Source organism: Trifolium pratense, linkage group LG4 (genome assembly GCF_020283565.1).
Source record: "Trifolium pratense cultivar HEN17-A07 linkage group LG4, ARS_RC_1.1, whole genome shotgun sequence".
Classification (NCBI taxonomy): Eukaryota; Viridiplantae; Streptophyta; class Magnoliopsida; order Fabales; family Fabaceae; genus Trifolium; species Trifolium pratense.
This window is the reverse complement of record NC_060062.1, coordinates 33,709,260-33,773,463: the sequence shown is the minus strand read 5'-3', so window position 1 is coordinate 33,773,463 and position 64,204 is coordinate 33,709,260. Positions and strand designations below refer to the sequence as shown.

The window sequence follows — 64,204 nt, the reverse complement described above, 5'->3', positions numbered from 1 at the left end:
GAATGTGACCAGGTACAATGCCCCCACTAGAACCCCCACTAGAGCCCCCACTATTTCTCAATTTTAAAGAGAAATTCATTTTCATAGATATCATCTTTTGATTCTATGACCATTTTAGCATTTAGGCAACAACCTATAAGCTTTGATGTTAATTGTGTATCAACAAATACACATTCATAGGCTCTACGAGTGAGTTAAACTCTCTTGGAGTTGAGAATTTGAACCTACGTCAAATTACTCCAAGTTCAAAAAATAAGACAAGTTAAATTGTCTTTTCTACAAAATTTCACAAGTGAATTTTGTTCTTGCACTTAGGCACTCTATTTAGCACAAAACAATCAGTTAATTGAATTCCCCCACTAATGAGATGTAATGCCGAAATTAAACATGACTGTAACAACTAGCTCGGTAAAAGGTTCTTTATTTTTATTTTATTTTTCTTTACCGTTCATCTCAAAAGAGTAAGTTGTAGTTGTTTCATGTATAATTTCATTCTCATTAAAAAATGTGGGAATCATATTTTGTGCCTTAACAAAATGAAGTTACTTGACTTTTTATTGAACTAATTTTCAATTTCAATTCCAAAGAATTGAACATGTCAAGAACATCATTTATCACTTTTATTTTCCATAAGATTTATGAAAAATAATCTCAACATTCATCAACAAAAGTGATGAGTATCTTTTTCTGTTTCTAGTGTTGTTGTTCGAGACAACAAGCACTTCGTTATTTTTCTGATCTTGCTTTACAACTTTTTCTTTCAAAAGAAGACAAGTTATCAGACTTTCAAGTGCATCTTCTTTAGACTTTTTATCATTTTTAAACTTGTTCAATTGTTTCAAATACAATTGAAATATAATCCTTCAACACGTTAGCAACTCTTTTATTGTTTTAAAAATATGATTTATTTTGTTGCTAATGTTTGAAGTGATTCCCTTTAAACCAAAATGGTTTGCCATAGTCAGCGACATAATAATATGAACCAGTAATTTCTTCGGTAGTCATGGCAGAAAGAAACGTCTTAAAATTGTTGTATTCGGGATTTAAAAACAGTTAAAAATAATTTTTACAGCCACCGAAAAGATTACTGGGTTGAGTCGCGGACTAGGTCGCTCTCTTTAAGACGTTTCGTGGCACTGCCCAAAATTGTGCAAGCAGACTATCAACCACATCGTCCCCAGGATAAAACAGCCCAGTTACAACTGTATACCGATATGCTACTGCACGGTAGAAATCGGTCAAAGAATACACCTTCTTGAATGGTACTACAATACCACTCGAATTGATGCTACAACATCAATCTATGATTCATCGGTGATTCAGTGGTACTACAATACCACTCAAATTGATGCTACAACATCAATCTATGAATCAACGGTACTACGATACCACATGTGGTACTACAATACCACATGTATTGATGATACTACAATATCTATCAATATAATGACACTGAGGTCATTCCAATATGGTACTAAGACCATTCTCAAATCAAAGGGATAATGGTAATAAAACCATTCTTTATTTGAAGGAACTAGTGATATTTTGATCACTCTCAAACCAATTAACACTAATAATAATAATAATATTAGTATCACGTATAATACATAGAATAAACAATGTTTTTCTATAAATAATTAGGAAACATGATGCAAATTTTTCTAATTTTGCATAATCAAATAAAGAAAAATAAAGAAACACATGTCTAATTCTTTATTTCAATAATTACATAAAAATCAGGTTTAATCCCAAGAAGAAAATAATTTACATTCGGTGATGCAACAACATTGTACCGAACCAAATATATATATCCACATAAAAAGTTATACTAACAATTTGACATATAGTTAAACAAGCTATATGTGTTGAAATGCTACTCATAGATCAATATATATGTATTAATCAACACACCCTAACATATATAGAAAAAAAGTCTACTAAATTGTCTTAGCAAGAGTAAACGAATTTATCAGTTTAGCTAAAACAACAAAGTAACCAAGTTGAAGCAATGAAAATAATTAAGGAGCAACATACCAGAGGAAAATCAAAAGCATAAAGGTTGTCCGCTGGTTTTTTTGTTGTTGTTAGCAAAGCAATTGAACAAATAGATTAAATTATCTATGTGTATAATTGGCAGGCACCAATGGAGCATACCTAGGTGCATAGTATAGTGCAATTTCCATTCTTGTGCTCTTTTGTTAAGATGAAAATATGGCCTCATTTTTCTGTCGATGCAAGCTCCTTTTTATTTTTATTATCACACTCATAAGGAGCATGATTTTTAATAGTGTAGCAATCAATAAGAGTTATTCTCCTATAAATTTAACGGTTACAAATTGATGGAAAATAAATCATAATAAACTTAATTTATTTATTTATTTTCTCAAAATACACACTAGTATGCTACAACACACTAGTATGTTTAAGTACCCGATATGGGACTCAATTTTATTTTCAATTCACACACCAATGTGAACTTTGTTCCAACAGAAAATAGCACTCTAGACCATTATAATGTCTTAAAATACTCATTAGCATTTCTATTTTATTATTAGTAAGGTTTAAGGTTGAGAATCAACATGTTGAGACCTGATCGTGCTGACCAGGAGAGAGCGACTGCGCTGGCGTTGATGATGGCAAAGCCCTTGTTGAAGCGGAGGGGGGTTGTGTACCTGCAGGCACTCCGACGCTCAAGTCAGTTTAGAGTGTAGAGTGAAGGTTTTCTTAGCTAGAATATGCGTACCTTGTGAATGAAGTGGAGTCACATATATATAGCTCCCAGCGCAGGACCAAGGCCCTTGATGGCATTAATGGCCATCAAGTGGCTGCCAGAAAACGGCTTGGAAGCCTTGATGTGCAGTAAATGCCCATCATTCCGGTTTACGGCCGTTACGATACGTGAGAGTATCAGACCGTTGGAGAGTCGAGCAAGGCTCGCGGGCTCTTCATGGTAAGCTAGCTCGAGATGTTATTGTTCGACATCCTTCTCTGCTCGAGCATCTGTGCTCGGCCCAGAACAAGACCTATTAAGCGTGAGTAAAAAGTTTCACACTAGATGGAATAGTTGAGATTAAGCAACATATAAATGTGAGGATCCATAAACGCAATGTCTTAAGGTTTTGAGCGAAAAGTGTGATGTCAAAGTCACTTGTATGATTGCTTAATGCCAAATGTGCCGATCCAATCCAGTGAAATTTCTCCATCACGGCCCAACATTGGTATTAGAGTCCGATTAAGGAACAATAAGTGAGTGTTGATGGATCGCGAACATGAAGAGACTCACACTTGAGTAACTTATGATGATGAAAAATGGGGTTCGCAGGGAAATGGATGTGTTGGATGAGGGCGTGCATTTTTAACAGTTCAATGTCGGTTTTGGTAAATGGCAGACCGACGGAGGATTTTAATGTGGGAAAAGGATTACGACAAGGGGATCCGCTGTCTCCTTTTTTGATTCTGATTGCGACTGAAGGCTTATCGGGAATGGTTAATAAAGCGGTAGATATTGGAAAGTTTGCTGGTTTCAAAGTGGACAATTCAATTCGTTTTCAGATTTTACAATTTGCAGATGACATTGTTTTATTGGGAAGAAGCTTCATGGGATAAAGTTAGGAATATCAAAACTATATATCTTGAGAGGCTTTGAGTTAGTATCGGGCTTGAAGATCAATTTTATTAAAAGCAAGATGTACGGTATTAACGTGGATGACAACTTTATCGCTGCGGTTGCAAGCTTCCTATCTTGTAGTTTTGATTCCATTCCTTTCAAATTTTTGGGTATTCCGGTAGGTGCAAACCCGAGGAGACAAGAATCTTGGCAACCGATTGTAGAGTCAATGACAAAGAGACTATCTAGCTGGAGTGGTCGTAATCTCTCGATTGGAGGTAGAGTCACTTTAATTAACTCTGTGTTATCGAGCCTTCCGTTATATTTTTTCCCTTTTTATAAGGCTCCTCGTTGTATTATTAATAAATTGGTGAGGATCCAAAGGAACTTTCTTTGGGGGGAGGCTTGGAAGATAAAAAACTTTGTTGGATTAAGTGGGAACAAGTACGTTTACCTAAGGACAAGGGTGACTTAGGTGTTAAAGATTTGGAGTTGTTAAACACGACATTGTTGTGTAAATGAAAATGGCGATGCTTAAATGAGAATGATGCTTTCTGGTATGATCTGCTTTGTTACAGGTATGGGCCGCTGTCCTCTAAATTTCTAAGTTGGGAAGCGGTAGCAACCAACACTAAGGACTCGCTGTGGTGGAGAGACGTGGTGGGAGTCGGTGGGAAGGATGGTGATTGTTGGTTTCCTTTAAATCTTAGTAGCATATTGGGTAATGGTGACTCTATATGCTTTTGGAAAGAGAAATGGTTTGGTGCTGCTCCTTTAAGGGATTTATTTCCTCACTTATATGATAAGGATCTTCATAAAGACTGCATGGTTTCAGACTTAATTCATGCCGGCACTTCAGTGTTGCATTGGAACTCAGACTGGGTAGACACTTTATCGCAAGAGGAAGCTGCTGAGATGGCTGATTTGGAGCAGCTCTTGACTGGTTTGGATCGGCACGTGGATAGGGAAGATAGATGACGTTGGGCGTTGAATGATTCAGGCCTTTTTAGTGTCAAATCTGTCTATATTTTTTGCAACCGTGGTTGGATTCACTTAGTTTAGAATCAGATTTACTTCATGCTTTGCACAAATTGTGGAAGAATGGTGTTCCATCAAAAGTGGGAGTCTTTGGTTGGCGTTTGCTTCTTGAGAGGATCCCTACTCGCGCCGCTTTAGCATCTAAAGGTATTTTATCCAATCCTCATGATTTACCTTGTGTTTTCTGTTTTCAAGATGTGAAAGATTGCAACCATGTACTCCCTCCGTCCCATTTTATAAGACCTTGTTTGACTAAATGCACTATTCATATGTCTTGTTTTGACCGTATTTTTCTAACAGTATATAAATGTAAATATTATCATATAAGATCTTGTTTGATTTATTTCGATGAGTATTTTTAAAATATCAAATTTCTATAATTTTTACTAATAAAGAATTAAGGATATTCGTAATCGAAATTATGTATTGACATACGTGTAGTGGTCAAAAAGTCTTATATTTTGGGACGGAGGGAGTATTTTTTAGTTGTTATAAAATCTAAGAAGTTTGGAAGCATGTTTTTTTGTGGCTGGGCTTTGATTACAGCCACCGGGAAGGGGGTTGGAAACATTTTCTGAGTTTTGGATCTTTAGTCAAAGTGAAGAAGGGGATGAAAGTTAGACATTTGATTTGGTTGACCACTACTTGGTGTATATAGCGCAAGAGGAATATCTTGTTTAGAGGAGAGATGGCGGACTACTCGACATTGGTTGATTCCATTAAATTCATTTCATTTTAGTGGTAGAGCAGGTCGCAAGGCGGATCATATGTTTTATAATTGGTGTATTAATCGCCTTTATTGTCTTCAAAGTATATGAGGGTTTGTAAGGTTTTGAAGATTGGATGATCAAGTCTTTGTTGTGCATGATGTGCTTGGGTCTGTGTATCACTTTGTTAGAGTTGTGTGCAGGTACTATTTTATTGCTCTAGTGGGATTGTCATCGTGTACTTGCTTTGGCTTGGAGGATGATGTTTTCACTTGGTTGATTTGGTACTGGTGGCATGAAGTTAATTTGGGTGCATTTGATTGTTAGCAGGTTATAGCACTGTCAAAATAGTGTTTTTTTTATTTTTTATTTTTTTTTTATTATTTTTTTATTTTTTATATTTTAGTTGTAATCATGTAGCTTGTTTGCACTGTTTGTTTTTGTCCGATTTTCGAGCACATGATTTGTCGGAACTCTGCAACCCTTCATAGAAGGTGGGTAGTTTCTCTTGCTATGATGCTGGGTTCGGACCTCTCATTTTGTATATGGGTTAAAGTATCCCTTGTACTCTTTTTAATAATATTATTTTGCTTATAAAAAAAAAGGCACACTTGAGTAACTTGTTTTATTAAATTTTCTACCTCTACATTAGAGGTTAGTTTTTATATGAGAAATGGATTAATAACATTTAAATAAACTATTAAATGAAAAGAAAATTACATTGCTTTTCTGTTATAAATTATAATGTATATTTTGATGAAATAAAAATTACATGTCAAGTAACAATTCATTTAGACAAATTATATCATCAACCAAGTTGTCATATTAACTATCACTTCACCTATCAATTACCGTATCAATAAAATTCCGCGTGAAAATGTTCGAATTAGTCATCTTGAAAATTATAAAACTAAAACCATGGATATAATAATTTATTATAATTTGACCAAATCATTTTAATATAATTGCTACTTTTATAATTTCAAAATCATAAACAAGAGCTCTACTCAGTGAACAAGCTTAAATTATTAATCGTAGTAAGCTCACATATTTATCGTGAAGGTAACTTTCATGCAAATAAAATAGTTAATTATGGTCATTCGTTAACGAATACTTTCTGGTGGGACTCTTTGCCTAATCTTATTAGAGATGAATTTCTTTGCGATAAACTCAGGCTTTCTTGTTATCGTTTAGCTTAGTTTATCATATTATTAGGCTTCTTTCTTGTTTTGGGGGTAAGGCTCAGGGCCGGTCCCGAGTATTTGGAGGTCCTGTTTGAAAATTTAAAATAGATCTTTAATAAAAATATAATTTTTTTTAAAGTCATTCTCTATTTAAATTGTAAATAATATAAAAAATAGTCATCATAGTAAATAACATCTAAAAGCGACATATTTTAATCAATGACATTAAAATACATCTTCAATCTAATATCATTATCAACTTTACATTTTCTTGGGGAAAAAAAACTTTCCTGTAATGTTGCTTCTTTTTTTACAATCAACCGCAAGTTATTTATAAAATTAAGAGTGTATTTATTAAATATTTTAATTTTTGAGTTATAAAATATTTTTAGTAGTAACAAAGTCATTAATTTTTTTTTACATATATAAATTTTTTAATAGACCGATATAAACAATTAGACACCCTAAATGTTTGAGGCCCTGTGCGGTGGCTCACTTTGCACACCCACAGGGCCGGCCCTGGGCTTAGTCCCCCTCATGTACATATATATTTTTTCCTTCTGTTTCTAATATATTATTATGAGTTAGGTGTGACAATATAGTTCGATGTCTACTCGCTCTCGAATGTATAGATATTCTTAATTTATAAAAAATAATAATTTTAATTAGATTTTATTTATTTTTCAACGAACTCTGAGACCGAATAATAATTAAAAAGAAAAAGAAAAATATTAGAAACAGGTGCCACCGTTTGTATTTGACTGGGCAAGTACTTAGAAGAAATAGCCCTAATTTTCATTTTCCATTTTCCTCTTACATAATCCGCCACCTTCTTCTCTCTTTCATTCTCTCTCATTTTATTTATTTTATTTTCACTTTCCCCCCTCATCTTTCTCTTTTTACCCTTTTACCACCACCGTCTTCAAAAAGACAAAAACAAAACTTGCTTCGTTTCCCTTTCATCTTTTTCGCATTTCCCATTCACGCGCCACCACTTTCCACCTTCACCGAACCCTCTCTCTTTTCGTAATATTTTTTTTTCTTCCTTTTTTACCCCGGGCTCCGATTCCGGGGTGTGGTCCCCATTAAACCATTTTTCTCCTTTGCTGATACGCGTCGTTATCATCATGGGCGATCTTCATCTAAACGGTGTCGTTTTCGGGGAGGATCGCCCTTACTCCTCCTCACCGCCTTCGCCGCCGCTTCCTGTATTGAATCCTGATCCGTCGGTTGTTATGGAGGAGGCTTGGTCGGCGGCTGAGGAAACTACCGCCGAGATTCTCCGCCGGATTCAACCTACTCTCGCCGCCGATAGAAGGAGGAGAGAGGTTGTTGATTATGTTCAGAGACTGATTCGTTTTGGTGCTCGTTGCGAGGTGATTTTGCTCATTCTTCGATTTTTAGGTTAATTCCTTTGGTTTCTGTTTTTTTTTTTGTTGTTGCTGCTTTGTTTGATATTTTTGAATTGATTTTATATGATTAAGCTTTTCGATGATGCTAGCTCTTTTTTTTTTGTGTTGTAAATTTGGTGATGGTTGATTGATTATGAAGATTTTGGTATGAATTTGGAGTTGCGTGTGTTGTTGTGATAGTGTTTTATTACGTTTTTTAGTGATCAACTTCGTCATTCGGAATGTATGTGTTGCGTGTTGTTTCTATGGTTTGCTTTTGAGCTTGAAGAATAATAATGTCTTATAGCTCGATAATGAAGATTAAGTCAGCTGAATATGCGAAAAAGTAGGGTATTGTTGGTCACGTGATTTGTATGGCTGAGGAAATCACCGCTGAACTGTTGGAGATATGGTGAATTTGAATGAATAATTGATTCGATGAGGGAATCTTGTTTTCGGAATCTGTCTAGGGTTGACGTAGTATAATCCTAAACCTTCACTCAAACAATTGAGTATATTAAACTTATTAGATTATTAGTATATGTAAGAGTTGTGAGGTGTGAAACATAATTCGCTTTTAAACTGTTTGTGGTACTTTTGCAAACCAATTCCTGTTAATTCTCCATGTAATGTTTAGAAGAGATGAACTGGTGGTGAAGATGGAAGCCAGGTAGAGATGTTGATCATGATTTTATTTTGGTTGGAATTAGATATGTGAACATGAATGTTGGATGGGCAGACGATAGGAGCCTGATGAAATGAATGGAGAAAGCTAGATTTTGAAGCCGAGAGTTTTTCATAGTTGGGAAGGTAACGAAAGATGAAGTATTTCTCTTTAAGTGGGAGAGAGGAAGAAGTGATCAAAGGGTGTTATTATAGTGTTAACCCCTTGTGTAAAACGACAAAATTTCAAAAGCCGTTGCCAAATGTTTGGAGCAAGCTTGAATGGAGAAAGCGGTGATTAAAGGGTTGCTCTATTAGTGTTGTTAATTCCCTGTGGAGAAAGCTTGAGTTTGAAGTGAGAGTCTTTGAGAATTTGGAAGGTAACAGAAGATGAAGTGTTCCCTCTTTACATGGGAGCGAGAAAGCAGTGATTAAAGGTTTCTCTGTTAGTTTTAAGTTTTAACCCCTTGTGGAAAACGAAAAAAATGGCAAAAGCCGTTGCCAAATGCTTTGTGAAAGAAATATTATCTCTAGACAAGTCTTTTTGTTTAGGTAAATTAAAGTGGAATTTGATTGAATTAAATGCAAAGTTTTTTCCATTACCTTTCCATGTTTTTTTTTTTTTTTTTTTTTTTTTGTTTCACATTATATTATGAAAAGATTAAACTGATGTCCAATCACTTCATTTTTATTCATGATATTTTATATTTCACAATATGTAGTTTAATAGTTTTTTGTCAGATACTATTTTAAGTATCCGTGCCACAAACTGAAAAATATTGTGAACTTGGTAACCATGATTGTGAATAATGGTCCACTCTTTTTTTGTTAGAAGCCTCCCTTGTTTTCCAGGGTTGGTGAGATGTCAATCATTTTATCAGCTTGTACTTATATTAATTGGTCTTTAAATATTTTCTTGTGAAATCAATAATCAATGAAATGTTCGACAAATTAGGTTGGGTATTATTGAGATCCCACATCAACTCAATATATGACCCAAATAGTCCTTATAATGCTTGAGCTACCCTTGACTCTTTGTCGCAACTTTTGGGGTTGAGTTTAGATTTAAGTTTAAATTCTAAGAAGGTATCAAAGCCTATTATAGATTTGTTACTGGGCCACCTGTATCTGCCATGTTTTAGATGTTTCATTCGGTGTTTAACTTGGGACAGACGTATTTGTCGACGCCGTAGATGCTTATTCGTATGTACGGGGGAGTGTGTTGAGATCACACATTGACTAGAGATATTATTTTGCATTAAATTTCCGCATGTGGTCTGGACATACTACATTGACAACTTTCTTGTTTGTGAAATAAATCCAGTATCCTTTATTTTATGCACTGCTTTTCTACCCCCAACATCCTTTGTTTGAGGAATCACACATACTTCCGTGAGTGGACCTTATACAAATCCCCCTTGAAAGTGACAGAAAAGGAAGCAAGTGGAATTTTGCAAACAAGGTTATCTGTGTATTCTGTTGTAATGTCATGTTTCCCCTCTAAGGTAATCAGGTTTGTTGATAGCTTCCTTAATGATCCTAATGCTCTTTAAGGTTACAGCATGAAGAGCTGTAATTGTGGGCTATATCAGGACTTTTAGGTTCATTGTCTCTCACAAACTAATTTAGGAATCAGAGACAACTTGAAAAAGCATCACTGAGAGCCACTGTTTGTTTACTTGTCTGTGCTCCTTTTTATTTTATGAATTGTTTTGATCCATAAAATAAGATTGATCTTTGGAAGTTATTTTTATTGAAAATATTTGTTTCAGAAAGTTATATTATAGCAATTGACTTTGATTCTGAAAATTATTTTAGTTGTTCACAAAATAAAGTTCATTCAAAATTGGATGAATTTGAGTAGATTTGATTTGATCTGAGTTTTGTTGTTCAGAATTTTCTACCCCCATGAGCATCGTATTATTTAGCTAGATAGATGGCTGAGGTTTTTGGGTTATTTTATAGTTATCAATAAATTGCTAAAAGCATGCCTCACACGACATTGGCATGCACTTCACCAAAGGGAATCATCATAGTCTTTAATAAGTACCGAATTGCTGACCCTAGTGCCTTGTGGTGTCTGCCTTTGAGTACTCTGGCTTTTCTGTTGTGGGTTGTGGTTTCTTGTTTCTATATTAATCCTTTTGAATTAAATGTCTATATTTGGCCATATAAATTGAGGTAGACTGTTTATGCCACAAAAACAATCCGTTGTGTCTTTATTTCTTCTAAAGTGCTTATTCAATTTAGTGCTGCTGATTGATATTTAAATTTGATGAATAAATTTTCATGACTGTAGGTAGGTACTGATGTTAGGATTGTTTCTAAGGTGATATAACATACCCAATTTTTCCTTTTCTACATTTCAGGTTTTTCCATATGGGTCAGTTCCATTAAAAACATATCTTCCGGATGGAGATATTGATCTAACTGCACTTAGTTGTCAAAACATCGAGGATGGCTTAGTATCTGATGTTCATGCTGTTCTTCGGGGAGAGGAAAATAATGAAGCTGCTGAATATGAAGTAAAGGATGTTCGTTTCATTGATGCAGAGGTTCTTTTTATTCTCTTCCTTGATAGCACTTCTCTTCTTTTTACTGAAAGTTCTAAATGTGTGTTTTTGGTGGGTTATTTGCAATAGCACTTCTCTTATTTGATTTTATCATTGATTATATTGGCTGTTCTTTTTCGGCAGGTTAAGCTTGTAAAATGTCTTGTACAGAATATTGTTGTAGACATCTCTTTCAATCAGTTAGGAGGACTTAGTACATTATGTTTTCTTGAGAAGGTATTATTGAATGGCCTCTTAAGACCGCTGATAACTTTTTGTAACAAACTGTTTTAAAAGCACTTTGCTCTATCTTTACTTAACACTTCCAAAGGATGATTTGTCTTTTAATATATTCTTTATTTTATATGATTCTCTTGAAACAAGTGTTTTGCATTTCCTTTTATGTTGTATTATACGGTTTCTATTGTATCTGCTGTTAACTGTATTCTGAATTTATATGTTGTAGGTTGACCGCCTTGTAGCCAAGGATCATATCTTCAAACGTAGTATTATCCTGATAAAAGCATGGTGCTACTATGAGAGTCGTATTCTTGGTGCCCACCATGGGCTGATCTCTACATATGCTTTAGAAACACTGGTTCTGTATATTTTCCATCGATTTCATATGTCCTTAGATGGTCCTCTAGCAGTAAGTTCTGCATTTAATCTACTTGGATCATACATTTTAAGGAAAAAGAAAGAAAAGAAATCTGCATCATATACTGGTGATGCATCCTTTCAATAAGCATTTTATGCACTCTGCCCTTTTCCAGGTTCTCTACAGATTTTTGGACTATTTCAGCAAATTTGATTGGGACAATTATTGTGTAAGTTTGAAGGGACCAGTTGGCAAATCTTCTCCTCCTGATGTAGTAGGTATGTAAAGTATTCTTGGTATCATCAAGTAGCTTTATCTCGGTTGTTTTTTGATTCTTTGTTGTTGCGTGAAGCTGATGCACTGGAAAATGGGGGAAATACTCTGCTGACTGATGAATTCATCAGAAGCTGTGTGGAATCATTCTCGGTACCTCCAAGGGGGATTGATCTAAATTTGCGTGCATTTCCCCATAAACATCTGAACATCATTGATCCATTAAAGGAAAACAACAACCTTGGCCGTAGTGTCAATAAAGGTATGAAGTGTTTTTCCTTTTAGTCTATGAGACTGTTGAATTGTAGTTTTAATGTTTTGTGGCTATGTTGTAATATGTGATAGGAACTGGATCAGATTGGAATGAAAAGATGTATTATTATTGAATGAACATTAAGAACGTATAAATTCCTAGATATTTGAGAAAGCCAAACTCTCCCAATTATAGTTTCACCAATTGCCCAACTCCATCTCACCCCTATTTATTTTTAAAGGAAACATGCCTAATTGGGTCTAACTAACTCCCTAATTAAGTGATTTTTCAACAGAGAAGTTACAGGGTTTGTTCTAGACTGGATACATGCCCATTCATGGTCCGACTGGTCCGGTTTTTATTACATTGCTTCGAATAATATCCTGAGAGGAATTGCCTATGACAATGATGTTATGTACATAATTCAGAATGTTGAGACAGCAACCATTCTAATGAAGAATGAGAAGAGAGGGATGGCGCTTACTTTGGACAAACCCAAAATTGACCAAGGTCATAAGCCTGTTCTGCCAGGCTTTTAGGGCCTGCATGAGCCCATAAATGGTTTTATGCCTCATCTGCTGATTGAAACCCAGGGGAATGAGTTATGTAGACATCCTTTTCCAAAATCCCATTTTGGAAAACATTGTTTACATCAATTTGTTGGAGAGGTCACATATAAAAGAGGGCAATGGTGGACACAATCTAAACTCGGACAGGCTTAATTGTCTGAAAAACCACAACCATGCTGCTGTTGTAATCCTTTAGCCCGGCTTTATACTTATCAAATGTACCAGCGGGATTTAAATATGATGCGGAAGACCCACTTACATCCAAATGTTGATGTGCCTGTTTGAAGTGGCACTAAACATTTACGTCCAAATCCTGTTAGTACTAGTAGGAGGTATGGGCAGTAACTGAGGCTGGAGACTACCAGATTTTGATCTGGTTTGCATGGGATGCACATTTTGAGGAGGAGGAGGAGAGAAAATAGAGGAAGAACTATCAGGATTTATGGTGCTGGATGCAGTTGAAGATGGAGAGTCAAAGAAGGATGAGGCCGAATAATATAAACAAAATGGACATGGGTTGTGCAAATAGAGAGAGAGAGAGGAGAAGACCAAGAGGGAAAGGGGGGCAGGGGAGGTAAACTAAGGACATAGATGGTTTATCTCACAGAGGGAAACTTGGACCCGTGGAAGAGTGCATCCTTGGAAATTTATTTGTTAAAAGCCTTGGTTTCTGAAAGAATAGCTTTCCAACTGATGAACCATTGGTTTTCACCGATTCTTCTGGTTCTCCCAGTTTCTTGCAATGTTTGTTTTGTGCTTGGTTTGGACTGGATCTCAACCTTGGTTTCTGAAAGAACCACTTCAAAGTTCAAACTGATTAACTGTCGGTTTTCACCGAGCTTTCACTTCAAAGTTCAAACCTTGGTTCCAATGGTTTACTCCCTGTTTTTTGCAATGTTGGTTTTGTGCTTGGTTTGGACTGGATCTCAACCTTGGTTTCTGAAAGATCCACTTCAAAGTTCAAACTGATTAACTGTCGGTTTTCACCGATTTTTCCGGTTTAAGGCCGGTTTCAACGGTTTACTGCCGTTTTTTTACAATTTTGGTTTTGTGGTTGTTTTGGACTGGATCTCAGGCTGGTTCAAGGTCCAACGAGTTGAACCATCTGGTCTGGTTTTTAAGCCTTGGTTCAAAGAGACTTGGTATCCTCAATACCAAACCACTCAAACTTACTATTGTTAGTATATAGAAATTGAACTAGTAATCCTTGCATGTCTTATTGCTTTTGAATTGGACTGATAAATCAATATATTTTAGGAGTTAGTCAACAATAGTCTTGATATGTTTCATAAACTCTTGAACAGAACGATCACCTTTCGTAGTGGTCTTGAATTCATTTTGCATCTGACATGCCTTTGCCTTGATGCACACCTCACAATGGCCTCAAATAATGGCAACCTATGAACTTAAGGTTGAAAACAAAGTGGTAAGATCGGAGCCACAATAGCAAGCATTGGTCTTGCAACTCCTAAATAGTATAAATAATACTCTCTATATCTGCTACACAATCATTTTCAAAAGGGAATAATAGCAATAGGCGAAAGTAGAGAGAATTGTAAAATCAATTCTTCCTATATTCATGAAAATGAAAACTGAACTGAGAAGTTCAGATTGCAATGATTCATATGAGCTTATCCTACTCTCATATTGGAGTTAACATACACTTCCCAAACTAACTCAGATAATTTGAGGCAAGTCTGACACCTATGTGTCTTGACTCTGGTTGCCTGAAGAGGAAGTGCCAACTTGTTGGGATGTAACTGGATGATCTGAACCAGCTGGTTCAGTTGTCTAGTCAATGGTTAGCTGAAGGTCCGAACTGAAAGGTCAAGTGGAAGTCATCTATCGATTTTGGAGACAAGAGTTATCGCCATCTGGCAGATAACCTCTGCTGTGTCAGGCGAGTAAAGTGCACGAGCTGAATTGCCCACTGGTAACCCGTGCAGGGAGAGAGGTTGTTGTGTTGAGGAAGGGAAGAAATGCATACCTAAATTCTGAGTGCCAGCTAAATAGCGGATGAAGCGTTTGACTTTGACTGCCAGTGAATTTTCAAGGGATGAGCCATGAACTGGGAGACCTTGTTGATAGAGTAACCAAGTTATAGCCTTGTAATAGTAGCATACTGAAGGGCATCCACAACTGGGTAATATAGAGTGACATCTCAAAAAGAAGTAGGTCCAGTTTAGGTTAAATTTGAATGGCCATTGGTGTGGCAATGGAATTGGTATCATGCATGTTTGTTCTGTATCATGCATGGCTTTTTTTACTTAACGAGGTTCAGAATGGGTAAGGAAGACTGAGGGAGAAAGTTGTGCTGGAACAATTGTCATATTTGGAAGAGGTTTGCATAGGATGGGTATTGGTTGGGAAAGGGGGAACCACTGGAGTGGGATGAAGCAGGGGCAGATGGTTCGGAGGAAGGAACAAAAATAGAAGAGCTTGTTGCAGAATAATTTTTAGGAGAGACCGGGTCAGCACCCTGAGAGGGTGAGGAAACCACACTTGTATTGCGGTGAATGATTGATAGAGAGCGAGGGAGGAAAGGACACAAAGGATGGGAGAAAAAGAAACAGAGAAGGAGGGAGTTTTGGGAGAGGCCGGATAATCTCTACTTCAATAAGCACTCAAGTTATTTATCCAAACAGGCAAGTGTTTTTAATCAACTATCCCAATATCTTAAGTTGTTTGATGACGACATACTAGTGATTTTATATATAACACACCGTCTCATGTATCAAGCCCTTTTGGCCTGAAGCATGGGCAATGTGGAGGCCTACTTGTGCACAAATCTAATTTTTCTTTCAGAAGAATTTGAGCGGCAATAATCAGAATATCGACTGGTTGATCATGGAGAATTGGATACCATGTTGTGGACCACCTATCCTTTGAAATATCTATATATTTTTGATCTGTGGTTACTTCTTTAGGGCATAGCATACTCCTTCAGCTCTCGATACTAAATTTCTATCCCATTTGTGGCCCAGTCATTTTTGGTATTTGACTTTATGATTGTTGACCACTCATTTTTGGTAAGAAAGGCTCTGTTTGGTAAAAAATAGCGGATAGCTGATAAGCTAGCTTATAGCGAATAACTTATAAGCTAGCTTTTAGCTTATAGCGAATAAGCTAGCTGATTGAATTTGTAGTGTTTGATAAAATTAGCTGTTGAACTAGCTTATAAGTATGAAATGACATAAAAAAGATATGTTTAATTAATATTTAATTTTATTCAAGTAAGTCGTTTCAAAAAAAAAATTTATTCAAGTAAGATGATAGGGGTAAAATTGGAAGAAACATGATAATCTATAAGCTATAAGCTCATAAGCTACTTGAAATAGCGTTTGAAAAATAAGCTATAAGCTCTTTTCTAAAAACTGTTACCAAACAGAGCTTTTAGCTTATAAGCTAAAAGCTATAAGTTATAAGCTAGCTTATTGGCCTTCCCAAACAGAGCCAAAGGCTATCTAAATGCCCCCCCAGCACCGTATTATGGACAGAGGCCTCATACTAACCAGGAATGGCTTCCTAGAATGTATGTTTTTAGCTTGTATATTCCCCCATAAAATTGCAACTATAGACAATAATTCTAAACCCTCTCACCAGCCTCTCCTAAAAGGAAATGGTGGTTGGTAAAGTTCAGTACATTCAAGATATTACTTGAAATTGTCTTAGAAATTGATAAAAGCAAAGAAGCTTAAAGTTGTCATTCTTCATCTTGATGAGCCTACATTGCACTGCGTATTTCGTATGTGCTTGTATTTCTACTTCTCGTTAATTTGTTTGTTTTTGTTTTCTATGAACTGTAGGACTAAGAACAGTTATGGGTGAAATTTTTTTTTGTTGGTTTGTTTTAAATTTATAATGTCCTTAACTATTTGCTAAGCTATGCTTAGATCAAGAGCATAATAACTAAACCACCTTTTATTTATCTGTAAAAATGCTGCTGTGGATCGGTTAATTTCTCTCCTTTCCTTCCCTACATGATTACACTCACAATAGTGTATTTTCTTACTATAACTAGTAGCATTTGTCTACTGCCTTTACATACATTACCACTGTAGCAGTGCTGCTGTTTTGCGTAATTTATTTGTTTTTGTGTACACTATCCATGGACCAGACGACATAAAAGAATTAGTTATAAGTGCCTTGGTTTTGTCTAATGATTCATTCATGTTGTCTAATGTCATATTACAATGGTGGTATTCATTTATTTCTTTCAGGTAATTTCTATCGAATACGTAGTGCATTTAAGTATGGTGCCCGTAAACTTGGCTGGATTCTTATGTTATCGGAAGATAGAATAGCGGATGAGCTTAATAGGTTCTTTGCAAACACTTTGGATAGGCATGGAAGCAACCAAGGGAATGAGGACAATTCATTTTTGTGTTTATCTAGTGGATCCAAGGATATGATGACTGGAAATCAACATAATTATGAAATTAGAAATGAAAGAGAAAGATATGTAGTAAAAGATGTCTCTTCTATGTCAGGGCCATCATTTGAATCCTCTGGGGATGGAAATTCAGTAGCAACTTACAAACTTGGTGAAGATTCTAAAAATGTTGCAACATCCGAAGTCTTGGGTATTGCAAGCACTAATGGTTTGCCATATTGTTCAAATGGGAAAGCTGAACATATTACTTGTAGCGACACAGATGTAAATTCTGTTTTTGATGATGAGAAAGAGAAGCATGGTATGGTAAGCAATTCTGTCAGATCACATACTGTTGAAAAGAATATGGCATCTAATGGTTCAACAGTTGAAAATGATTTGTTTCATAGTGATAGATACAATCCTAGTGTTCCTGGGGGACATGAAGCTTCGAAATCATTGTTAGACCTTGCTGGGGATTATGACAGTCACATTGCAAACCTACAATATGGCCAGATGTGCAATGGTTATCCTGTCTCTCCTGTTGTGGTCCCTAGTCCTCCTAGGTCTCCCAAGTTTCATAATCGGAACCCCTGGGAAACTGTTCGTCAATGTCTACAGATGAACCATGGCATTCATCCTCAGACAAACTCAAATTGTGTTGTGGGACAACTTTACCTCGTAAACCATCCTACTCTACCAATGACCTCTTTCGGTGCAGAAGAAAAGAGAAAGCCACGAGGAACAGGCGCATACTTCCCTAATATGGTATCTATATTGTTATTCAAATTAAACGCATATATATATGTATATATATATTTCTAAAATATTTGATATATGACTTTTTCAATAATGCAGTCATCACTTAACGGTTAATCTTATAATTTTGCAGAATTCTCGCCCATTCAGGGATAATAGGCCAATGCCAGGTAGGGGAAGGGGTCAAGCACCGGGTGCCCATGGGCATTTACAGAGATACCCTCATAACAATGGGTTTGCCCTAGCTTCACAAGAGTTAAATTTGCCTGTGGAAGGAAGTTTTGAACCTGCTGTAGAAGGATATCATGCTCTTAGCAATGGTAGAGCCAGATCTTCAGAAGCCTATTTCTCTCAACCTTCCACATGGGGAGCACGCCATGCTAATGGTTTTCCTCACTCATCTGACAAACATGAGTCTGGCTCTGTGAGCCCTCAGCTTCGTGGATCCCCAAGACCTGAAGTGAGCAATCACCCAGACACTGGCATTTCTACTTCTAGGGCATCTGTGCCTAACACGGGGATAGTGACAGAGGAGAGGTCTGATTCATTGTCTGTAGCGGATCCCAAAAGGTAAAATATTTTTTCCTTTGATGCTTAATCATTGTTGCAGAGATTCCTTATGATGTTAAATCACTGGAAACTTTCTTTAGAGCTTAAATCACTACGATTACAGTTTGTACTCCTAGTTTTCCTTTGCTTTAAGGGGGTGTCTATGGTTTGAGATTCAGGATTGAAGTGCAAGGTTATCATTTGAAGGATGAAGATGACTTTCCTCCGCTTTCCACCTGAGTGCCAGTGAAGGATGGTGAAATATGTAATTGCACTAACAATAATGGTCAATACATGGAAAATATTATGACTTGCCTACCTTTCAGCTGGTTCTACCAAAGGATGGCGATTTTGTAAGAATTAAGAAGTAAGATCAATGTGCATTCGTCTCAAAATGCAGATAGCTTCCATCAACTCTGGGTTTCTTCTAGAGATTGATGAATGATAGAAATGAGAGTACCAAATACGTAGAAAAATGTCGGTAGTAGCCATAGATGCTAACAAACTAGACTAAACTAGGTTGAGTGTTGTGTTATCCTTATTTCGGTGTTTCTTGCTCCAATTGGTATTTTGTACCAAAGTGCATGTATATTGTGGTAATTTTTTTTCTCTCTTACATGCCTTTTTATTGTTCAATATTTAGGGATGTATATATCAGGTGATTTCCTGAAGTTGAGTTTATACTTATTATCTGTTTGTAGCTTTGAAGTGTAAAATAGAAATAATTTAGATATTTTACTGGAATGGATACCCTAAGTTGTGACAATTTAGTGTTTTCCTTGTAATGGGGTGTTCTCTCATGATTATATATTTATGTCCTTGCTTGATGTGCTCTGAATTGAAGAAACTCTACAATATTTGATATGCTTTCTCAGTGAGGAGAGGCAACCGGAGAAATCAGCGATACACATTGTTTACTTGCTGTGTCCTGTATGCTGCCTGATGAACTTTGATAACATTCCTACCAAATAGAATAAACGACGGGGTTTTGAATTATGGGGAATTTATTGAATATGGCATAGTTGCCATATTGACAGTGTTTTGTTTGTTTTTTTGGTCATTAGACTGATTTAACATTTTGGGCATAGGAGGTAATAAGTAATGCTGGTGGTGTACAGGTTAAGTACTTACTGAGGAAAGTTTGATTGAATCTTGCTTTAGATAGTCTAGTCAATATAGAAGAATTGGTTACAAGAGGAGAACTAGGGAGAAGATCATCAAAGAAAACTTTAGATAGTCTATATGATCATCATAAATATAATTCGTCGAAAGTACAGCAATGACATGGCTTGATTCATGTTGTCATCAGAATAATGATTAGTGAGATTTGTTTTTAGTTGTTGTGTCTGAAATACTGATTTTTGAAGTGAAAAACTGATCAATGTTCCATGCTTGAATGTTCTTTTGTCAAGCAATGCGAATTCTCTTCATTTAAATTGAAAATTAGGTAACTTTGTTCCTTTTATGTGATATTTTTTCCCTATTTTTCTTAATGACAGCATTATCTCTGGTGGAGTCCATGGCTATTCAAAATTGCCTTGATCATGCCCCTGAGTAACGTGTATGGTAGTTTACATCATGTGTAACTTTTTTATGTAATAGATCCAGTCTTGATTGAACCTAATTCAGTGAAAGCAGGATTGAAAATGAAAAACAAAAAACATGCTTCATTGTTTAATAGAAGTTGTATCATATATTACTAATATAGCACTAATCATTGTACACGAAAATACAGGGACTTGTTAGTAGACCTATTTTCCTGGTTTGAGTCACAGGTAGACAAAATAGATGGGTTGATTTTCTTTTGTTTTCTTGTTTCACATTTTTTATCACAACTAATTTAATGTATTTTTTAAAAAACTTATTTGCTTTGGTTTAAAATCACTTTTTTTTTAAGCCACTAGGATTGGTCTAGTGGTGAGGGGTTTGGATAGTACGCTATAGGTCCTGAGTTCGATCCCTAGCTCATTGTAAATAAAAAAAAATCACTTTTTTTTTTTTGTGTACAAGATTCAGAGTACTTATCTTTTTGCATTGAGTTTTTAGACGAAAAGAACGTTAGTTATACCTTTGTTTTTTATTTTATTTAAAGGTTTGTTTACTAAGAATTTTAGGGTTAGTTATAATTTTTTTCTTTTACAGAAAAGAGTTAGTTTTTTTTTTATATAAAGAAAAGAGTTAGTTATACTTTTCTTTTGTGTTAACCTTCCTTAAGAGAAAGGAGTCTTGATAATCTGTAATTTGGCCGCGAAGTAAAATTTGATAAAAAAAAATGATTTTTTCAAGAAATCAAACTCTGTTTTTTTTTTTAAAAAAAAATTTAGCTATACTTTTGAGTTGTGTCAATTCCTAATATATCCGTATCACAATTGTGTGATTCAGTTTCTGTCTCCATTGTGAGAATCCAATCCCAATTGTTATAATTTGATCTTTTGTCTAATCTTTTTTAATACCGGGAGTGATAGGATTCAATTTAGTAAGAAAACGGCAGAAATAGGGAAGTTGACTGAATATTATTTCTGTAAAACCAATTAGAGTTCAAATGGGATCTAATTGTGAAGTACAATGGAATAGTAAGAAAAATAACAATGAATGAAAACATAAAGTGAGTAATTCGAGCTACTCAGGGTCTCCACATGCATAGTAGCATCTGAAATTCAAACATGGCTTACTCCAATGATGAGTCCATCATAAATAGTGCTCAGATCTCCTTTCTCTCTCTGCCATCTGCATCATCAATAGTATTAATAGTGGTTAATTATGTTTTCTCTCTCTACCATCTGCATTATTAATAGTGGTCAATTGTTCTCTCTTTGCTACCTGTCCCTCACACCCTTTATTCACTGCAACATAATATTCTCCTACATTATTCTTGCCACGTCTCCTAGTAAAAACTCTATCGAAACTATCAGGGAGCTTCTATGACCATTATTACTTTGAGATTGTGCTGACTTTAGCTGATGCGGTAAAAATGACTAATATTACTTTTTTAATACTAGGAGCCTTTGTGACCAATATTACATTGAGAATGAGATAACTTCAATGGTGAGGCTTGAGGAAATTGCGGTAGCGATTCGTTTCAAGTACGATGGATCACGTTGAGGGAGGTACCTGCAAAACAAGTTATCACTACAACGCTCAAGTCAGTAGTGGAAAGCATGGACCCGCAACCTGACTCGAAGTCGACATAATTACCAACATATGAAAGCACTCGGTCGGGTGCGGGTCGGGTCTCGAGACAACAATTGTTAAAATCGGCCATGAACCGTTGTATACAGGCAGGTGTGGGTCTCTAAAAATTCATCTCTTCATAATCAAAATATTGTTGTATCATTTGTTGCATTATGTATGAAATATTGAACTATTTGAAGAATATGAATTTTTTTATCAATGAAGTTTTGGATGTAACAACAAAGTTTCAAGCTAACCCGTTAAAACAAACCCATTATACTCGTCACCCGAATGACTCGACACTTAAACAAACCAAAGTTATAGATGGTGGGAATTGGGTCTAAATTAAGAGGTTGCTGTTTTTATTTGTTTGGCGATTTTCGACCCGAACTCGGCCGATGGTCAGCAGTACAAGTCAGTATAGGATCAAGGAGGAGTGAAGAGTGATCGAATTGTGTATCTTGACGCCGAAGCCTTGTCGTCCTTATATAGAGGAAGATAGTTATAACTGCCTATGACAATTGGCAACAACTGGCATAGAGTGAGAGGAGTAGTTGAAATGTATCTAACGGTCTTGTAAGTGTTTCGTGGACAATATTCGTTATAGGGTAGAGGGTGTACATGATCAATGGCGTACGCAAAGTTACCGGATATATGTGGATTTGGACTGGACCTAGGAGGATTAGGCTTAGGGATGGAAATGAGTCGAGTCGAACTTGCTTAAGCTCGACTCGACTCATCTCATTTATTTAACGAGCTTAATTTTCAACTCAAGTTCGACTCATTTGGTTCATGAACTTAGTTCAACGAGTTAATTATCGAATCGAGTCTCGGATTATTTTCGAGTTGGTTCGGTTCATCGCCAGTCCTAGTATAAACATACTATCATATATGAAATAGTGGTTTGATACTTAGATCAACCAACCAATGCTTTCATTTTGTGTGATAAAGTTGTAGTGTTATATTGTGTTTCATTTAGATAATATTGAAATGTGGATTTGAATTGTCCACATATATTAATATATGATACTCACTAATCACTATGAAAAAACATATACATTGTGTATAAGAGCTATCTCTTATAACAACTTTTTATTGGTCTCATATACAAAAAAACTTACTATTATATATATTGAGTTGCTCATGAACCAAACGATTCGAACTATATATAGTTCAAGTTCGACTTATTTATTTAACGAGCTTAATTTTTAACTCAAGTTCGACTCATTTGGTTCATGAACCAAGTTCAACGATAGGGATGGCAGAAAAACCCAAACCCGTGAGACCCACCCGAACCCAAACCCAAGTCAACGGGTGAAACCCGAATTGACTGGGTTTGGGTTTGGGTTTGGGTTTGGGTGACACCCGAAAATATGGGTGTGGGTTTGGTATCACTCAAACTCACACCCGAAACCCATATACCCACCCGAAACATGTTAAAATTACCTAAATACCCACACACACACACACACACACACATATATATATATATATATATATATATATATATATATATATATATATATATATATATAAGTGTAAAAGTAAAATTAGGTTTTTCACAAACCACAAACCAAAATTGTGTTTGAATTTTGCTTGAAAGTTGGAAGAACTTAATTTTGGTTTAGTTGTAATTTAATTTCTTGAAAGACTATTTTGTAATTTTAAACCTATGTTTTTGCTAAGTGATTGACAATATGTTTAAATTCCATTGTTTTTGCTTAAATTTACCTTGTTTTGCTTAAATTTGCAAAGTAGTACAAAATGTGTTGTGGGTTTGAGTTTGGGTGTAAAAAACCCTAACCCAATGGGTGTGGGCGTGGGTGTGGTTTTGCCACCCGAACAGATTTGGGTTTGGGTTTGGGTTTGGGTGTTGATTTCGGGTATGGGTTTGGTATCACTCAAACCCGCACCCGTGGGCGCCCATTGCCATCCCTATTCAACGATTTAATTATCGAATCGAATCTCGAACTATTTTCGAGTTGGTTTGGTTCATTGTCAGCCTATATCATTAAGAAAGATAACTTATCAAAAAATAAAAATAAAATACAGAAGACAATTGATCATATTTAATCAATGCATCATTAAATAAAAATTCAAGTCTATTACCTAAATTATCCTTTACAACTGAAGTTTATCTAGCTCAACTAACAATATCAATATCTTTACACTCCAATTAGGTTTGAATCAAAAGTTTCACAGCTGTGTTGTGTGTGAGTTTCATATAGCGTTTTCCACTTCGTCTACAAAAAGAAGAAAAAGAATTAGTCTTTAGAAATATTTTTTTGTTAGAAACCAACTTAGTGCATTTTATTCATGAAAAGTCTCACAAGACAAGGCAGGTCAAAATAAAATATAGTGCTACTAGCAATTGATCGAAACGTCATAAACTCATACTCCTTCCGGACACATTTATAAGCAAATTTGACTTATAAATGTGTCTGGAGGAAGTAGCTAAGAAGTGAACAACTCAATTGACTTGTCTCCTAATAAAACTAACTTTAACAATAATTCCTTGCTGATTATGAGAGGCATTTTAGAGATATCATCAAAGTTAAGTACTAGTATATAAAATTTAATTTTACTTGTCAAAAAAAAAAAAATTAAAGTTATTTTTTTTTTTAAAAAAAAGACTATTAAAAATGATTTAAAGTAGGAGAGAAATTGTTAAGGTTTACTCACTCCGTCCCAAAATATAAGTAAAAGTTGGTAATAAAAAAAGTGAGTTAATATTTTTTTATTGCTAAAAAAAGAGAGTTAACTTCACTATATTTATGTTAGAAAGTGTAACTCCTCCTTACATGTTTATTTTTGCAATAACTCCAATCGAGCACTGAATATATGAATACAGGCCGGCGTACTCAGTAAGCATCAAAGCACCAGTGGTCTAGTGGTAGAATAGTACCCTGCCACGGTACAGACCCGGGTTCGATTCCCGGCTGGTGCAAAATTTTGAGCGGTGATGAAATTTGTGCTTAAATGTAGTGACGGGATCACTACTATCGTTTACTTAGGTTGCGAAAATTGGCACATCTGAGCTCTTTTTTTCCTTAATATTTTTCATCATCATTATTCTTCTCTTATCAAACTTTGTTTTATTCTTTAGCTATCATAAGTTCATTTTTCATCATCATTATTTGATTACACTTATCCCCAATAATTAAAGAGTGTTACGTAATTTTTCACAACCCACCTTTCAACAAATGTGCATGCTTAGTTGGTTGAATTCGAGACAGATCCTGTCCTGTTTAAATTGCACTGGAGGTGGTCCAGTTTAATCCACACCTTCCAATTTGTTTTATTTGAATGAACAGTAGATGGCAAACAATAAATGGAAGGCTAAGATTCAACAGGAGGAAAATTGGACTTGAGAGGATCTCCTTTCGTTGAATTCCATATACATATATAAAGGAGTTAAGATCCTCTCAATTTCTAATTTTTTCCATGCAAAAGTGTGACATTAAGTAAGACCTTTAAAAAGTATCCAAGTCGTTAGCATTTTCCATTATATAATTATAAACATATGTCGTCATTGGTCCTCTTAAGAAAACTAATTTTCAAATATCTTTTTATTTATCAATAGAAAAATATGTTCTACTCATAGATTATATATAAATTAGAGTATCTTAGGTAGACTGATGTGAATTCGATTAAAATATCACACCAATAATCTTGATGTGTGGAGCAAATATGATTAAGCAACCAAATACGTGAGAACGACAATAGTAATCAAACCAAAAGATAAAACGGCGAAGAAATTCAATATGAAAAGTGTTTCCCAAGGTGACGAATCAATTCCAACCCTAGTGTTAGCCCAAGAGAAGTTCTCTTTTAACCCTACTCTTTTGTTGGCTTTAGAAACCCTAAAATCCCTTTAAAAAGTCAGAAAATGCACAACCTATATTTAGGCTCGCGCGCTGTACCTGGGCGCGGCCTCCCTCGTTTGGGCGTGAACAGAAAGATTAGAAAGAGAGTCAAAAGTAAGTTTCTAGAGAGAGATGCTCTCCATTCTCTCTAGAAATTAGGGTATTTGGTTACACAATGTTTGAGCGCCGCATCCCCTCTAGTAGGGATCTCTCCTCCCGCCATCGGAGTTGATCCTCTCCAGAATGGAGTTTGCCCCCTCTCCAGTGGAGATTCCTCTCCCATGTATGTGGTTTTTTTTCTTCTTTCTTTGTTTCTGTTGTTTTCGGGATTTAAAAAACCGTTAAAAAATAATTTTTACAGCCACCGAAGAGATTACTGGGTTGAGTCGCGGACTAGGTCGCTCTCTTTAAGATGTTTCGTGGCACTGCCCAAAATTGTGCAAGCAGACTATCAACCACGCCGTCCCCAAGATAAAACAGCCCAGTTTCAACTGTATACCGATATGCTACTGCACGGTAGAAATCGGTCAAAGAATACACCTTCTTGAATGGTACTACAATACCACTCGAATTTATGCTACGACATCAATCTATTACTCATCGGTGATTCAGTGGTACTACAATACCACTCAGATTGATGCTACAACCTCAATCTATGAATCAACGGAACTACGATACCACATGTGGTACTACAATACCACATGTATTGATGATACTACAATATCTATCAATATAATGACACTGAGGTCATTCCAATATGGTACTAAGACCATTCTTAAATCAAAGGGATAATGGTGCAATGACCATTCTTAATTTGAAGGAACTAGTGATTCTTATATCACTTTTAAAATAAATTAATACTAATATTACTATTAGTATCCTTAAGGCACTTATGCTGATATAAATCAACAAACGCTACTGGTTTAATAAAAGATTAGTAACAATTGATCATAAAATCAATTAGAAATATCCAATTAGTTATTATGGACTGAATGTACTTAAGCATGATTTCAACTAAAAAATAGAGAAAAGTTTTGCTAAAATCATAAGTCTCGCAAAATAATAGAACAAACTGGAAAGTAGACATCAAGATTAAATTCAACATTAGAAAAGGTCCATATTCAGCATTAAGTTCTAAAATGTAAATTCATAGTATAATACTCCCGAAAATTAGACCCAACAATCATACTAGAGTTCGGTCCCTAATAGTGATCATCCATTGTTTGTTTGAAAAACAAAATAAAACTAGCATACCTTGAAGTCTGCCATCACCGCTAGCAACTAGCTTCAACTCTTTGGATGAACATGGCTCCAAAACCAATTAAACAAAATATTGAAATGTTTATCACGTAGTCACTTGACCATGTATCTACAACTTGATTGTACAAATTATAATTGCTCCAACCTATGTTCAACCATCGACTAAGGATAAATGACTTTCATAATTTTTTAACCTTGAAATATGATATGCATCATTTTTTTTAGAAGCTTTCCGTGTCTCACTTAAGGGCTGAGATGTATATGCATATATACATATATTTTCTTAGTGAAGCAATCAATTAGAATTATTCTCCCATAAATTAACAGTTACAAAATGATGGAAAATAAATCACAATAAATTAAATAAATAAATAGTATGTCCATCAAAGTGTAGGACTTAATTTATTTATTTTCACAAAATACACACTAGTATGCTACAACACACTAGTATGTTCTAATACTCGATATGAGACTCAATTTTATTTTCAATTCACACACCAATGTGAACTTTTGTTCCAACAATTTTGTTACTTCTTCATCTCTATTGTCTCCATTCCTTGTTTCACCACCAACATCCATAAGGTTCAAGCCTCCCTCCAAGAACAACCACCACTCTATCCTTGCACGAATCAATCATTGTGATGTGCTTTCAAATCGAAACCCAGCCTCACTAGCCAATCATTCGGAGCTCTGTGGCTATGGGAGAAGGCCACCACTGGAGCCACCGCCATCAGAAGAAATGAAATTTCTGAGAGTTTGTGTTTGTGTTTGTGGATCTGTTGTTTTCATTGTGGTGTATTGTTTTTATGTATTCTGTATTGTGTGTTTAAGTATAGTCAATTTTAAGATTGCTCTCATGGTGTTTGATGTAAAGCCTCAAAGAAGAATGAATGTAATGGAAAATATTTTGAGCAAGGATCTAATAGTGGCAGTAGCAAACCGGTCTTTTTTCTTCTCCACTCAACAAATGAATCCTTCACATATGGTGAGTTTAACCAATTTTGAGAACCCGTATAGTCGATCTGCGCGTCCACAAGTCAAAGAAATGATCCGTAATTGGATAGATTTAAAGACTGTGGTTCTTCAACCCACTTATCACTTGTTGAAGAAATTTGTTTGGGTGCTTGGATTAAGTTATTGGCTTGGTAATGCTCTATTGGTTTATATTTTCTCATAGTTTATTGATACTTAAATCTTAGTTGGCTTAATTGTTTGTGTTGTTTTTAGAATGTGGTTGAGGAATGTCCTAACACATTGTTTCTCTCTATGTTTGTACTTCATTTGTTTTATCTAATGCAAAATGATATTTCTATCAAAAAAAAAATTAGAAAGAGAAATCTTGTGTTTCTATATTTTTTTTTTGGATGTACTTCAATTAGAAAGAGAAATGACAAATGTGGGTGTGAGATATTTGTTGGTGATATTGACTAGTATGCGTATGCTACTTATTGAAAGGTTCATGCAGTAATTTTTCTAATAATTATTCTTCTCATAAAATTTATTTATCTTAATTTGTACTATTCTCAATTAATTATCATGTAAAATGATAAACTTTAACATACAAATATGAGTCATTTTAATTTTAGCACTTGTAATTTTTATTTATTTATTTATTTATTTATACCCTTGTAATTTTAGAAAACATGTGATAATTTTTTTATAATAAAAAATGTTGAGGTGTTTAACTTTCATTGACATGTCACGTCATGGCCGTATTAGTCATGCTGATTGTGCAATATTTATTATTAATTTTTTTAAAGAAATTACTGAATCATTTAATCATTTAGAAATCCGAAGTTCAAACCTTTATCTCAAATTCATAACAAAAAAAAGTCATCACAAACCTTCAGGAATGAAATAATGAGGTTCAATTCAAGAATGTGTTTAATTTGCTTTAATACATTTCCAATTTTGAATCACCCTTCATAAACCTTCAAAAGCATGGTTCAACAACAAAATGAAATACAACATATCTAAATTGATTCTTCATTTTCACCACTAGAACGAACAATAACTTGAAATGACTAAAAAAAAAAATCAAAATTAAAATTGGGGAGAAAAATGAACCCTAAAGAATGGAAACAACTGTTAAATATGTTTGGATCTCATCCCCAAAAGTTAGCTCAAAGGGTGAGGTTGCCCTCACATATTTATACACTTAATCGCCCGGGAACCTAAACAATGTGAGACTTCAAACAACTCCAACAACACAACAACATATTCAACAACAACTTCTTTGAATTTCTTAGGTAAATCTTCAATCAATTCCTTCTCTTCTTTCAATCAACTTCCGCAGACAAGATTAATTAAAGTTTTTATTGTTATATTGTAGTAGCTACTAGCTAATTATAATTATACACGGTGGCATTCTACTTTTCATACTCTTCTAAAAAAAACACTGTAGTATCTAAGACCGTTAAATCTAATTAAAAGGTAAGAGTTTTTTTTTTTGAAGTGAGTGAAAATATAAGTGTAACAATATATTACGAATAAAAATAATATTATAGGCTTTGAAGTAAGTTAAATATTATTTTTCAACCTAAATATATAATGTTATTCTCATAAGTGTGATATATCTGAATTGGACGTTACAATAATGCTTCTAAAATTAAAAGAAAAAAAGATAATCTAAATAACATTCTTTGTTGTTGTACCATCATCTTAAAATACAATATCATAAATGCAAGGTTCACAAAATTGGAAAAAGAAAAAAAATTATTAGGTACCGTTACAATAACTAACCATCTTACAAAATTATGGCTCTAAATCCCATTTCCACACCCACTTACATTCGTGATCAACACACTTATGAATATAATACTCATTCCAAATGTTTGTACAATCAGCATCACTTGCACAGAAAATATGTTCTGCAATGAAAAAATATAATAAAATAATGTTGCTAAAATATTATAAAAGATTTTCTACAAAAATATGAAGTAAATAAGGAAAATTGAAAATGATGAAAGAAAGGCTTACCACCACCAACTTTTATTGCGACAAGGAACAAAAGAAATAGAATCATAGCATAAATAAATTTGAGAACTTCAGTCATATTTTTTCTTCTTTGCATGTAAGAAAATAGAATATGAATTGATCTTTTTATAGTGTTTAAAGTAATATTCAAGCTCTCCTAAAAACAATTAAATAGTTTTTAGCACATATAAAATTGTAAATACCTTTCATAAAGTTATAATCATTATAATGTATCTTTAAAATATATCAGTGTATTTTGTTTGTCTCCTTAGCACATCTAGTAAGGAGTTCACAGAATAGTAAAGATAATTTTTAACCTTTCACTACAATAGAAGGAATTTTATTTTTTTAACCTTTCATTACTCCTAACTTTTCATGATAGTATGGGAAAAAGTTTCTTTTTGGACCATGGTAAAGTTGTTGTTGGAATAAAGCACCATGGGGTGAGATGATATTTGAACCGGTCGTCCAGAAATGATTTGTCTTAATTAGTGATGGTTCGGTTAAAATGAGCTGTTGAAGATGATGATGAGATGGTTTTTCGGTCTTTATGGCGGAAAAGATACTTGTAAGATTGTTAGCACTCTAACGTTCAAGTCAATAATTAATTGAAAGAGGTAAAAATGAGTGAGTAATTGGAGGCACAAATATTTCATACCTAGGATTGATGTATGAATGCTTATATATATATATATATATATATATATATATATATATATATATATATATATATATATATGGGATATATATATATATATATATATATATATATATATATATGAGAATATTAGAGTTTTACAATATAGTGGGACCCCCGTGTGTAAAGGATCAGTCACATATAATACCTGAATTGTCCTTTGCATGGAGCACGTTTGGGTGTTTGGCCTCTATCCGTGCTCGTTGTTTTAGTTCCGTGGTCGTTGCGCCACATGATTGATCTTATCCCATTTTGACGGGCCTTCAAGTGTGTTGGGCTTTTAGCCGATCCGGAACAGTTGCCCCCCAAGTCTTTGTTATGGGGATAGTAATGAGTTGAATCTTCGTCCGTTGTAATTCTATCTGTGCTTCATCATGGTCCTATAGATATTTCAGAGAATATATAAGTATAAGGTTTTCGAATAAGTCGTTCGTCATAATTAGTAGCTCAATTGGTAGTGGAAATGAATTGAACATGTACTTGAACCCTAGGGTATGTGGTTCGTTTCCCTCGAAAGAAAAAAAAAACTCTATTTAGACACTAAACCATTGCTAACTACTTTGTAGCGTTTGTTTTTGGCTATTTAGCGTCCGCTTGTGTCCGACGCGAAGTTTGGTTGTAGTGAGAAATGTTTCCATGTATCAATTAAAATAATTCTATGGCAAACCATATGAGCCAAAAAATGAATTAAATGTCATACATTAAAAGTATAAAATCTGTCCACAAGCCCTAGTTCATCAATTGACAAAAATGCGAAAATTGTTAGGTTGGACGTTATGATCGGGGTTTGAACCCCGACTTCTTCACTTGTGTGTGTGAGTTTAATGACTTTGTCATTTCATCTATCTACCATAAAAAGTTATAAAATATCTTTGCAATGAAAGAAATTAAGCAATTATTTCAACAATTTAACCCAACCATTAAAATACACAAAAATATATTTGTATGTGAAAGAGAAATTTTCCCTATATGAGATTATATATTTTCTGCACTCTTTTTTTTTCCTTTTTGGTTTATAACCCTCTGGTTCCTAGGGGGAAAGGGTCCTAGTAGTTCAGAGTTCGGTCGCGAGGTAAGTAATGTCTGGCCAAGAAATTGTTCCACCCAGGAATCGAACTCGGGTTCTCCCGGAATCCATTATTTTTAGTGAAGCTCATTAACCACTTGAGTCCAATGACTTGATTATTTTATGCACTCTTTTGAAAACAAGAATCTTCATGAAACTTTGTAAGTATTAACATGCAGTGCATAAATTGCATCAATGTAAATTGCTAATTAAATTAAAGAGTTAAGAGATTATAAAGAACGACACCGAATTTATAGTTTCTTCTGAATATGCAATTTTATAGTTTATGGGGCATGTTACCTACCGAATCTTCCGTATACAAATAAAACAGCAAGTCAGCAACCGACTTGTCCACAAATTCTAGCTCAACTGACAGAAATATCGAAATTATTAGTGTCGAACGTTATGACCGGAGTTTGAAACCAGGTCACTCCACTTTGTGTGCGTGAGTTTTCAATGGCTTTGCCATTCGTCTATCAACAAACGACTCCACCAATAGAATAACCTCAAAAGAATCAGATTCCGTAAACAACATTGAGGAAGAATGGAGGGAAAAGCCTACTGAGGTAATAAAATTTGCTTCGAAAAATAAAAGCAGCACAACGGGCAATGTCACAAAATGTTTGCCGGAGTGAACAAATATAGGTACGTATATTTTGTGACAAATATGTTTTTTTGAAGAAGCTAAATTAGCCCACCCAAATTGGCGTCAGAAAGAATCGAACCTCAGACCTCAAGAGGAGCACACTCTCAGGTCCCAAGCCAATACCAATGCACCAACCCAAGTGAATTTTTGTGACAAATATGTTAAAGTAAGACGTACCGAAACGTGTACGGGTTCAAGAAAAAGGATCTCAAGAATATTGGGTAGCTTTCATTAAACCCAACAAAATACTTTATGAAATGGGAGGGGTCCCTAAAAATATAGCTATAATTAAGGCTATTTCAATAGCGGCATCCAAAATGCCTATAGGAACAAACTCAATATTTCATAATAATCATTAGAACGAAAGAGATCTTTAGTTTGAAAAAAATGACAATTGTTTTTTTTTTTTAAGACTGAATATTTTTTATTTCAACATTTTGACCTAAAGATAAAAAAAAAAAATAATGATTCAACGTCAAACTTATTTAGTATTTAATTAATAAAATTAAATTTTATTATCATTTTTTATTTATTTTTGCATTTGTACTTTCTTTTAATAGAAAGACCTTATTTAGTGAAAATATTATCCTTGTTTTTGTTTATGTTTTAGACTGGAACAAATTACTATAATTCAACCTCGCATACCGATCAATCGACATTTTTTACAAATTTTACGATTAGAGGCTCTTACTTTCATTATTTGAACTCCTTAACTTAAACTTAATGCAGAATCTATTTACTAGAAAGAAAATAGGGTTTCCTAAATTTTTAAGTTATAATTGTTTTTCCTAAAAAACTATATTTTGTATGAGTTTTCCGGTAACAATTTTAAATCGGAACACTCCTATGAAAGTGTACTGGTATGCATTTCGACACTTACTTTCTTTTTTTTCCTTTTCTCAAACCGGCACACTTTTTCTGAAATGGGTAGAATTATTTTTATTTTTTTATAGTTTTACTTTCTATATGAGGACATATTCATCCTTTCAATTTTAAATGTTAAGATATAAAGATAAATGTTGGGGTAGGAAAAAAAAATTCTATAAATATTTTGGTGGCCCAGTCCAATCTCCCCACACAGTGTGAGATGGTTTGTTCTATATTCACTATATGATTGAATATTGTTAGAAGACAACAAGAAACTCCTTCATCCCTATGATCTTAAACACCTTCTCAATCAATTACCTTCAATTTCTTTTGAATCTTGATAGAGTTAGACTAATTAATTAAATATTTTCTTCAATAGAATTTATCTTTATTGATAGTTGAATTTTTATTTGAAATGTTGGGTTTCTTATATCCTTTGAACCTTTTAGTCTTAATTATTTAGTTGGGCTTCTTTTAGCCCATTTAGGTTGTTTACTTGTTATCCATTTATGAGCACTATATATAATGGGATTTTCTTTTCACGCCTCCTAAAATTTCTTACGCACCTCCTGAAATTACCTAACTAACCCCCACGTTTTCTAGGATGCGAGTATTTTTCGCACTCTAAGTAGACAGTGGCAATATTTTTAATTTTTAACTCAAACCCAGCGTCTACACCCCCTTAGACGAAAAAAGAGAGTTCACATTCTAGAAAGCGAAACTAGAGTTCTATCTAGAAAACAAATTCTTTTTTGGTTTAACTACACATTTTGTCCCTTACGTTTATTTTAGGTTTCAATTTGGTCTCTTACGTTTAAAAAGTATCAAATTGGTCCCTTACGTTTATTTTAAGTTTCAAGTTAGTCTTTTCCGTCAATTTTGTCATCTAGGGGTGCAGACGTTGAGTTTGAGTAAAAAATATTGTCACTCGCTATGTAGAGTGTGAACTGAAACACGATTCGCTATTTAGAGTGCGAACTCAGTTTACACTTTAACTAGTGTACCTTATAAAAATGTGGTCACTATCTTATATCATATTTTAATTTGCCACTGCAGCGGTTGTGACATTATCGATCAATCACAAACACCGTAAATAGCTATACTGAATTGTTACTTTATTTGATATGACCAGTTTACATTTATACTTGCGATAGACATGTATCAAAGTTACAAGACTTGATAAGTTTGACAGCAAATAGAAAATTAGGTGCATGAATGGTTCACTGATAGATTATTGGCAAGTGCACCAATTATCGTCAAACAGTAAAATATCGATCCACGGAGATTGACTTACTTTACACAACAGAACCGAACCGATGACTTACTAATAAAATTTGTAACATGATTGGGGGAGAAATAGTTCATAGATGTTTTTATCAAACTTTGGATATTAGATTTTGGTTTAACAAAAGATGAAAAGTGATTGATACTCCTAGAATTCACGAATTTCATAGTAATTGGTAACAAGATGACTTCTAATGAATTAATCCTTTGTGCTAAAGATAGGTTAATCACAATGATGAAACCCAATCTCTTGGTAATTTCATCCTCTCTATCAATCATGAATTCCAAATCTCTAAGGTAATTTCATGATTGATTGAGGTTTTAAGATCATTAATCTCAACATCACAACCAATTAACTTCAAATCTCTAAGAAACTAATCAATTTCTCAAACAACCTAGATCAAGATCCAATTTCAATTCTCAAAGTAAATTGCATCATAAATCATCTCAAATGTAAACATATAAGAGAAGCATTAAACTCAAAGTTATTTGATTAACACAAATTCTCAATTCATTACAAAATCAAAGACAAGCTACATGGTTCAATTACAAGGAAAAAGCTTCATCATAGAGAATCAATCAACAAGAATTTAGTTCCTCATTCTTACACTTGAAGGTGAAATCATGATAGAAATTGATTCCATGGAGAAGAATTGGAAGGATCCTAACTCAATCTTGCATCCAGAATCCAAGGAAGAATAGCTCCAAGCAGGGGCGGACCCAGACTTCAATTACCGGTGGGGCTAACATTTTTGCTCAAAGAACTAAATTATATTACATTTAATAAAAAGGTACACTAAAAATAGTTGTCGCAACTAAATTTACAAAGAAAATAGCCTATCCGCCATTTGTTGAAAATGAGCTAAAATTACATCATTATCAATGGTTCTCAGAACATCTCTTTCTATATAAGTTACTAGACGATCATTTAACCATTGATCGGCCATCTTGTTACTCAATACACTCTTCACATATGATAGTACTGCTGTACAGACACAACAAGAAGCACTTAAAGTGCCACAAAGGGACAAGGCAAAGGAAACAAAAGCACACAAAAACATAACAAGATTCCACGTTCAATAAGACAATAACCAATGTTCATTTTTGCTGCTATACACTACAACATATTCTTCATCCTTTCTCTAGTACCCTTCTTCCCTATTTCATTTCATAACTCTCAAATTCTCATCTTTTAGGGTTTAATTAAATATTTCCCCACTTATGGAAATCCTTCAAAGTTCCAACCCAAACTCAAATTCAAATTCAACACTCACTTTCCATATAAAATCCATAAGATTATTCAAAAATCAGTTTCTTATATTGTGAAATGTTGTTATAATTTCTTTCTTGTGATAGACTTTCTTACCGGATCTGATTCTGTCGAGGCAGTTCGTCGTGGTGGTGGTCGTGCGTACGCGGTCCGCCGGTGGTGGTGGTGGTGGTGGTGGTGGTGCGTTAAGTGTGCGGTTCGTCGGTGGTGGTGGTCGATGAAGCGTTCAGCGTGCGGACGGTGCGGTCATGAGTCTTTGTCGTGAAAGAAGAAAGAGAAGTTTGTGTGGTGATGACTTTGACTGAGGGTATAAGAGTAATTTTCTGTATTTTTTTTTTTTTTTTAATTGGACTGCGCTGGTGTGGCTATAGCCACACCAGGCCTTACACAGGCCCGCCCCTGGCTCCAAGATTCCATAATACTCTTTCTCTTCAATTCTTGCACCAAAATTCGTAACCCTTTTCCATTGGAATGATTCGCCTTTTATAGATCTCGAAAACAGGGCTGAAATGGGTCACTTGATAGCAAATTTCACCCCAGGCGCAGGTTTTTCTGCCCTAGGCGTAGAAATTTCACCCCAGGCGCAGATACAACAGCTTCAGCTTTCTGACAGCAAAAATTTCCCCCCAACCCAACCGCTGAAAATTTCGCCCCAAGCGAAATTACAGACTTTCACCCAATTTTGATCCATTTTTCTTCCTTTTCAAGTAGCTTCAATAACCATGTAATTATCATTTATTCCAAAGCTTAAAACCATCAAATTGTCCTTCAAAGTCCCTTGAATTAAGTCACTTTTAATGTGTAATAACAGAGTTATCATTCACACTTTAACTTGCGAACTATGTTTCATTCAAAGTTATTTCATGGAAGATGAGAGAAGAATGAAGAGGACAAAAAAATTGATTTTTATAAGGTTCGCATCCTTGAATATTGAGAATGCAGTTTGCAGTTTACTATCTAGAAAGCGAACTCAGTTTGTAGTTTGCTATCTAGAAAGTGAACTCTTTTTTCCCCAACTTTTTCTTTTTACACACTCAATTTCTAAGTAACGAGAGAGGTAAACTTGGATTATCGAGCGCTGGCAAGTAAGCCGAAGGTGTGAAAAGTAAAACTTATATATAATATATATGTAGTGTTTGTGACCTTTCAATCGAACAATGAAATCCAATATTTTTTTTCTTTATTTCCCTTTCTCCATATCATCACACCAAATTTTGCTTTATTATTTAGCTATTACTATTTTTATTTTGAACGGATTTAGCTATTACCACCGACAACAACAATAGTAGCTTCTAATCTTGTGAACTGTGATGTTAAGTTCATTATGAGACAAACAAATGAAGTTGCTCATAAGTTTGTCGGGACGGCTACATCTCTAGCTAGTTTTCATAATCTTATCGTTATATCATCTTGTATTTACAATATTATTATTAATGAAATGAGATAAGCATTTTTCCATAAAAAAAACAATAGTAATTAGTTGTAATTCTCCCATCGAAGCAGGCAACCACATATTTTATTTTTTGGGTCCTCCACTAAATAAAATACAGTATGCAAACCAAGTGCTTATGAGAGTTATTTGCTTGCATAGCTGGTGTCTTTTCTTTTCAGTGCATCACAATGCTATTAAATCTTTCTTTGTCTGCACTGAATCTCTTAAGAATTTTTAATAAAGAAAACAAAATTTGTCATCTCTCTCTCTATATATTTTTTAGAAATCCTCATTGAGTATGGTCTTTGGCTGGCCAATAAATATTCTAGAGTGTTTATACAATTTCATCTCTTTGAACTGACTACAAGACCAAGTCTCGTCTTCATCACATAGGCACACAAAGAAATGAAAGAACAATCATTGAATTCAATTACTTCTCAATTAAAATGCTTCCTAATAAATGAACTTAAATTCTCTTTTTAGGAATAAAACAGCATATTCACTCGAATCACTTAATAAATTCCCAGTAACATCTGGATGCAAAACAAATTTTGTAGGATTCAAATGAGTGACAAACTCTCGTTAAAAAGTTTAACATTGTTGCTATGGGAGGACTGACATAGAGAAATAATGTGACTATAGTCACACTAGAATTTTCAATTTTTAACATGTATATATACATGGATGCAGATTGAGTGCAGTCAGTAAGATGTTGACTGTTCGATTGAGATCAGATGAGGTTTTGAATACCGTTAATTTTAATGGATCTTGATCACATATTAAATTTGAACTGAGGCGTTCTGAAATGTTAGCAAGCGCGCATCTGTCATACCTTGAGATTGAGATTGATGTATGAATGCTTATATAGAATAATATTAAGGGTTTAATGTAGTGAGGTCCCCATGTGTAAAGGATCAACTATACATATCACATGGAGTGTCGTTTATCCAATGTGTACCTTTGGTCCATGCTAGAACTGCTATCGGGAGGGGGTTGAAACCACTTGATGCTAGAACTGATCCCCGAATCAGATTAGACGATACAGTTGACCGGATATTTGTGATGAAAAAAAAAAACTATACTTCTTCTTTTTTGGATAGATTTTTTTTTGTACAAGGATAGATTTTAACTATACTTTTTTTTTTTTTTGGTGATAACTATACTTTATTCTTGATGTAGGAAACAATAATTTAAATTAATTTTCACTATTAGTATTATGTAGGTTCACCATATCTATTAATAAACTATCGACACCGAAGCACAACAAAACTCAAGCACCAGAATTTTCTATTGCTATCGGAAAACTAGAAAAAGGAAGGAGGTTGATAAAGTCAAATTTGTAGCTTCGGCATATAATTTGTACTCCATTCGTCCCAAAATATAAGCAAATGGTCAATAAAAATTGATGAATTTGGTTTTAAATTTAGTCCAGATACATTCACTTTTGTTGACCCTTTTTTGCTTATATTTTGGGACGGAGGGAGTAGTTTATAAGCTCATTTTACTTAAATAGATCACTAACTTATAAAAACAAAATAGAGCACCTATTTTATAATTGTTTCGACTGATCCAAGCCCAAATATACGTGGCCTAACCGCTCTAGATTCGATCAAAAAATCACTCCTTCACGGAGGCTTTTTATGCAAGCCACCGGTAAAGGACACAATAATTATTGTACACTTCCTACGTATCGTGAATATGCACTCTTACACATTTACGGGATGTTAGATTCATCTCAACGGTTATCATCTTCTTTAAATTCATCTCAGTACACAATTAATTCACTTTTTACTTTCGCTCCACATTGATCATATATTGACCTAAACGTTAAAGTGCTGTAACATATTTTGCCGGTACTTTATCGACCGTACCTATATTCAATCACCATTGTAACGGTTTTGGATCTCACCATCGAAGTCATCTGATTTTGCCTGGTGTAGATCGATAACAATTTTTTTCACGAGTTTATTATTTTAGCAATTTTTTATATTTCAAGTAGCATTTTAATCTTATACTGTAATAACTAATGGTTTATAATTTGTTTTCTCACCTCTGAATATAAAATACGATGTTCTTTAATAACTAGGCTAATTATCACGAGGACAATTAAAAAAAACAATTCTGTATTTTTTTAGTAAATTCAACCACTAATTTATAACACTCAGTGACCACTACCGTTGGCGCTTACCAACCACAAACTGTGAGTATGTTAAACAAAACATCAAATACATGCAATTTTTTCTATTTCATGACTCATACTTTTTTTTTTTTTATAAAACAAATACATGCATTTATCTGTCTTATAGGGTTGATTAACTATTAATTTTTTGAAAGTAGGTTTGATTTATTTTATAGTACACACTAAAAAGTTATTAGTCAACAAAATGATAAAGACACTATTATCACCATAAATAATAAGATTCCAGGAACCTAAATGGACCTCCTTGCAAAAGATGCGTGCTGATGAACATTGGAATAAAAAGTCAATAGTAAATATAATTCCTTGGATAAGAGAGTAATAATGGAAAAGGACATTCATGGGACATTATTTTCAAAGTTTTCCATAAAACATTGTCCAAAAAAAAAAAAAAAAACGAATTCATCAAATAAAGAAAGAAATACAGTGTCCCGAAACACAAGTTAAGCTTGTTAATAAGAAAATATTTTTTGGAACTTGTGCATTATTCAACACCTTAAAAGTGTATAAGTTATTACAAACATTAATTTTATCTTTTCTTTCTATTTTAAATATGCTTACTAAGTGCTCTCAGGACACTGTTTATAACATGACCCATAAAAAAATCTTCTAAACTTTCCGCTACTCTCTGATTAATATATTTTTAACAGGGCCGGCCCTATATGGGTGTGCAAGGTGAGCCACCGCACAGGGCCTCAAACATTTAGGGCCTCTAATTGTTTATATCGGTCTATTAAAAAATTTATATATGTAAAAAAAATTAATGACTTTGTTACTACTAAAAATATTTTATAACTCAAAAAATAAAATATTTAATAAACACACTCTTAATTTTATAAATAACTTGCGGTTGATTGTAAAAAAAGAAGCAACATTACAAGAAAGTTTTTTTCCCCAAGAAAATGTAAAGTTGATAATGATATTATGTATTTTAATGTCATTGATTAAAATATGTCGCTTTTAGATGTTATTTACTATGATGACTATTTTTTATGTTATTTACAATTTAAATAGAGAATGACTTTTAAAAAAAATATTTTTATTAAAGATCCATTTTAAATTTCAAACAGGCCTCCAAATACTCGGGGCCGTCCTGAATTTTAATATTCATGATTATAAATAATTTCAAAAACCAAACCTTTTTTTTTTTTTGAAACAAAGGGGCCTAAGCCCACAAAAGCCAAACTATACTAATTTGTGGTAATAATACTAGCCACTCAAGGGCTACATAGGGTTTTATACTTATTAAAATTGAAACCATGAAGATTTTTTTGAAGTTTATTTAGTTAAAAATGTGACATAAAAATCATTTTAGGTTTGATAAAACTATTTAATAAATACGAAAACAATAAAATTTTATTAATTTGTTTTTTGAGAAAAACTTTGAGAAATCACTACAAAAAAAATGCTATTTAGCCACGGTCAAAATCGTAGCTAGAAGTGTCATTGACTGTGGCTAATAAAGTTTACCACGTAAATTTTGAGGGTGATCTATGTTGGCGTTGCAAAATTTAGCCACGGCTAACTTTGGTTTTTGCCACGGTCTTATAAAGTGTTGTACGTAACAATTTTACGGTCAGAGTTAATTATCAATTAGCCACGGTTTACCTATGGCAAAACAATGCCTAGGAGAATTAAAATAATTGGTTTAATCGATGATGATATCTTAGTTCAAAACAGAAAAAACCTTAAAACATTTACAAATATAATTATTATATGTAAAATGTTAACATATATTTTTATGGCACATGTTAATGAAATAAATGTGAAATATTATTTAGAAATTTGTGTATTCAACTATTTAAACCTTAAATATTTTGTATTATTAAATATAAAAATACAATATGTAAATATTTTAATATGTAACACATGTTAATATGACCCTAATTATACTTACCTTTCTCCAAAAAAAATATTAGCGTGGTTGAAACCCATAACCCTCGTAAATCTATAGACCTATATATCTTTTTATCATTATATCAAATCTTAGAATTAATTTTATGAATATTTAACTGTACTTATATTCACTCTTGAAATAGCTTTCTCCATCCTTGTATATAAAATTTACTAGTCTTACTTCTTTTATTATAATAGAATATATCATTAAATTAAATAAATGTGTGCTTTCATTCTCTAATGACTGTATTTTTGGATTTCATGCAACATAACATGAATGGCACAGCCACGAGCTCTTCATTATCGATGTTTACTCACTAATTAGATTGTTTTTATCCATAAATTGGCCCCACCTTCTATGTACATGACATGGCACAACCACAACCTCTTCAATGCCAAAGATGAAGTCACCGTAGGTTCCACCACCAACCCCACAATGTTGACAAAAATTGATATCTTCTCATTTTATTACTTTTTTACTCCATTTAATTTTGTAGCTAAATGCATGCATGTCCAATATTTTAAGTTTTAACTAGTGGTGGTAATAGAATCACCATTCTTAATGAATTACATTTAAATGTATAGTTGATGTAATTTATACTTAAAACAAAAATTGTACGGACACTAGTATGTTATGATGCGAGTTCCAAATAACAATTTTTTATTTTTTTGGTTGATATAATAACAATTCTTTCTTAAATGTGTAAGTTATATGTCATTAGACTCTTTAAAATAAAATAAAAAACTTTTAAAACTATGATATCACAAATCATATCATAATCACATTTTTGTTTTATCATAGACGAAGTGACAAATATCTCTAAAATTCACGCACACAACTGCGATGTATAAATTCAAATATGAGTAAACAAATTGGTGGTTTTCCTTGTTTTGCTTAAATGAGGAACTTATTTTACAGCAGCTTTAAATTAGCCACCAATTGTGTAATGTTCCTAAAATCATTGTCGTTATTGGAGAACGCTACAAAAAATTTGGGTGAAGGTCAATACAGATGGAAGGCAGAGTTCTTCAGAGATAAATTATACATGTCTTGTTATAGATTTATTTAGTTTACCACTCCTTTCTTTCTTTTGAGTGAGGTCTAGTTCCCTTTATAAACATTAGTTTCCATTTTATTAATATATATGAGATGAGATGAGATATAGGCGAGGTAGTTAGGGTTGCTAACATAGTTTAATGTGTATTTTCCATTTTCCTCTTGATGTCTACATAATCATTATTTTTATTTAGATAAATCAAAGTATTTCCGCTCGCAAGTATGGAGACTATATCCGATGCCAAGTCATATCTCACACATACCTTAAATTAAAACTATGTTCAAGGGTACTATATACTCCCTTTGTCCCAAAATAGTATAAGAACTATTTAACTACTGCATGTACACCAATGCATAATTTTGATTACGAATATTTTTAATTGTTTATTAGTAAAAATTATAAAAATTTAATAAATTGAAAATACTCGTCGAAATAAATCAAACAAGATCTTATATGATAAAATTTACATTTATATATTTTTAGAAAAATACTTCAAAACAAGACATATGAATAGTACATTTTGTCAAATTAGGTATTATAAAATGGGACGGAGTGAGTATAAAATAAGCCACACATGCATGATAAATTGATAAATGTCATGTTGCCAATCACTTAAACTACGTACACCAAATGCTACCTCCACTACAAGAATTCCTTGCGATTCCGACGAACATTTCCTACCAAAATTGAATTTGTAGGTGAACAGTAACATTTATGAGCATTTTTTGATAGGTGCGACTTTCAAGGAACATTTCCTACCAGCTATTTCGTAGGAAATGTACTTTATGAGTAGTGCTATTTCCAAGAAACGTTTCCTACGAATAATTTCGTCGGAATTGTTTTATTTAAAAAAATAAAAATATATTGTAACAGTAATTTGCTTTTTAACAGAAAAAGAAAGAATTGTTTATATGACACACGGATTCCTAGAAACATTACCTACCAATGCTTCGTCGGAATTGTTTTATTTTTAAAAAATAAAAATTGGTAACGCAGAAAATTGTTTTATTTCCATATTTCAACTTCTTTTTTTACATCATCTTATAAAAAAATATATAATACTTAATCTATTCAAGAGGACTGGTACCACTTGATGTCAGAACTGATCCCCTAACCAGATTAAACTGGTGGTGAAAATAAAAAAAATAAATATTTAATCTACTTCTATCTACTTCTAATATAATAATAAAATTAATTACTATCAATAAGTTAAAACTAAGTTTTCAATGAGAATATTATTATGACCTGTCTATATATTCAGAGTTCGATTATCAAAAAAAGAATTCTCATTTGTTTGTTAGTCCAATTAAGTGATATTGAACGGTCGGGTCGATAAAATTCGAAATCTCCAGTCAAAATCGGTAGTTTTAGTCAAACTTCATTATTTCATTAAAACTAGCTTTCAAGTGAAACTGTTATTACGATCTGAATATACATTCGGAATCCGATGATCAAAATTCTTTTTCTCATTTGTTTGTTAGTCCAATTAGGTGATATTGAACGGTCGGATTGATAAAATTCAAAATCTCTAGTCAAATTCGGTAGTTTTAGTCAAACTTCATGACTCTTTCATTAAAACTAGCTTTTCAGTGAGACTGTTATTACGATCTGTTTATACATCCGGAATCCGATGATCAAAATTCTTTTTCTCATTTGTTGGTTAGTCCAATTAGGTTATATTGAACGGTCTGATTGATAAAATTCGAAATCTACAGTCAAAATCGGTAGTTTTATTCAAACTTCATTACTCTTTCATATTAAAACTTGTTTTCCAATGAGACTGTTATTACGATCTGTCTATACATCCGGAATCCGATGATCAAAATTCTTTTTCTCATTTGTTTGTTAGTCCAATTAAGTTATATTGAACGGTCTGATCGATAAAATTCGAAATCTCCAGTCAAAATCGGTAGTTTTAGTCAAAGTTCATGATTATTTCATTAAAACTAGTTTTCCAATGAGAATGTTATTACGATCTGTCTATACATCCGGAGTCCGATGATCAAAATTATTTTTCTAATTTGTTTGTTAGTCCAATTAGGTGATGTTGAACGGTCGGATTGATAAAATTCAAAATCTCCAGTCAAAATCGGTAGTTTTAGTCAAACTTCATTACTCTTTCATTAAAACTAGCTTTTCAGTGAGACTGTTATTACGATCTGTCTATACATCCGGAATCCGATGATCAAAATTCTTTTTCTCATTTGTTTGTTAGTCCAATTAGGTTATATTGAATGGTCTGATTGGTAAAATTCAAAATCTCTAGTCAAAATCGGTAGTTTTAGTCAAACTTCATTAATCTTTCATTAAAACTTGTTTTCCGATGAGATTGTTATTACGATATGTTTATACATCCGGAATCCGATGATCAAAATTCTTTTTCTAATTTGTTTTTTAGTCCAATTAAGTTAAATTGAACGGTCTGATTGATAAAATTCGAAATCTCCAGTCAAAATCGGTAGTTTTAGTCAAACTTCATGACTATTTCATTTAAACTAATTGTCATGCTTTTAACACATATATGTGCACTAAAAAACGAACGGGAAAAAGAATTTTGATGACCGGACTCCGAATGGATAGACAGAGTAATAACAGTCTAACCAAAACTTAGTTTTAATGAAAGGGTCATGAACTTTGATTGAAACTACTGATTTTGATTGGAGATTTCAAATTTATTCAATCCGACTGTTCAATATCACTTAATTGGACTGACAAATGAACGGGAAAAGAAATTTTAATGATCGGACTCCAAATGAATAGACAGATTGTAATAACATTCTCACCAGAAACTTAGTTTCAATGAAAGAGTTATTAACTTTCAACATGATGTATTTTTCTTTACAAATGTTGTTATTTTTATCTTTTGTTTTGAATTTCATCTTTTATATAAATTATTTTTTTAATTTTTATACAGCAAAAAAAGGAAAATATTTCCTAGAGAAGCAAAACGAAAATATTCAGTACATTTCCTACCAAATTTTCGTAGGAAACGTCATGGAAAAACGAAACACCAATTATCAGCAAAGACGTGCGAACCCAAAATTTCAAATTTTTACGTTTCCTACAAACGTTTCGTAGGAAATGTCACGGAGGGAATTCCAAAAATTTGAATTTCAACATGATGTATTTTTCTCTATAAATAACACTATCTTCTACACATTTTTTTTTCATTCTTTCAACTTTCATTTCTTTTCATTTCATCTTTCCCACTTCACTTTCTTCTTTTATTCTTTCAACATATTCTTCTTTCCCACTTCAATTTTTTTTCTTCAACATATTTGTTAACTCTTTCTCTTCCTCTTTATATTTTCTTTCAATACATTCAACTTTTTTCTTTTAACACTTTCATACAAACATCTTAAAAACTTCTATTTTAACATTCATTCTTTATTTTCTTCAACACATTCAATGTTTTTTCTTTCAACATTTATTCAAACACATTAATTTCTTTCATCATTCTATTTTCTTTCTTCTTACATTTTTTTTCATCATTCTATTTTCTATGCTTTGTTCATTTTTTCTTTCATCATTTTATTTTATTTCTTCTTATATTTTTTTTCATCATTCTATTTTCTTTTCTTTCTAAATTTTTTCTTTCATCATTCTATTTTCTTTCATCCTACATTTTTTTTTTTCATTCTTCAATTCTACCAACTCAAAAATATTTTCTATTTATCAGTTTGAACTCAACATAAATTTCTCACAAAATGTTTTTAGTTCTCTTTCAATTTTTCTTAAAGTATATTTTGTTTTAGTGAAAATTTAAATTTTTTTACGTTAATTTCAAATATTTTGGTTGAAATTTAAAAAAGTTTAGCGCAAATTTCAAAATTTTGGGCGCAATTTTGAATTTTTTGGTTTTTTTTTTGTGCAAAATTCAAATTTTCAATTTCTGAGCACGGAATTTTTTTTTTAATATTTTTTTTTACATTTCCTACCAAATATTCGTCGGAAATGTATTTTGGCGGAAAATTCAAATTTTTTTCTGAAAATTTTCAAATTTTAGGCGGAAAATTTAAATTTCGGATTTGGCGCACTATTTCAAAAATTACATTTTCATTTAAATTATTTTTAATTAAAATATATATGCTGAAAATATCTATTTTAATTTTTTTTTAATATGAAGTACAATTCCTACAAAATATTCGTAGGAAATGTCCTGCAAAAGCTGCAACTTTGACTTATGTATTTCCTACCAAAGTTTCGTAGGAAATGTTCTGACGCAGGCTGACACACGTTTCCTACGAATGTTCGTCGGAAATGTCGTATGGATAGCACATGTTTTTCCTACAAAGGTGCTCGTCGGAAATGTCGTCGGAAATGCCACATTTCCTATGAAATTGTGCTCATTTCCTACAAAATTTTGGGTAGGAAATACAAAAAATTCTTGTAGTGCTCCTCAAGTTAATTTCTTCAAATTACACTTCTATTCTTCTAAGTTTTGTTATTCTCCGTTCACCTCCCCTCATTTACTTTGCCGCGTTCTTCTTCTTCTTCTTCTTTTTTTTTTTTTTTTTTTTTGGTTTTGTAGATTAGATTTTCCTTTTCCACCCAAAAATGATTACTATTACTACTACACCCACCAAAGCGTGTCCATAGATTCTTCAAGTGCCGTGCATTATTGTTTTTCCCATATTCATTCTTTCTAAATGACCAAAACAACCCTACCCTTTACACTTATCATCCCTAAAATCCCTAAAAATATAAAGGGTATTAACGGAAACTCATTAATTTCCAAGTCAAATAGTATTTATCTATCTATATACCAATTATTCCCATGTCATGTCAAACTTTGAGCTAGTGCAATGCAAGCCTTTCATGTGTAGCTTTCGTTTCCAAATAGAACAAGAAAAAAAATAAGTAAAACAAACAAATAAAAACTTCAAATGCTTGTGACTTGTGACTTGTGACTTATTATAAGCACTTAACTATGGTTGGTTTTAAACATGTGTAAAAGAATCAAAAGCATTGACCATATAAAGGATATCCTTAATATGAGAAAATCAAATTTTAGATAGAACTTTCATCTTCAAATAATTTCATATAAATTGAATTGTTTCTTATTTTTATTTTTATTTATGTTTATGTTTATGTTATCTCAATGCAATTGAGATTGAGGCCGCATCAATTATATTTGACTGTAATTATCTGCAATATCAAGAATCGTGGCGCGAACGATAATATAGTAGTTGATTATTAAGTTGGTGTGTATATATCTAACAATTAGACATGTTTTGTAAAAGAGAAAATATGGAGGATTTCAAGGAAGAGAATTGTTATGTGGAAACTGACCCAACTGGTCGCTATGGCAGGGTAAGTTCTAAAATGCTCTGTTTTCCTCTGTTTTGCTTTGTTTTTTCCTCTGTTTCTTGTGGCATATTATATCATTCAAGTTTTAGCTTATTATTTGTGTCACATAAGTATGTTAATTTAGAAAAGACATGTTTTTCTTGTCAATTTTGTACACATTTTTAGTGTGGTAAGAAATCTTAAGCCATATAAATTGCTATTAGGTTTAGTAAGATAGGTTATTAAGACATTAAAAACTATATGTTGTTATACTAATCTCTTATCTTTTATTTAAAATCATAATTAAGATGATTAATCTCCTAAAATTTAGATAGTTGAGTGAAAATTTGGTGTTTTTGTTATTTCGTTATCTATCAAGTGAAAATGATTAAGAAATAGTCTCCCTTGTAATCAAGGTGTTAGTTCAGAGGTAAGAGTTTGACATTGTAACTTTAAGGGACGTAGTTCAAATTTCCTCGGAGATGGTTGTAAAATGGTCATGTGTGCCACTTTAATTAATAATAATTGCAATTTTTTGTGATTGATTAGTTTGGAGATGTTCTTGGGAAAGGAGCAATGAAAACGGTATACAAAGCAATTGATGAGGTTCTTGGAATAGAGGTAGCATGGAACCAAGTTAGACTCAATGAAGTACTTAATACACCCGATGATTTGCAGCGCCTTTACTCGGAGGTTCATCTCCTGAGTACCCTCAAACACCGATCAATCATGCGATTCTACACATCTTGGATTGATATTGATAACAAGAACTTCAACTTTATTACAGAAATGTTCACATCAGGATCACTTAGAGAGTAATTAACTTTCTTTCTATATATATGGTCTTCAACTTTGTTACTTCTTTGAAGAATGAAAATAATTGACAATTTTCGAACACTTGTAGATACCGGAAGAAATATAAACGAGTAAGCTTACAAGCAATAAAGAGTTGGGCGCGCCAAATCTTACAAGGCCTAGTTTTTCTTCATGGCCATGATCCACCTGTAATTCATAGAGACCTAAAATGTGATAACATATTTGTCAATGGCCATCTTGGACAAGTGAAAATTGGTGATCTTGGATTAGCTGCAATTCTTCAAGGTTCTCAATCAGCTCATAGTGTTATAGGTAAGTACTTTTTCGCTTTTTAATGTTGCAAACTAATTGTCGGTATATTAGTTGTTTTGTTAGTATTTTTTATTCACGGGGTTTGAACTCTGGTCCCTGAACTTTTTTAACCGTTAGCTCAAACTGATTAACCTAATTTTCTAATTTTGTGATAGGTACACCGGAATTCATGGCACCGGAAATGTACGAAGAAGAATACAATGAACTTGCTGATGTGTACTCATTCGGCATGTGTGTATTAGAAATGCTCACATCTGATTATCCATATAGTGAATGTACTAATCCAGCACAGATTTATAAGAAAGTGACATCGGTAAATTCGAATTCTGGTATTATAAATTTCAGGATATCCGTAAAATTTGATGCATTATTGAACGACGTTTAATATTTCAGGGAAGGCTACCAATGTCATTCTTCCGCATTGAAGATACTGAAGCGCGGAGGTTCATTGGAAAATGTTTAGAGCCTGCAGCAAAGAGACCGTCTGCAAAAGATTTGTTGCTTGAGCCCTTTCTTTTAGCCGATGATTCGTCGTCAGACAAGAAGTTAGCAATTCAGAAGCCATTTTTGAATGACAGTGAGATGGAAAAACTTCAATTAAGAGATGAATTTTCTAAGACTCAAATGAAAGTAATTGGAAAGTTGAATCCTGAAGATGATACTATCTTTCTCAAAGTGCAAATTTCTGATAAAAATTGTATGTAGTAATAATCTTCTGAATGCATTTTAGTCTTTAATTTGATGTGACGATAATTGTCTGCTTCATATTCGTGCAGGTTCGGTTAGGAATGTATATTTTCCCTTCGATATTCTAACCGACACGCCAATTGATGTTGCTATGGAGATGGTAAAAGAATTGGAGATTTCTGATTGGGATCCTTATGATATTGCAAATATGATTAATAGAGAGATATCTGCTTTGGTACCACATAGATGGAAAAGTGACTGTTCAGATTCCTTCCATACATTCAATTATCAAGATGATGATGTCGATGAAAATCGTCTGCATTTCCGCTCGTTCTCTTCTAGTTCATCTTTACAAGAATTGATACCGGATTTAGTCAGTAAAAACGAGGAAATATCACACGGATATTATTTGCTCCATGGTATGTCTTCTTTCTTCATGAATCATTTCTTTCCTTCTCTAATAGGCCTATTGGAAGGTTTCGAAAAGCATTATAGTTTTAGTAGTTTGCATAACCGAATTCAATCGTAATTGTGATTGTGAACGTATCAACCACATTTGCTTGCAGCGTCAAGAATCGCAACATAATAGCAAAGTACTTAAAAGGGACAACAAAAACAAAATTCGTTCGTTTTTAGTCTCTATAAAATACAAAATTATGTATTTTGATCGTGACTTTTGTATTTTACAGTGGCTAAAACTAAATAAAAACATATTTTACATTTTCTTTAATTCTAATGTCTGTGATGCATTTATAAGGAAGTCTTATTGAAAAACCTAACACTATTACAAATATCGTACGCTTAATTACACATTTGGTCTCTTATGTTTATTTTAGATTTCAAGTCGTTGGTCCCTTATGCTTTAAGAGTTTCAAAGTGGTCCTTTGTATTTTAAACGTTTCAAGTTGTTCCCTTTTGATGCAGATGATTTACATGATGATAACAGTTCAAGATGCTCTTCACAAGGGACATATTCAAATTGGAACTACTATTCTATGGATGATTATGAACACAATGCAGCTTCAATCCGAAAAGATCCTAAACTTCCTATAATAAAGAATCACAATAAAGGCACAAGGTTTTGTCCTGGTGAAGAGTTGAACAATTGTAACCAGTATAGAGTTTCAGGAGGATCACAGAATCCTTCACCTAGTAAAGGTAAGATGATGATGGAAAACCGAAAACTGACACGGAACAGGTCATTGATCGATACGCGGAGCCAATTGCTACACAAATCACTTGTTGATGAGTTGAACAAAAGGAGGCAATTCAAGACAGTTGGTTCTGTGGAGAATATTGGATTTCAGTCACCTTATGATGATTCTACAAAATAGTCACAGATTATATCTATTGCCTTAATAAGAACACTTAAAAAGTAGTGTGGTATGGTAGAAAAAAATTTAAGATATATTGTAATGTTTAGAAATGAGTGTTTCTTGAACATTCAAAGTTAAATAGATTAAATGTATAGTCTTTTGTGTTATGGACTTGAGAAAGTTATCCCGTTTATTTGTTATGATATGTAGTATAGACACTTCAAATTTAACGCATGCCCGGTGTTCAATACATGTCAATGTCCATGAGAATCGATGTTTTGGTGCCTGCACACTATGATACTTTACTCGGATTTTTTGGTTTGCCGTTCATAGGTAGCCCTTTCCAACCACCGACAACCAGCTCTGATACCATTGATAAGAATCCAAATATTTGGAGAACTTCACCTAGTATTTTTGCACCTTATCTTCCTATTATACCTTAATTTTAATCCTTCAATACATTCATATTTTTTTGCGCACACACACACTTTCTCTTTCCAATAAATTTAATGTATTATGTAAAAAAAACAAAATTTAATATGTTATGTGTACCAAGTTTTCCAAATATATAACATTAATTAGTTTTATTGAAAAAGATAAAAGTAATTGAAGATGGGTATAAGCTATCAAGTGAGAAGAAACAAGTGATGTAAATTTTTCATAGAACATTTCATACTACTCGATGTGGGACGCAGTGCAAGGGCCGGTCTACATATTGTGATATCTAAAAGTGAATATTAAAATGAGGTCTATAAAATAAAAAAAATCTAGAATAAAAATGTTATTATAAAAAAAAGTTATATAAAATGTTAACCTTTTAGTTATTAGTAAAGTTTTTTTTTTAAACTCGATATCCAGTTGAAAGATAGAGTAATTTGGGAAACCAATTTCACCGTCTACTAATAGAGGCCTAATTGAAGCTAGAATGAAGCCCGCTCTGCATGTAATAACGAATGTAATATAGAAATTGGTTTGAAAGAATTTGTACATGAGACAAATAAATTAAAATGTATTGATTATTTATATGTTTTTAACAATCTTTTTTTTTTAAAATAGTTTTTAACAATTCTTTTATACTATGGTATAGGCTTTTTATTTTATTGGATTAGTATGTATATACGACATTTTAATATTGAAATAAATAACATGTCTTGAACCCATGACTTTAGACTAAGATTACAGCATATAAAATCAGTTGAACTGGACACGCCTTGTTCCATACGAGGCATTTCTTTTGTATTAATAATTGGGGCCTAAAGCCCTAACTTTAGTAGCTTTGGACTTGGACCGGCCGTGGTCTTTCACAATGCAGCGAACTAATGTTCGAATCTCTATTGACATATGTCCTCACAATTTGATATTCGACATTATTCGAAAATGATTACTTCTAGTAGTAGAGGAAACTTGTGGAAAAGGGAGGAAAAAAAAAGTATATACATAGATGAGTGTTGATAAAAAATGAAGGAAAATGTTAAATAGTGTCTCCGGGCACTGGTTAAGGAGCAAAAATAGTAATTTGACATTGGAGTTTGTGCAATCAACTCCTCAAAAGTTTAAAATGTGTTATTTTCTATTCAAAACTTTCTTTTTTTGGTTTTCTTAACCAGTGCTCCGGAGGCACCGATTAGCATGACCCAAAAATGAATTGTCAATTATAAAGACTCAAGGACCATGTGGCTAAACCTCTAAAGTAAACAAAGTCCGGTATAGTTGGTTTGTGTGCATTTTACGGTGACATGAATTTCCTCCATAGCAATCAATTATTGATGTATTAGATTTGATGGTTTCTAAATTTGGCTAAGCATTCCAAACAATTATTTAGGGTGTACATGTACCTTACCTAGTTTCACGAGTAAAGTTTAGAGTTTCCTTTTGCACTATTTCAAGTTGGACCTTATTGCACCTATGGGGAGTCAAAATATCAACAAATCATCGTGTTTTGAATCCAAATGTATCATTTGTTTTTATCCATGTTATTAATTGGCACGAAATACTCACCGGTTTTGCGGTGACTAATTTCAGTCAAAAAATCTGATTGGTCATTTATAGATACAATCTCTTCTTTCAACTGCATTTTTTTAATTCACAAAGTTTGAACCTCGGAAATTTACATAAATGATCCATTTCCATTTTCACTCGGACTAAAATTTGTTTATAGTAATGAATCCTTATTATTTAGGAAAGGTGTCGCTTGCATCACTAGGTCTAAGTCTCTCTCATCATTTAAATGCACGTCCTTAATTTTTAGGCCATAATACTGCTTATCCCTTCATTTTGAAGCATAGTGATATTGAATCTTTTCGGAATCATGATGCTTTATGGTCTTAAAGTAAACTATATTATAAGAACATTTAGTGACAAGAAATTTTTTGTATGCTACTATAATTGTGAAACACAAATTTATAAATTTCAACCTCATAGGACTAGAAAATACAAAATTGAGGTGGAGCTAGCTAGAATCTGCACTGTGTCCATAGTAGATTTTTGAAAGGAACATGACTTGATCAACTTGAATAAAAAAAATTCTGTATGTAAAGTGACTTATCAACTGTGTAATTATGTGGAGGTTTCCCAATAATATAAAATACAGTATATAGTTGGACCAATGAACTGTTTTCTTCAATTATATTGTGGTCCTTAATTTCCTTTAATATTTCTAGTTTCAACAGCCTGTTTTGGGTTATGAATTGTAATTATCTATCTTATGGTTATTGCTAAAAATTCTAGCTCCATTCCTTTTTTATGAACACAAACTTGTCATCTGTTTAGAGTCTTTATAACACATTAATTGATATGAAATGATAGTATGTTTTAACAAGTGTTTTAACTAAGCACCTAAGTTCGATCTTTGATTTGGACATGTAGTAGAGTTAAAACTCTTCGAAAGAGTTTGCCGTTCATTTAGATCCCAGAAGACTCGAAAGATTAGTCTCTACAGTTGCACGCAAAGGATACTTAATTTACGCTAAAAAGACTAGTCTCGAGAGATTAGTCTCTTTGATCATATTATTTTACTATTTAATACCCACACTATAGTGTAGCGAAAATTCACTCTCTAGTTAATACTAGCGTTGATACTTTTATTTTATCGTTGGTAGTCTCGCCGCTTGCTGTGAATCATCAACGGGTGACGTGTTCCCGACCAGTAGACGATTTTGTTTGCCTTAATGTGGAAGGGAGTTTGTTGGGTTCGAATAACACTGCATAATATGGTGGACTGTTACGAAACATAGGTGGTGAGTTTATTTGGGGGTTTTTAGGGAGCCGTTGCGATTCAAATTAAAATATTTTTTATGCTGAGATTATGGCGATATGGTACGGCTCGAAGTTATGTTGGGAATGCGATTTTCGTAAGGTGTTTTTGTTGCTCGTATTCTTTACTCTCTGTTAATTTAACCAAGGAAGGGGTCACAATACATCACCGTTTTGCGAATGACATTCTTTGTATTCAAAAGCTACTAGCAAATGATTGAGAAGTCATTCTTTCACATGCTCTTCGTGAGGGAAATCCGTGTGCGGATGTGTTGGTTAAATTCCTTTGTAGCTTTTTTCTTTTTTCTCTTATGTAACAAAAAAAAACATGAAATAAGTTTTCATAAAGGACCGTAATTAAAAAATACAACTATTTTGGATTAGATTAAGAAAAAATTAACCGTTAGTACTAGTAATTAAAATTCTAAATAAGTGTTTAAAAAAAACATCTAAGGTACCGTTTGGCCCAGCTTATTTTAGACTTTTTACTCCAAAAAAAGGAGAAGTCAGGCCAAACAATTTTTTTTAAAAGTACTTGATAAAAAAAAGTTGCTTATTTTCATGTGTAAAATACATCAATTGGCAAAGCTAATATTTTTAACTTTTTCTGAGTAAAATTAGCTTTTCGGTGGTTCACCTCTTCGAATCCCACCAAAAGCAAATGCAAATCATATATTTGTGATATTCACGGCACTCATATGTGCACAGTGCACCATTATTTTTACTTTTCTTGATCACAAGTCATGTGCACTATTATTATAATAATTATTATTTTACTCATATTATTATAATATTATTATTTTGAAAAATGCACAATTTATTAATTTTCACAAGTCATGTGCACTATTATTATAATTTTTTTTTACTCATATTATTATAATATTATTATTTTGAAAAATGAACAATTTATTAATTTTCACAGTCACATATATACTACTATTATTTAAAATAATCAAATAAAATGTACCATGCATAGTAGTATTTTTCTTCTTCAAACTACAAAATTATTCATTTCAATATATATATATATATATATATATATATATATATATATATATATATATATATATATATATATATATATATATATATATATAAAATTAGACCGATAATGTTATGGCCACATATTAACATTTTAACATTATAAAAAAATAACATTCTAACAAATATAAATTTTATAAAATATTTAATGAATTTAAAATTTATATTGTTAGCTTATTCATATAAAATTTACACAAATTTAAAATTATTTTATATGTTATTGAGACATCTAAAATTAAGAACTTATGCATTTTTATTGAATATTTTTTATTTTTATGAATATCAATAACGTATCAAATGAATTTTCATTAATAAATATAGGATAATTACATATGAAATTATGAATAAAAGGCGCAAACGGTTAAATGGCAAAACTAATTCTCTTAAAAACAAGATTCATAGTTTTAGGGGATACAACATTGCTATCAAATTTTTTAGATTTGTGTAAATTTTTACATAAATGATCTAAATAATATATACTTATAATTAAACGGTAGATTTTATAAAATACTATTCGTTAAAATATTTGTTTATTATATTTTTAAATTATTGCACACAAAATGTTAATATTTGTTAATTATATTTTTTAATTATTTTATTTGTTTATAATAATTTTTAATATTATTATAAATTTCATAAAATATTTTAACAAACAAATTTTAAATTATAATTTATTTTAAGTTTTTTAAAAATGAAATCACCAAACAACTTTAACTTTATTTATAAAGCACTTATTTTAAACTTTATTTTAAAGTAGCTTTTAGACCATAAAAAAGTTAGGCCAAACGGTACCAAATAAGTGAACTTAACTTAAATATTGTTAGAGTACTATGTTAGAGTAGAGTAGCTAAAAAATGAGAGCTAAATCATGAAGACTTTTGGCTTAATTAAGTTGCTTTCATCAATTCATGTGACATCAAAAGCAAAGTTTCAAACACATCAAGGTACCGTTTGTAGTGACAATGTAGGTGATATTTTTATTTTTAGGAATTGGCTATAGACTATAGTCCTCCTAATTCATGACATCTCAACTACAACTCTAATTGAAGTTGTTACAACTTCCAACACTACTTTAACTAATTGGCTCAATTTGCAAACCCTTTAACATAATTTGTGTTGCATCCTCTTTTCCAAGTTTGATGTACTTAATATATCTCATTCTAAATATAGATCATCTTTCACATTTGTATTTGGCTAATAGTGAGTTTATACTTAAAACTTGATATAATGGACAAATTTCCCCTGTTTTTACATGTCAAATTTTCTACTAATCTTCAATGTAAGACATTTAATTTACATTTGATATTGTAGAAAAATTCAAACAACTTGAATAGTTGCAAACTTAATTCAGCTAGAGATTTTGGCTCAAACTAGAGAAACTTATCAAATTCCATAACAAAATTCTTAAGCAAGTGTGGAAATTTATTTATTTATTTATTTATGACACCATATTAATTCCATATATTGCCATGCATATTTAAACTTGTCAAAAGTTGGAAGAAAAAAAAACTAAAAAATCACGAGGATACCAAATATGTAATGCTGATAATTTAGAAGAATCAAAGAAGTTTGATCCATAGAGTAGTAGTAATTAGTAAATGGTAATTACAAGACTATAAACATACATTGAAAAATATTAATTTCTTTACATTCTAAGTTGAGCCATGTCATACCAAATTTGCTCAAAAGCTTTAACAATAACATCATGATATTCACTTGAATTAAGAGAAAGATAACAAGCAAGTAAATTCTCCAAATCCTTTGATCCTCTTATATTATTCTCCACAATCATTTCCACCATTGATTCCTTAAAATCACTTATTGGATCAATTGAAGACTTAACAACTGCAAATCCATCTACAAACCCTCCATCATTCCTTGAAACTTTGCTTCCACTTGATAATGATGATGAAACACTCTTTCTTCCATAAGCTTGAATTTTTTTGTTAACAAGTTTTGGAGAATTCACTCTAAGCTTAATACCTTGAGAATTTGGAGAAGCTTTTTTACCTATTTGACTTTTTTTCCTCCTTCTTTGAGTTCTATTAATATTTTCTTCGGATTCGGTTGAACTTCGAGATTCAATCTTATCATCAAACTTAACTTGCTTTGTCAATATTGGAGCTAAACCATGTTGTGAAAATGCATCAAGACCATCTAAATTTTTAGAATTTCCTTGAAAAGATTCATTGTTCATGTCTATGATTATATCATTAGTTGAAGAGCTAACTCTACAACTACAATTAAGCAAATCCGGAACCGAAAAGCTATCACAAAATTCAGATTCAGAAGAAACACATTGATTATGATAAGACTCGGAAGAAGAATTTTCAATTGAAGACAAATCATCATCATCATCATGTTGAGAAGGCTTGTAAATAGTTTTTCTTCTAGTCCTTCTCTTTGAAGACTTTCTTGGTGAATCATTGAATGGAAGGTTCAAATCTTTGGTGTGAATTGGTGAGTTCAATATTTTATTATAAGCTTTTGTTTGTTCATTTGAGAAATGTTGTGAAGAATACCTTGAATATTGTTGTGACCTTTGAGATGTTGTTGGTGAAGTCATTACTTTGTTCTTCATAACATGATGAGATTGTGAACCGTTTCTTTTCCTTGATGATTTGCTCATATCTTTAAGCTTGTAAAACCATGCATTTGGTATCATATCTGAAAATTTGAACTTATTGTTTCCCATAAGAGATTATTATATATTGATCTAAGCACACACACACACACACAAACACACTTTTGGTATCTCAATTTCAATGAAAGATGTATAAGGCTAGAGAAATTAGTTTATAACATGAAAAATATAAAGTTAATTAGTGGTCCATTACAAAAGTTATAAAAAGAAAGTTAAGGGACCAAGTTTGTCTACCTAATGAATTTCTCTCATCATTGCTACCAGCAAACATTACATTACTATGACATTATTATGCTAAATAATTAATCTCATATATAGTAACATAAGTGTGATATAGTTGTGCATGAAACTTTTCCTAATTTATACGATATTTATTTACCATTATGCAATTAAAGGACATGACAAAAAGAAAAGATTTGGAGGATTAAATCCTTGGTAAAGATTTTCAACTAAAAATTAAAGATAAAATTGATAGGTGTATTAGAGTTAATAAAACAACATGAAGGTGAAATTAAGGACACTAAAGTATGATAGTGTAATCCTCTTGAAAAGTTGCATGCTAAAAGCATGTATATATACACATTGAGGATCATAGTTGTTAATTTCACTGTGGGACTACTCTCTTGGACTAGAAGGTCAAAGTCTGGGGAAATCTCTAGAAGATATTACGGAAAGAGATCGATTAACGGAAAGAGTAAAGGTGTATCAAATTTTTGTAATAAAGGATAAGTGTTATAATTAGTTAAAAATTTAAACAACTTATTTGTAACAAAAAAAAATCTAACTGTTACAAACGTGAAACTTAAAAGATTATTAAATGCATTTTCTCTAAAAAAATAATTTATACGCTATTTGTTTTATAATAAGCATAATATATACACATGAAAGCAGTTAGCGATGACTAATATTCATGAGGCACACAAGGTGGGTTCTCCCCTCCCAACCGAATTTTGTCGGTACGCATGAGCCATAAATCGAACTTCTGACCACATGCTTAAGTTGATCAAGATCCTTATCACTTGGACCAATTCATTGTTGGTATTTTTATTCGTCTTACTTTTTATATTTTATAATTTATACACATTTCTTAAATACATGTAAAATTCAAATGACTTAAAAAAATTTAGGTAAATTTTGATCTGGAACTTATTTAAAGAAATTTTTAAGAAATGTCAGAGTTTCTTAAATAAGTTTTTAAGTTCAAAATTTGACTAAAAAGAATAGATAGAAATATCAGAAATGTGATTTGTGTGATTTTCACTAGTTAAAAAATAATTAAAAAGTATCCGTGATTTTAGCTAAATTCGCAAGGATATCACATTCTATATGCAAGAATTGGAGTTTAAAGTTCGAACCCAAGACACTTCTCTTATTCACATTTACGATGAAATTTCTTATTATCGGATTACATGACAAAATAAGTTAAAAAGCGAAGTAATAAGGAGGTCAAGAATTCGATATCCGCTTCCAACATATACTAACAAAACAAATTAACATTGACCTTTTAAGAAAGAAAAAAAAGTTTAGTATCATGTTCTATGTTTCAATATGTTCCATTGAATAGTGAAATTAGATTGCATTTCTTGTTTGCTTACGTATTGTATCTTTGTTTTGTCTGGACTGCACACTGCATCTCAATATATTTGCTGGCAGTTGAAGGATTGAAATTCATAATATGGTTCTCCACGCTGTGTCTCATGAATTAATGTATGTATATATTTGACCTTAAACAAATAATCATTGAGACCCATTTATTCCACAATTCTTGGCTTTATGAATCATAGATATTCTTTGCCTTTTTATCCAGAATACCCCCACATGCTTAGTGCTTCCTTAACCATCTCTCAAAGTATTAGATTCGTTTTCGTCTTTTCATTTTTTTTTTCTTTTTCCATTTTCAATCTATCGTTTTTGGTCTTCATTTTTTTTTCCTATTATGATATAGGTACAAAATTTTGTTGGGGAGTCCTGAGGAGCTAGAGAGAAACAATGAGGTCACCTCCACCCAAAATTTTAAGGCATTAGGTTAATGGGTCACCTCTCTTATAAATTCGACATTCTTCTTATACATAGTCAATGTGAGACTTAACCACTCTCACTTAAAACCCAACAAATTTCACCATTGTTAACAATAATTAATTTTTGTTGGAGAACCTATAGAACACGCAAGTGCTCTTCCAATAAAAGAATCAAATCTGTGACAGTCAAGACCCTTATATCAATGTTGGTTTTTTCTATTTTATTTTACAATGAAATACTATTTGCTTTTTGCTAATTAAGAAATGAGAAATGTTATTTAGAGACATATTTTGAGACAAAAATACAACATTTAGGAGCAATTTTGTCATCTCATATCCTCTCTTCCACCCCCATCTTTTCTTCTCTATCAATTTCTCCTTTTTTATTAGGAAAATGACAAAATTGCCCCATGATATTGTATTTTTGTCTTAAAAGTTGTGTCTAAATAACATTTCTCTTAAGAAACAGTACATCTTTAAAATTGTAGAGTACTAGATGTTGTGAATTCAGATTGAATCACACCAATAAAATAATTGATGTGTGGAGCAAATAACGATTAAGCAATCAAATAATGAGATCGGCAATAAAAATCACAAATCAAAAGATAAAGCGATAAAAGAAAAGAACACAAGAGAATTGTTTACCCAGTTCAGTCAATGTGACCTACTCTGGGGGAGAGAGCAGCTCTCCGATCCACTATCAAACTTGTTCCTTGATTACAATGAAATTCACCACAAGAGTTACAAGATTTAGAGTTTTTCCTAAATCTACCCTAAGCCCGAATTTCTTCCCGTGACCAAGAAATTCAATATGAAAGTGTTTCCCAAGGTGATAGAATGTTTCCCTAACCCTAGAGTCTTCCCAATATGAAATCTCTCAACCCTAGCCTTTTTGTTAGCCTTTGAAACCCTAAAATCCCCTTTAAAAAAGTCAGAAAACGCATAACATATATATAGGCCCGCAGACACTACGCCTGGGCGCAGCCTCCCACGCCTGAGCGTGAGCAACCTGAGTTCAGCCCAGTTTTTCACGCCTGGGCGCCAACTCCCATGCCTGGGCGTGAGCAGGCAGAGACTACCAAAACATGATTTTCTGATTTTTACATTATTTCAAGGCAATATTCAACAATTCTCCACCTTGCCTTTAAATCAATGGTGATGTCGACTTCTCATCAACCATCGTGCTGCTCTCTCCAACCTCCGTCTACTCTTCAACGAAGTTAATCAAGTCCAAGCAATGCTTGAACTTAGCTCTAGGTAACGATTTGGTGAACATGTCAGCTGGATTCTCCTCCGATGCAATTTTCTCCACCATGATCTCTTTTGTCTCAATCATGTCTCTTACAAAATGCAACCGAATGTCAATGTGCTTTGTCCTTTCATGATACACCTGGTGATTTGCCAAATGAATGGCACTCTGATTGTCACAATGTATCTTCACACATCCTTGACTAATCCCCATATCTCCAATCATACCCTTCAACCATATGGCTTCCTTGACCCCTTCAACAAGGGCTATGTATTCTGCTTGAGTTGTTGACAAAGCTACAACAGATTGTTGATTGGCCTTCCACGTTACCGCTGTACCGAACAATGTAAACACAAAACCCGATAAGGATTTTCTAGTGTCTATGTTACCTGCATAGTCCGCATCCACATATCCCTCCAAAGCATCTCTTCCTGGATCAGTTCTTGTGTACTTCAAACCACCCTTCAAAGAACCATTCAAATACCTCAAAACCCACTTCAAAGCTTGCCAATGAACTTGACCCGGATTTGCCATAAACCGACTTACCACGCTAATTGCATATGATAAATCAGGCCTACTACAAACCATGCCATACATGATGCTTCCAACCCCACTTGCATAGGGAGCACTCTCCATCTTCTTTCTCTCATCCTCGGATTGAGGACACTGTTTTATCGACAACTTTGAATGGTGACCAAGTGGCGTGTTCACTACCTTAGAATCTGTCATTCTAAACCGCTCCACCACTTTCTTCAAATAATCATGCTGAGATAAGAACAACTCACCTTTACTCCGGTCTCTCAAGATATCCATACCAAGTATCCTCTTCGCATTGCCAAGATCCTTCATCTCAAATTCACCATTTAGTTTCTCCTTGAGCTGTTGAATCTCTTGCTTGTCAGAACTTGCCATAAGAATATCATCTACATAAAGAAGAAGGTAGAGAATGAATTTCTCATTCCTCTTCATCATGTACACACAACTATCATAGTTGCTTCTCACAAATCCAGTCTTCAATAAGAAATCATCAAACCGACGATACCACTGCCTTGGACTCTGCTTCAACCCATACAAAGATTTCTTTAACAAACACACTTTTGAATTGTCTTTCACAAAACCTTCAGGTTGTTGCATGTAGATAGTTTCTTCTAACTCTCCATGTAAGAATGCGGTCTTCACATCCATTTGTTCTAACTCAAGATCATACATGTTAACAATCGCCATAAGTACCCTTATAGAACAATGTTTCACCACAGGTGAGAAGATTTCGTTGTAATCAATCCCCTCAACCTGAGTAAAACCCTTTGCTACAAGTCTTGCCTTATACCTTGGTGCTTCGACCCCTGGTATACCTTCTTTTCTTTTGAACACCCACTTGCTACCAACTACCCTTTTATTTTTAGGTAATGGCACAAGCTTCCAAGTCTGGTTCTTCTCCAATGAAAGCATTTCCTCATTCATTGCCTTCAACCAGTCTTGACTATCTATGCTTTCTGATGCTTCCCTGAAGTTCTTTGGTTCCGAGTCTTGCACTTCTTCAGCTGCATTCAAAGCATAACAAATAAGGTCAGCATAACCGAGTCTATTAGGTGGACGAATAACTCTCCTCTCCCTATCTCTTGCTAGCTGATAGTCAGGAGCAGTTGTTTCATCACTTCCACTTTCATCAGGTACTTGAGTCTCATCCTCATTTTCCCTCTCATCTGTGGAAGGCTCCACCTCAAACTGAATTCTCTCCACCCCCGTTTCTGGTCTTTTCTCAAGGTCTTTGCACTTCATCCCCATTCGGGTCTCATCAAAAGTGACATCCCTGCTTATGATAAACTTTGATCCTCCAGGCTCCATCTTCCACAACTTGTAACCTTTCACACCTTCAGGGTAACCAATGAAAACACACTTCACAGCTCTAGCATGAAGCTTATCTTGCTTGACATGTGCAAATGCTAAAGCTCCAAAGATTTTCAAGTTAGAGTAGTCTGCCGGCTTGCCACTCCAAACCTCCATAGGTGTCTTTAGATCAATTCCTGTTGATGGACAGCTGTTGATCAAATATGCAGCAGTGTTAACTGCCTCTCCCCAGAAACTCTTGGGTAATCCAGCTCCCAACAACATACATCTCACGCGCTCCAGCAAGGTCCTGTTCATCGTTTCAGCCAGTCCATTCTGCTGCGGTGTGTATGCAACGGTCTTATGCCTCTTTATACCTAGTTTCCTGCAAAACTCATTAAACTGCTCTGAAACAAACTCCAGGCCATTGTCAGTCCTTAAAAGTTTTAGTTTACTTCCTGTTTGATTTTCTATTAAGGTATGCCATTCTTTGAATTTTTCAAAAGTATCACTTTTATTCTTTATTATGTAAACCCATACCCTCCTAGAGTAATCATCAATTATTGAAAGAAAATATGAACCTCCCCCATGAGTAGACACAGATGCTGGACCCCAAAGATCCGAGTGAACATACTCGAATGGCCTAGTAGACTTATGCACTCCCACCCCAAACTTAACCTTATGTTGTTTTCCTAGAGTACAATTATCACAAAAGTCTAGTTTGTTCAATTTTTCTTTCCCTAGTAAACCTTGTTTAGCTAGTTCAACTAAACCCCTTTCACTAACATGACCTAACCTCAAATGCCATAGTTTAGTTATGTCTGCATTTTCAACACTAGTTACTAATGCATTAGAAATAACAGTTGAACCTTCTAAAATGTAAAGACCATTCATTTTAGACCCCTTAGCAATTACTAATGCACCATTAGAAATTCTCATTACCCCACGTTCAATCCTAGTACAATACCCTAGATTATCAAACATGCTTATTAAATTTCTTTTAAGTTCAGGAATATACCTCACATTCTTCAAAAGGAAATCACGATCGTCATACATTTTAAGACGAATAGTACCCATACCTTGAACCTTGCACGCTTTATTGTTACCTAGACGGACGGCTCCACCTTCTTTAAGCTCCAAAGTTTCAAAGTACTCCTTTCTTGGACAAATGTGATATGAGCACCCCGAGTCCATGACCCAGCTCTTCTCAGGTTCCCAACTTGTAACTGTCAATGCTCCTGCACTCTCATAACCTTCCTCTTCACTAACGGCAATTTGAGCTGACGAAATACCACCACCCCTTCTCTCAGGGCAGTCCTTCTTGAAGTGACCTGGTTCATGACAATGATAGCACTTTAACTTGCCACCACCATCACCCTTTGACCTAGACTTGGACCTATGCTTCTTTCCCTTCCCCTTACTTTTGTTCTCGCTTCTTCCTCTCGCCACATTCAGCCCTTCTCCGCTGTCATCAATCCTCAAGTCTCTCATCTTAGTCATCTCCTTGGTTCTCAAAGCCGATTGGACTTCATCCAAGGTGATAGTACCTTCT

At 33.3% G+C, this 64,204-nt stretch overlaps 3 protein-coding genes, 1 long non-coding RNA gene and 2 other non-coding genes across 7 annotated transcripts; 4 read left to right on the top strand and 2 right to left on the bottom strand.

The window, feature by feature from the left end:
- Nucleotides 1–7,246: 7,246 nt before the first annotated feature.
- LOC123921229 lies at nt 7,247–20,377 on the top strand. Of its 2 annotated transcripts, none has more exons than XM_045973680.1 (9): nt 7,247–7,912; nt 10,960–11,145; nt 11,287–11,379; nt 11,609–11,791; nt 11,916–12,018; nt 12,093–12,275; nt 17,056–17,975; nt 18,100–18,536; nt 18,695–19,281. In XM_045973680.1, exons 1-9 carry the CDS (start codon nt 7,664–7,666, stop codon nt 18,753–18,755), a joined length of 2,415 nt encoding a protein of 804 aa, XP_045829636.1. In that variant the 5' UTR covers nt 7,247–7,663; the 3' UTR covers nt 18,756–19,281. The 2 variants fall into 2 exon arrangements, with proteins under 2 accessions (XP_045829636.1, XP_045829637.1); XM_045973681.1 differs by lacking the exon at nt 18,695–19,281 and adding an exon at nt 20,015–20,377 and having other exon boundaries at nt 7,281–7,912.
- Nucleotides 20,378–24,562: 4,185 nt separating this feature from the next.
- Nucleotides 24,563–24,633, top strand: TRNAG-GCC. Its single transcript has one exon. It is a non-coding gene; the product is annotated as a tRNA-Gly (tRNA).
- A 7-nt stretch (nt 24,634–24,640) lies between these two features.
- Nucleotides 24,641–24,727, top strand: LOC123882584. The gene has a single exon (XR_006799908.1). It is a non-coding gene; the product is annotated as a small nucleolar RNA snoR114 (small nucleolar RNA).
- A 4,744-nt stretch (nt 24,728–29,471) lies between these two features.
- On the bottom strand, nt 29,472–29,960 carry LOC123924774. Its single transcript, XR_006814838.1, has 2 exons — nt 29,792–29,960; nt 29,472–29,682 (listed from the first exon to the last, which is right to left on the bottom strand). It is a non-coding gene; the product is annotated as an uncharacterized LOC123924774 (long non-coding RNA).
- A 17,151-nt stretch (nt 29,961–47,111) lies between these two features.
- LOC123921817 (probable serine/threonine-protein kinase WNK4) lies at nt 47,112–50,911 on the top strand. Its single transcript, XM_045974498.1, has 8 exons — nt 47,112–47,303; nt 47,341–47,514; nt 48,040–48,305; nt 48,395–48,618; nt 48,774–48,931; nt 49,012–49,315; nt 49,395–49,724; nt 50,230–50,911. Exons 2-8 carry the CDS (start codon nt 47,431–47,433, stop codon nt 50,637–50,639), a joined length of 1,776 nt encoding a protein of 591 aa, XP_045830454.1. The 5' UTR covers nt 47,112–47,303; nt 47,341–47,430; the 3' UTR covers nt 50,640–50,911.
- A 5,594-nt stretch (nt 50,912–56,505) lies between these two features.
- LOC123923324 (transcription repressor OFP3-like) lies at nt 56,506–57,905 on the bottom strand. The gene has a single exon (XM_045976011.1). The coding sequence runs from the start codon at nt 57,607–57,609 to the stop codon at nt 56,560–56,562; it is 1,050 nt and encodes a 349-aa protein (XP_045831967.1). The 5' UTR covers nt 57,610–57,905; the 3' UTR covers nt 56,506–56,559.
- Between the last annotated feature and the right edge of the window lie 6,299 nt (nt 57,906–64,204).

Excerpts from the sequence above, each read along its gene's own strand:
- LOC123921817 (XM_045974498.1), top strand. The coding sequence starts at position 47,431 with ATGTTTTGTAAAAGAGAAAATATGGAGGATTTCAAGGAAGAGAATTGT. Across the intron at positions 48,932-49,011 it reads TTTATAAGAAAGTGACATCG|GGAAGGCTACCAATGTCATT; the intron begins GTAAATTCGAAT and ends TTAATATTTCAG. Across the intron at positions 49,725-50,229 it reads CGGATATTATTTGCTCCATG|ATGATTTACATGATGATAAC; the intron begins GTATGTCTTCTT and ends CTTTTGATGCAG.
- LOC123921229 (XM_045973680.1), top strand. The coding sequence starts at position 7,664 with ATGGGCGATCTTCATCTAAACGGTGTCGTTTTCGGGGAGGATCGCCCT. Across the intron at positions 7,913-10,959 it reads GTTTTGGTGCTCGTTGCGAG|GTTTTTCCATATGGGTCAGT; the intron begins GTGATTTTGCTC and ends TCTACATTTCAG. Across the intron at positions 18,537-18,694 it reads TCTGTAGCGGATCCCAAAAG|GATTGAAGTGCAAGGTTATC; the intron begins GTAAAATATTTT and ends TTTGAGATTCAG.
- LOC123923324 (XM_045976011.1), bottom strand. The coding sequence starts at position 57,609 with ATGGGAAACAATAAGTTCAAATTTTCAGATATGATACCAAATGCATGG.